Source organism: Zingiber officinale, chromosome 4A (assembly GCF_018446385.1).
Source record: "Zingiber officinale cultivar Zhangliang chromosome 4A, Zo_v1.1, whole genome shotgun sequence".
Taxonomy (NCBI): domain Eukaryota; kingdom Viridiplantae; phylum Streptophyta; class Magnoliopsida; order Zingiberales; family Zingiberaceae; genus Zingiber; species Zingiber officinale.
This window is the reverse complement of record NC_055992.1, coordinates 60290925-60357325: the sequence shown is the minus strand read 5'-3', so window position 1 is coordinate 60357325 and position 66401 is coordinate 60290925. Positions and strand designations below refer to the sequence as shown.

Genomic DNA, 66401 nt, shown 5'->3' with positions numbered 1-66401 from the left:
ATTCAAGATTTTAGTAAGATTATCCTTCCACTTTATCATTTATTATAGAAGGATGTTGAGTTCAACTTTGATCAAAATTGCAAGGATACAATTTATCAACTGAAGGAGGCTCTTATTTTAACTCCGATCATCAAACCACTAGATTGGACTCTCCCATTCGAGTTGATGTGTGATGCTTTAAACTACACAGTGTAGGGATCTTATACATAAAATAATACATAATGTAGTGGAAAAAGAACTCCTCTAGAGATCCATGCGAATATAATATACTCATTCTTGCTACTCTATCACATAGTTGAGTTACCTTTGTTGCGTGAACGGTACTCCCGATAGCAACTTTGATTCAGATGCAGATCTTAGAACGATTAGAATGTTCACATCTCTTTGGTATCCACACGAATACGTTTCCCGTCCATCTCATGAACTCACTACTTGGAGAAGAAACAACCTTTATTGTGCTAGCAACAACTCAAGTTTTGGACAAGGGAAGAAGAATAGGAGGAAGAAGAAGATGCAATAATCATTACCAAAATGCAATGCCAAAAACCTTTTATATTCATCCAATGAATATAAAGGGTTTTTGCCCTTTGGTCTTCCTCTCATTAATGCATGATTAATCATCATTATTCTTATTTAATGAGTGGATTCAATTGAGTCTAACTTAATGAGTCTAATTTGAGTTAAACTCATCCAATGGATGGATTCATTTGAGTCTAACCCAATGAGTCTACTTCCGTTAGTTTCAATCCAACAACTCAATGGTTCATCATATTTTAGTCAAACTAAAATTTACCTATCTCCAAATCAACATATTCTTTATGTGTAATTCAATAGGCTCTTGTAACATTGACAATGAATCTAAAACAATATTTTAGATACATAAGCAATGAGTGTGATATTTAGCAATGCATCATTGCTACTCAAGTGACAAGAATGTCGAGATCCGACCTAACCTTTCTGTGTCTATTATATTGTATGACTTGGTCCTTCTATTCTCGATATCTAGTTTGATCGATGAGACATAGATTGTGTCATTCTCTTATCAATCTTTGTGTTTATTGATCTCCAAGTAGTCTCACTTAACCAAATGAGCTCAATATCTCATATTGACTCATTTGAGCATGACCATGCATTTTAGTAGTCCTACTTAATCAAGGGGCCCACAAATATCACTTTTGTCATATGGAAGGGATAGATCTCATCTACATCACTCACATCCCTCCGTATAACTTATTACATATTCAGTGATAGACTTTATAGCCCACCTTATTACAGGTGACGTTTGCCAATACCAAAGTACACAACTCCTTATATAAGGAACCGTAGTTATTTCAGGTCTAAGGACTATTCATACCAATAGTCATTATGAGAATATTTATGACACTCATATAATGATCAATGAAATATTCTTATGGCGGGTCAATTCAGTACATATTCTCTAATATATACTTATGTGTCAACTTGATATCTTATATCCATGACTTATGAGATTAAGTCATTAATTGGCCTACATACTAGTCTCAATACACCAATATTGAGCTTGTATATTAGTACTTTACTAGGAATAGTTTAGAGTAGTGTTCTATATATATATGCAACCTTTCACTATCAATTCAACCAATTGATATGCTGTAAATTAGAACCTACTACCCTAGGATATTATAATTATTCATCTGGCATAGATCTGAAGTAAATATAATAACCATAACTTTTGTCTTTTATTAATAAAATATGATACAATATATACTAAGTCAATCAACTCTTGATTGGCTCTTAGGGTATACACTAACACACAATGGGAGTAGTTTTGGCATAGAGAGTTGATGGAGCACCTCATGTCATTTGTTATGCCTAAAAAATATTAGATTATGCTCATGCCAATTATACGACAATAGAAAAAGAACTTTTGGCTATTATTTTTGCATAGATAAATTTCAATCTTATTTGTTGTGTTCTCATGTGATCATCTTTTATGACCATGAGACTATCAAGTTCATTTGAAGACCTAGATGCAATGCCAAGATTGATTTGCTGGATGCTTCTGCTCTGAGAATTTGACATGGAGATATGCGATAGGAGTGGAAAGGAGAACTTGGTGGCATATCATTTAAGTAGGATCGAGAGAGATGCATACCCCACACTGATTGCAAATTCATTTTCTAATGAGCAACGTTTACAACTATAAAGTAAGATGTCATGGTATGCCAACCTTGTTAACTACTTTGTTCTACATGTTTTCCCTATACATTTTACATGAGCTCATAGTAGAAAATTGAAAAGTGATGCAAAATACTATGCATGGGATGACCCTTATCTATGAAAATTTTATCGTGATAAAGTAGTTAAAAGTGTGTTCCCGATGATGAATTTCAATCTACACTATGTTTTTGTCAATCCCTTGTATGTGAAGGACATTTGGGTCCTCAACGTATGACTAAGAAGGTTTTGCGTTCAGAGTTATATTGGCTAACTAAGTATAAGAAAATAAACAATATATAAGAAAATAAGATGACAAGATTGAAATTAAGAAGAAATTTTAAGTGAAGAATGACAAGACTGAAATTAGGAAGAGATTCTAAGAGTTGTTACCGAGGCATCATGAGTACTCCAGATAGTTTCTAAAGTGAGGAACTAGACATGGACTTCTGTGTTGTGGTATCTCAAGTAAACCTGGTAGGTTCAAACCCTTGTCAATGGTGGATCGTTACAGTACCACCAGATATGTCTACTACAACAAAGAGCTTCTCTATAATTTTAAAGAAGTTAAAGATAGAGAAAACTATTCCTGTAGAATTCAATAACCTCGCACATAAAGGGCCAAGGGAAAATAATGCTAAAGATAACTTTGGGTAAGGAGCTCACTCTGAAAAAGGTGTTATATGTTTAAGTGATTCAAAAGAATCTAGTATCCGGATCGCTTCTCAACATGCATGGGTTTGGGATTATTTTTGAGTCAGATAGAGTTTTGTTATCCAAATATGGAATGTTTATAGGAAAGGTCTATATAAAATGATGTGCTACTTAAGCTTAATTGAATAGTCATTTAACCTAAAATAAATAAAAATGAAAGATCTTCTGTGTATATGCTTGAATCTTTCATTTTGTGATATGGTAGACTAGAACATGTTAACTATGATGGATAAATTAATTAACATGCAAAGCATACCTATATTCTACTTTGAGTACAAACACAAGTGTAAGACTTGTGTTGAAGTAAAAATTATAAGGTCATCCTTTAAATACGTTGAAAGAAGCAAAGAAATACAAGACCTAATCCACACCAACGTTTGCGACCTAAAAGGTACTCCATCACGTGATGGAATAACTACTTCATCACTTTTTAGATAATAATATAAACTATTACTATGTGTATCTATTCAAAAGTAAGGATAAAGCTATATAAAAATTTGTTCTCTATAAGGATACGGTTGAAAACAACTTAATAAAAAGATTAAAGTGGTAATTAGAAGTGATTGAGCCAGTGAATATATATCACCTTTTGTTATGTGTTGAACATGGGATTAAACACAAACCAATGGCTCTTTATACTCCTCCAACCCTCAAGAACTGGCGTGAACAAGTGTAGCTTCAAATCTTTGTGAAACTCCTTTTTTAGGGTTATTTCAATGTCTCCTAATCGATTAGGCTTACCCCTAATCGATTGCCACGTTAGATGATCATTCAAAAACCTACAGAATGACTCTTTTTTTAATGCTTAATAGATTGGTGAACCATATCAATCGATTAAAAACCTCAATTGATTGCTCCAATCAATTCCAAGGCTTTTTGTGCTATCACGAAAAGGCCCTCAACTGATTACCCTAATCGATTGGTTTGACCTTAATCAATTGTCCAATAAATTCCAACACCTTCTGTGTTGTCACAACAAATCTCCCAACCAATTACCCTAATCGATTAAGTTATGTTAAATCGATTAGTCTCATCGATTCATCACCTTTCTGTGTTCTATGAAAATAGCCCCTAATCGATTAGGCAATTAGCCTAATCTATTAGAATAGTTCCCTATCAATTAGGCAAGCTACCTAATTGATTCAACACCTTCTGTTCGAATTGTATCTCCTAACAATTGATCACCCTGAGTGATAGGCACTGCTCAACTGATTCAAGCATCAAAACCCTAAGATCTAGTTTAGGGTTTATCAATCGATTCCACTCATTGGAAATCGATTACTGATCATAATTTTAACTTTTCCGAGGCTGAAATCACATCTTGCCAGTTATCTAGTTGACCTCAACCTACCAGGACTTTTATTGCCCAACATTCAGTTATCTGTGACCTGTTCGGACTTCCCGTTGTCTAGCATCCGGTCACTCTTGACTTGCCAGGGCTTCTTCACCAAGTGTTTGGTCAACTTTTGACCCACTTGGGCTTTTTCCTTGCCTAGCCCCGCTAGGACTTCCATTGCCTAGTTCTCAAGTAGGTCTTCACTGTCTTGGTCCGATAGGACTTCCATTGCCTAGTTCCCAACTAGGTCTTCACTGCTTAACTCCACTAGGATTTCTCATTGCCTAAATTACAGTTTGGATTTTATTGTCTAACATCTAATTAGGACTTCCTGTTGCCTAACCTTCAGTTAGAACTTTCCGTTGTCTAACCTTCAGTAAGGACTTTCATAGACAAGTATTTGGTCCTCCCTTGACTAACTTGACTTCTCTCTCACATATTGTTAAATATCGAAACTCAAGCTCGAGCCAACTAAACTTAGTCAAATTGGTCAACCTTGACTCGAGGACGATTATACCAACAATCTTTACTTACTTGGCAAGCAACATTAACTAATTTAAACCCTTGAAAACTGCTTGATTGATCTCACTTGAGTATAATTACACCTATAATCTCTCAACATCACTTAATTGAACTCAACCATCTGAGGCACAATTGCACGACCACAAATTTGCTCGTAGGACACCTTGAAGACTTACATGAGCAATTACTATGCGGAATGGGAAAAACCTATGGGTCGACAAACATATTTAAAGAAATTAAAACCTTGTGTTCTACCAACCACTTGACATTTTACTAGCTTGAGAGATCGTTGATGATAGAAGAATTAGAGAAACTTATTGATTATGAAGAGAAATGGGTTGTTAATGAAGGTTTGGAAAGTAATTTTCACTATAAGGCTCATTGAGCACCCCTTTACATAGTTTGTGTGTATAGGAGTTGTTTAGTGCTTCTGGCGGTGAAGAGTGGTTTGGCTAGAAATGGTTCGAGACGAGCAATTTGAGCAAAGGAGTATTTGTGGGCGCTTTAATTAATATCAAAGTATAAGTATGGTACACAGTTTGAATAATCTTACAAATTAAGTAGAGACTAATAAATATAGTGTAATTGAGCCGATCTTAACTTATGTTCAAGTTAATTTGTTTACTATCTCCCATAGCGGTCAATCATAGTTTTTCGATTTATCTTTTCATATATAATTATGGAGCCGACTGCTGCGATGACAGACTCCACTTTTATTACAAAACTTAACTTTACTAGCTTGTTTATTAAAAATTTTATTAAGATCATGTCAAAAAAAATTTAAATTAATTAAATATTAATTTAATTTATAAAATTTATATTATTTTTAATATATTATAAATAATTTTAAATTATAAAAATAATATAAATTGTATACATTTACATAAAAAATTAAAATATTATAATTAAATTAATAAATATATTTATTTATAAATTATTTACTAGGGTTTTAATTTATTTATTTTTTATGTATATTTTATTATTAAATAAATATAAATAAAATTTTAAAGTGGAACACTGAGTTTGGTTTAATTAATTTATAAGGATATTGATAAATTGCCAAAATGATTTATGACATAATTAATACTTGGACAAAAGACAAAGGGCGTCCTTAGTTTTTGAAATCATCAAAAACATCTGCTATTTGAGTTTTTTTTTTTTTTTCTTAAAAGGCATTTCGCTCCACTGGTAACTCATATTATCCAATTATTCTTTATTACATTATTTTTATTATTATTTTCTGCTTATATTTTCTAGAATAAGTGTGAGTTATAGTAGTTTTAAAATTATAGTTATTACCATAGAGATTTAACATATTCATTTATCATGATCATGTTGTAATAACTACTCTTCAGAATTTAAGTAGAAATATATACGAAATATGGAAAATAATTAAATCATTATACATGAGTTATTGATGAAATGGATAATTAAATCATTATACATGAGTTATTGATGAAATGGAGCGTCTTTTGATAAAATATCAAAATGAAATACATCTTTAATAATTTTTTTAAAGAAATACAACATCCTTTTAATTTCTTTAATAATTTTCACGTTTTTAGGGAATGATTCCACTGGGACAAATCGGCTCGAAGTCTAACCAGGTACGAAATTGGCATGCTCATGCAGGGGCCGGTCTAAAAGACTCCGCTGTTCTCAACCAATAAAATACAAAAGCACGACAAATCAAATCAGCTTACGCTTTTGACGAAATGCTCTTCGGTACATAATCATTCGGACTCTGCTAAGACTCCACAATGTCCATTCAAGTGTTTGATTACCAACTGACCCATAGCTGCTTAAATTAATTACATGATTTGATCTACTCAATGCGAGCAAAGTTATGCAAGTAATTAGACATGTTTACATAGATTATAAAAACATCATTCTTGCCAATAAATTCTCCAGTAACAAAACCTAGAATTATTAAGTTTATAAGTTTAATTGACTAGCTGAAATCCCAGTTTTTTTCTTTTCATCTTTTCAAGAGGCTGATTTGTTCCATGAGGCTTATGATTGACGGTTGCAAACTGTGGCATTCTTCCAAGGTACAGGCCTACGTTACCCGCACCCCACCCTCATCAATCACATTGTATATCAATCCTACACGGGCATAACACTTTTAAAACATTGTTTCCAAGCATGTCTTACATGGGACTTGACCAAGTTGTACGCCAAATTCGTACGGGAATATCAGACATTATAATAGAAATATTCAATTTGTACAACTAAATGACTAGTAAGGTATGAATCAATGCGTCAAACTTGCAATGAACGTAACACAGGGCAGGGCATTGTATCAGAGTAACAGGTAGTTTTTACAAGAATCGTAAAATTCTCAGGAAGAGCAGCAGGTGCTCTTCTGGGTTACAGGTTGTCCACGGATTTGTACTGTTGGCGGCCTTGCATTGTTGCTGGCTGGTTGGTTGGCCATCCTGCACACAATTGAATACATTCTCAAACAATCAGTAAAATAATAGAAGGAAGCCAGCTTTGTATTAGTTGGTGAAGAGATACCTATTCTTGATGGCAGCAGTCATGGCCATGAACGCCTGCTCAACATTGGTAGCATCTTTCGCACTAGTCTCCATGAAAGGAATACCAATCTCATCAGCAAATGCCTATATTGTCGGAAATGAAAATTATGGCATTACATAGTAAAAATTTACTAATCCCTATGCTGCAGCAGATCCAATTTATTGATTAAAATGTGGGAAATTATAATCAAACAGGTTTGGAATATCCAGGAAAATAAATTACCTTGGCTGTCTCATATGATACAGCTCTTTTTGCAGTAAGATCATTCTTGTTGCCCACCAGAAGCTTGTTCACATTATCGCTTGCGTATCGGTCAATCTCATTTAGCCAAGTCTTCACATTATTAAAGCTCTCCTGGTCTGTCACATCATACACCACCTACAAAAGTCAGAGTTTATGAACAAGCTTGTTAATAAGATTAATAGGCTACGAAATCATGAAATTAATTTTAACTTTAGACTTACAATGATGCCATGAGCACCTCGATAATAGCTGCTTGTGATGGTTCTGAAGCGCTCTTGCCCAGCAGTATCCCACTGCGATGCCACAAAAGCATCATCTCATTATTGGCTGATCATTAATGAAAAAAACATTTCATAAAAAAATTAATGAAATAATTCTTGCATTTAAAGGGTAATAACAACTAAATGCTTTGCAATTAGCATTACTCAATTCATTTATCTTTAGAACCCCAGCGAAAAGGAACTCTGCTTCTAAAAGATTCACACTTGACTATACCAGTGATGTGATCTCCACAAGCCTATTGAACAAACCATAGCTATGAGAATCAAACCAGGAAAGCTGAGTCATTGGTTCATTCAAGGTTTAAAATTTCAAACCATGCAAGTTTTGGATTCGAACAACAACGATACGGTTTCGGTATCATATCGTACCGATATAATTTTGGTCGTTTTTAATTTTTAAATATACATGTTAAGCAAAAATAAGTAAATGTATTTTTCTTTAAAGAAAATTGATATATGAAAAACTCAAATTAAAATTGATACATCATAATACAATACCTTACTAATACCAAAAGGAGTGACGTGAATCGGATGAAAAAATAAATTATAGTTTAACCATAAAATGTGAAAAAATAGCAAAAAATGATTAAAATTATGCATAAAATAAGCGAAAATAAAATGCAAGTAAGCTATAACATTCGTAAATGAATTTTAGGTCATAAATGATCAAATGGCTAATATTTGACTAATTTAAGTTAATTTACTTAAGAGAATATTAAGGAATAAATTAGAAAATTAAAGATGGATAAAGGGATGTAAACTTCAATTGCATGAAAAATACCCAAAATTAATTAATTTTGAAAAACTCCAACTGATATATATTATGAAGGGAATTGGCCAGCAATTTATATTATACTATACTTTATATAATTCTCTTTATAAATATTCTATATAATATTAAATACTATAATTTATATTACATTCAAAAATTAAATTTATTTAAACGATTCAAATTTATTTTAATTTTAAAATTATTTATAAAATTTTAAAATAATTTATAGATTTTTAAAATTATTTTAAAATTTTAAACTATTTTAAATTATAAAATTAATTTAAGATTTAGTTTTGAATAAATTACAAATATAAAATCAAAATTTCTAATTAAAATATTTTTATTTTTAATATTTTTAATAAAAAAACAATAAAAATATGAATTTATATGTAATAATTATATTAGTTAATTATAAATTATAATAATTAATTAGAAATTATATATATTTTAAATAATATATTACATATTTATGTATATAATTTTAACTCTGCCCATGACGAACCAGTCATGGCCCATCCTAAGCCCGAATAAAAGAGGGTTGTGTTAGGTTGTCGGTCAGCGTTAAAACTATAGTAAATGTTCAATAAATGAATTCATTAAACTATTGTTTGTATTAATGCTATGTTGTTCCAAGGAACGCATTGCAGGGTCCGACTATAACGTCTCGGCAAAGACCGTTACATCTCCAGAACTCAGATGTAGTGCTAGATATGCAAGAGTTCACGTTGCAAAATTCAACTGTATGTATCGGCAAAGACCGATACATCTCATGAGGCAAGAGTTCTCACACCATAAGTTGGATAAAAACAAATATGATAGGAAACTAATAGTCTAAAATTTGGAACATGAAACATAAGAACCCTCACTCGTAAATCAATGGAAGTAGTAGATACGATGATTAGGAGAAGAATTGATATTTTGTGCATATAAGAGATAAAATGGATAAACGGAAAGATGATAAAAAAACTTGAGTTTTAAGTTATGAGTACAAAACATTCCTCCAAATGAAATGATTTTAATAGGAGGTGATTTAAATGAACATGTCGGAATAAAAAATGAATATAAGAGGGTACATAGAAGTTATGAGTTTGGAACGAGAAGTGAAAAAGGGAAAACTACATTAGATTTTGCGATAGCATATAACCTTATATTAGCTAATACATTTTTTTCAGAAAAAAGAAGAACACTTAGTCACGTTCAAAAGTAAGAATAATAAATCATAAATTAACTTTCTTGTGATTAGGAAGAAGGATAGAAAAATTTGTAATCAGGTCATCACTGAAGAAAACTTAACTACTCAACATAAGTTAGTAATATATGGATATACGCCTCAAACATAATATCAATAGAGAGAATATATACAACTCCTAGAATTAAGTGGTGAAAGTTAAAGAATGAAAGCAAAATATATTTAAGAAAAAGGAAAAAGTACGAGTATTAGGTGAAATATATGGTGACTCTAATGCGACATGAGATAAAATGATATCAAAGTTGAAAATAGTAGTTAGGAGTGTATTCGATAAGTCAAAAAGACATGCACCACTAAATAAGGAATCTTGATAGTGGAATGAGAAAGTACAAGAGAAAGTAAAGGAAAAATGATCTTATAAGGAATTATATATTTACAAGAACGAGAAAAATTTTAAAAAATATACAATAACGAAGAAAGAGGCTAAGAAAGTAGTGAATAATAAAAAAAATAAAACTTTTGAACGATTAAATCAAAAATTAAATATAAAAGATGAGGAAAGCGACATTTATTGAATATCCAAATAAAATGTATTAAAAATAAATATAATAGGGTACTAGTAAACAATGGAGAAATAAAAGAGCAGTGGAAGAGGTATTTTAATTAACTTAACTTAGGTAATTTAAGTAGGTCAAATAAGTATAGAAATTTAATTTTTTATCGTAAAATTCAAAGTTTTAAAGTAGAACAAGTTTTAAATAGGATGCTCAATGAAAAAGTCGCTAGACTAGATGATATTCTAATATAGATATGGAAATGGGTAGAGAAATAAGGTATTGAATGACTTATAAAATTATTTAACATGATATTGAAAACGAAAAAAACGTCTAATCAATAGAGGGTAAGTACTCTAGTTCCCTTATATAAGAATACGGAAGACGTACAAAATTGTGCAAACTATAAGGGTATTAAACTAATGAGTCATACCATGAACTTTAGGAAAAAGTAATAGAAAACAAATTAAGAAGACCACCGAAAATCAATTTGGATTCATGCCTGTAAGGTCGATAATAGAAGATATACATCTTCTTAGATAATTAATTGAAAAATATCAAGAGCAAATATAAAATCTACACATGGTATTCAGTGACTTAGAAAAAGCTTATAATAGAGTACTAAGAGAAATTATATAGAGAAATCCAGAAAAGAGAAGTGGTAATGAAACCAAGGTATGAAATGTCGTTCCGTGTTGCCCAGCATGGATGATTTTTACCGTTCCGCCGAGCAGTCAAGCCCGGCAAAGGAGGTGTCCCTGTCTCGACGACGCCGGAGGAGACGCGGGACGCCTCCGTCGACGGCGGAGGAGACGCGGGACACTTCCGACGACGACCTGTGACGCCTCTAACTGCGTCCCGTGGGTTTTTTTTTCATTTTCAATAATTATTTATTTTATTTAATTAATTTAAATAATTCTTAAGGAGAATGTGTGATATTTCGAAGAGCCTTTTATAAACTCTAATTAAATTATCTTAATAAAATATATAAAAAATATATTTAAAATTAAAATAAATTTAATAAATATTATTAATTAATATTCTGAAAAAATAATATTTTAAATTTGATTTAATAATTTTAAAAAATATAATAATTCTTATTTATATTCTAATATTTTTTTATTATTTTAAATTTCATTTAAATTTTTAAAAAATTCTTTAAAAATTTAAAAAATTCTAATAAATTATATTTATATTTTGATATAATTTTTTATTTTTAAATTTTTTTTACTTGATATTTTTTTATATAATTTATTTATATAATTATTAGTAATATAAAGTAATATCTTGTATTAATTTATATACTTTTTATTATTATTACTGTTATAGATATTTTCATTTTAATTTGAATTATTGATATATCAATTCTATTTAAATAAAATTATTTTTAATTATTTTTTCTAACAATATTAAATTATTCAAAAATTGAGAACTTATAATAAATCAATATACAGCTTATTTTTATATACACCATAAACATATTTATCTTATAATTATTATAGATAAATAAAAAATACCGAAATCGTATCGTTCCAATCTTAAACCGAAATCTCGACACGGGTTGAAATTTTAAACCTTGAGCGTAACATATATTAAACTAATTAAGGATATGTACGTGAATGTAACGACCAGGCTAAAGACTTCAGGCGGAGTAACTGAAATATTTCCAATAAAGATAAAGTTACATCAAGGATTAACTCTAAGTACTTAACTTTTTATATTAATTATGGTCGAACCACTACACACATTCAAAACATAGTATCGTGGTGCATATTATTTACAAATTATATTATTTTGATAGATGAAACACGTGAAGGAATAAATGGTAAACTAAAATCTTGGGGGAAACACTAGACGGGAAAGATTGTAGGCTTAGTAGAATACAAACAGAATATATGAAATTTAAGTTTAGCAATATTAGATGTAATAAGACAATTGTTAAGATAGGAGATGATGAGTCACCCGAAACTAAGAGCTTTAAATATTTAAGATCATTTTTGCAAAATAATGGAGGGATTGAGAGAGATGTCTTACATAAAATATAAGCAAGATGGTTAAATGGAGGAGAACGTCAGGTGTTTTATATGATCGTAAAGTAACCCTAAAACTTAAGGAAAATTCTATAAAACTACAATTAGACCTGCTATGTTATATGGAACTGAATATTGGGTTAAGACTCGAGCACATGAACAAAAGATGAGAGTTGCAGAAATGAGGATAGTAAGATGGATGTGTACATATACGGGGATAGACAGAATGAGAAATGAGAATATTAGAGAAAAAATCAAAATTACATCTATTGAGGGAAAACTCTGAAAGATACGTTTAAGATGGTACGGACATGTACTTAGACAACCAATAAATGCTTCAATTAGGCGATGTAAAATTATGACAAACACGTATCCAACAAGAAAGAGAAAGATAAAAAAAAAGACTTGATTAGCAACAATAAAACAAAATAAAATTTATTTAAATATAGATAATGATATAGTAAGAAATAGAGCTCAATAACATAAAAAAAATCCATATAGTTGATCTCATCTAATGGGATAAGGCTTGGTTGTTATTGTTGTATATTTATGTATATAATTTTAATTTCATTTTTAATAAATTACAAATATGAATTTAAAATTTAAAATATTTTATTTATAATAAAAATAAATTTATATATTATAATTATATTAGATAATTAACAATTTATTTAATTAGTTATTAATTAGAAATTATATATATATAATTTTTTATAAAAATTAACATAACACTATTATAATAATAATTATATCAGTAATTATAAGTTATAACATATAAATATATCTTCTATTTCGATATAATGGTTTTAATTAAAACCGTTATATTTAAATTTTTAATAAAACCCTATTATTTCTCTCGTGAATCGCATTCTCCTTTCGCCAATCAATTCTTCCGTCCGCCCTCGTCCTTTGCTCACGATTCCGATCGCAACATCTCTTCTCTACTTAAATTGAAAATTTACTATCGTACCTGCCGTAGAAATGTGATCGACACCTCATCGACTCGTCGCTTCGCCACCGCTAGTGAGCCGATTGCCCTTGTCGATCACCTTCATTGAGACATTGACCAAATCTCTCTCATTGATGCTTCTAGGTAGGTCTTCATTGTTTATGTAATTTTGTTTTCCTAATTAAATTGATCTCATGATCGAAAGAAGAAATCAAATTGATTCCTTCTGTCGCGTACTGCGCCGCAACCCGATGCATGCGATGACGCATGTGAAATTCTCGTGCGCATGCTATGCCAATTAGGTGTCGATACCTAGTTGGAACGTAAAAACCGTGAGTATTGAGGAAAATGGCTCGGTATTTGAAATCATGGGTTGAATCAATTGGTTGAATTACATGCTGAACTAGAAATGAACTTAGTCAAGCTAATTAATATCTGGAAATTGGAAATCGAAAATCTAAAAATTAACAAATATAAACATATATCTAATGTTTAGAAGCTAAAAGAATAATATTGATAAAACCAAAACATGTATCTCAAGCATTGAATATTAACGTTAAATACCAAACAAAAGCTATACCTTGTAAATTATACATCTCAAGCACAAAATTTCTAACTTTAATGATCGAAAATTCAGATAATATATATATATATATATATATATATATAGTTAAACAATATTTGATATGAAAAATTTGCCTCCTATTAAAACATCGTTGTCAAAATGAATCAAATCAGCAGCACTTTGGCTGAGGCATGAGATTTGTGGCGATTGGCAAGATAATAGCCCGGAAGGAAAGAAGAGTTGCCTAGAACTTGGGTGTTTCAGTTCAGTAAAGAGAATGACTTGTTAGGATTTAATTATTTTAATGATTGAAAGACAGTCTTACCCCTACATTATCAAATAGCAATAAGCAGTATTGTTGGAAAATTATAACTTTGACAAAACCTGATTTAACATAACTGGCTGGTCAAACTAGGATTAATTCAATTGCAAATCAAATCCACTCATAGAATCAGACTGAACTAGGATCCAGTTCTGGTTTTTTGGGTCAGACTGGCCAGTCCCACCTGAGATTCATACCTATGCTAAACAAACCACTTCAATATCAGGGTGTTTCAAGTTTTACATAAGGATACTATCTGGTTTTTAGTGGCATAAGGCGTTGGATGAAAATTAAAACTTAAATTGGAAGAAATTACAGTAAAATGGTAAAGAAACTCACAATTTGAAGTTTAATGGTCTTTCCATCCTGCTCAACTGTGCGTATTTTCTGATAGAATACAATGACATTGTCAGATGATCTAGTCAAATATTTCAACGGTTTTATTTTTTTAAAAAAAAACTATAGCTTACAAAGTCAACTCCAATAGTGCTGATGTAACTTTCCAAGTAGGAGTCATCCTACAAAAAATAAAGAAATTAACAAGTCCTACAGAGTCTTCAATCAGTAAAGACCCATAGCATTAAATATAATAGTTAGGGAGAGAATATTGTCCTTTAATATTATGCATTATATGACTTGGCTTTGACAGAATCACTTATCAATAATTTTTACTATTTATTTTTAAATACTACTATTTAATATTATGGAATGAAGGTTGAATTAAAAGAAAATAAAATTGAATGAAGACGAAAATAAGAACACTGAAACCAAATAGTTATCAAGATTATGATAAGGGCATTGTGGATGCATGAACTTAATTTATACTTGAGAGATTCATATATCTAGGGAAAATGACCAATATTAGATTTTATAATGGAAAATATGCAATTTTGTGGGTTATAAAAGGGTATGTATGAAATTGCCATAAGATAAAACTATGTTCATCATATTGTAAAAGGTAAATGGTATTTTAGTAAGAGAAAATTCTAGAAACTAGGCACACATGAATTCAGACTAACTAGTGCCATTAATTCTCAGATTGGATAATAATAAAAGTATATTCACATAACATCCTGCGATTAAGTATTTCCTGACTGATAGAAGAGAAACTACATTGAAAACAACATGAAACTTGATTTCTCTGATTTGACTTGTTATGCGAATTATTTTGAAACAACATTCTCAAATGAAAATAAGAAAGAAGAAGGATTTCAACAGTGTTAACTTTAACTACGATCTCAACATCAGTTGCTATATTTGAAATATAGGATACAATAAATAATAAGCAAAAAATGCAAGTCGCATCTTACTGCAAATCTTAGAAGTAAACATGATTTTCCAACACCTGAATCTCCAATAAGCAAAAGTTTGAACAGATAGTCACTGCAAAAAGAAGACGTGTCACACAAAACAGATCAATTAAGAGCACAAAAAGATCGAGTAGAATTGTTTTCATTTGGTAAGCTGGACATAGTTGAAACAACAATGTTTACACACACACATACTGACATACACTAAACTTCACCATAAAAGGTAACAAACTAGAAACCATTCAAAAGTTGAAGTTTCAAGTTTTGAAACATGGTTTTACTAGCCTTCATATGTGCCTCCCTTGGCTTTTGCAACAAGACTGCCTGGCATATAGGACATGAGGTCCCTGATATGTTGTTTGCATCAAAATGTAGAACAAGGTGGAAATATACGAAGTCGTGTATATAGACATCTAACAAATATAAATTGTGATTGATTTGAACAAATTTAGGTAGAACCAAATCAAATAACTATTTTTATAATATTGTACCCATATAAGAATAGTCCTTGTGATAGTGGAACACTTCTATAAGGTAGATTTTTAGTGTTGTACCTTGTAAGCATTATCCTTGTGATTGTGAAACACTTCCACAAGGTAAATTTTTGGTGCCATAACTAGAAAGTGTTAACTAACACTTGCTTTGTATGTGTACAATTATAAGCACCTTATGTGTATTACATTGTTGATTAATATTGATTGTTCTATGCTGTTTATGTTGAATGGTTATGTGTACCTTTTATATGGAATTATCAATTAGATAGATTGAATAGTATACTCATTGTAGAAAAGTTAAACAACTTTAATCAATATAATAATTTTTAATGTTTTTTCATAAACAACATATATGCCACAAGTGGATCCACCACATGCTTTTTGAACTTTATTTCAGACGAAGTCATCTGAATAAGGAGTAAAGTTTACAAATCAAACAAATATGATTATGATCAGTAAATTGGCATTCGGAAACAATTAACAAGAAAGCTTGAGAATAACTGGAGAAACTTCAAAGAGAAAAAAAGAAAGAAAGAAAACAGTGTAATCTTGAAATTTCAGCTCAAAAGTTGCATGAATCAGAAATGGATCTGCCAATAGAAAGATAAAGAATTGTGTTGTTTTCAATTCATTCTATGTCATATTGTATTCTTAAATTGTGCAAATGCTAAAATAAAATGAAATACAAAATTTTCAGCTTCCTATGTCCTTCCTAGAGTGAAAAAACTAAACCCTTGAATGTTATAATTCTTTTTTATATTTATACCACGTATCCAAATCTTACAATCCGACTAATCCTGGGATAGATGGTACAATGCTACATTCCGTCCATGAAACAAATGGGCCCCCAGCCCGGCCGAGCACACTAGGATTTCGAGCACCATAGGCGTCCAATAAATGCACTACTGGAGAATCAAACCCTTAACGTCGAGATTTAGCTGATGCGCCTCTAACCATCTCGTCGTGCCCTGGGGAGCATTATAATTCATATTTGTGACTATATCAAATGTTATAATCCATGGCCATAAATGATATTCCAGCCATATCATCTTTACAAAATAGTTTCATTCATGAAACAACAGGATGGAACCCATTCAATAAGAATGCCAAGGTATCCAAAGGTGCTTCAACAATAAGATGTGTCCTTCAATGTATAAAATGGTAAGTGGTTATCCAACCTTGCATTTGAATAGGAGAATGAGTCTCGAGGAAAAAGTGCTATTGACGACTCAAATTACATAAAGGAACAAAAGTAGTAGATTTGACTAAATCTTCTAAAGGAAGGATTGGGATCAAATGTAAGCACATTACATATGGCACGTCCACAACAAAAATGACTTCACTACAGTTATATCAACTAACCATAGCCTAGAAAAACTCAAAGTAAAAGATAAGATGCCGTGTATGGTATCTAAACTAGGCACCTAAGATAGGTTCAGATAAAAAGCCTTATGGCACCAGCACCAGCAGACAACCTCCCCACAATCCTAGCATGTTGTCAAAGAAAGTCTAACTTAACATAGGCATTTCTGATCACCAAAGACAAGTAAATCCAGAAGAAGTGAATGCTACACCTTATAAGACTCAACTCTAATATGGGACAATAACAACCAAGCCTGATCCCACTATGTGGGGTTGGCAAATCAAATATAGCACAAGTTGGACAAATAAGATTAGATCAAAAGGTTAGTCATTTTGTTCAATCAAAAGTTCATCATATTACGCCAATTCCAAAGGAACAACATCCAACTGATTCTTTTACCCATCTATCAAAAGAAATAAAACTTAAATAAAAGGTTTAAAATTCCAAGTAGAGTTTTGGTTTATGATAGAACGACACGGTTTCAATACCGTATCACGACAAGATGGTTTCATTACCTTTTTTATATAAAATATATTAATTAAAAAATATTTTTATTGATATTTGATTACTATAGATGCTTTCTATTAAGTTAGAATTAATATTATCTCATAAAATGTCTATCCTTATTGAGTAAAAGTCGATTTAGGACTAACTTAACTTCACCAACTAAACATGGCACGATTAAGGAAGTTTAAACTAAATTTAATTTGAATTTATTATGATCAATTAAGATTATGCTAAATTAAATTTATATATAAAATAATCTAATTCGATAATAATAGTATAGTCTATAAGATTAGAAATTATATATATTATATTTTTTTATCTTTTCTAATAATATGTATTCTTCATCTTTAAAGAGACTTTTTTTCTTTGTTTACCTTATGGAAGCATGAAGGAAAGTCGCAAGGTCATGGAAGACCTGTGATCCGCCACGAGGTCACGACAAACCTCATGACTCTGCACCTAATAGTGTTGTGTTAGTCTAGTAGTGTTGTGTTAGTCGGCACCCGTTGATCGCCCAAGTCAGCATGTCATACGTTGCTTAAATAAATAAATAAATAAAATGAAAAAGGATGAAATATGCATCATCTATGTGTCATCATAATGCACAAAGTTTATAGAAGACTGCATATACAATTGCACTTTAGAATTCATAGTAAGCAAAGATGACAATGCAAAGGTAGACACATGAGTTAGTATTCAGCAGGTAAGGTAAGGCAGATAAAAAGAAATCATTATTTTCCATGAATTAGGAGTAGAATGGAAAGAGAAGAGGAAAACAAGTGCATTGGTATCAAAATTTACACATTCATAGAGTGTGAAAGATCCAATGGTAAGATCACTTGATTCAAGTATCATTAAAGGTGTGAGTAGGTATTGAGGGAGATCAAAAAAGATTTTCCATAATAAAAATATAACTAATGAAATTAACATTGAAATTTTAAATTTATCCCCTTGGACAGAGAAATATCAAATATAGTTGACCTCAAAGAGTTTGGAATTATTTCACAAAAAAAAAAAAAAGAGTTGGGACTATAATTGCATAGTTGGTTGTTTGATGTGTTAAAAAAAAGATTGGAAGATAGTAATAGCAATGCGTGATTGGTAAAAACAGTTTTAAGAGTTTTAAGGTGGAATTTAAATGTGTAACTAGCTTATACAAAGAAGATGAAAAATTACACGAGAAACTAGTAGAGAGAGATTAAATCATTTGAAACGTTAGGCAAGAATAGCAAATGTACTATAACTACAAGCATGTATAATATGAAAATTCAAAATAAAATCACAACTCACTTAGATGTGCAAGTTGAGCTCTTTTAATGGAGGTGACAGCAGATGTAAAATGGTACTAATAATGAAATCAGTAATACATCTAACACAATACACAACAAGCACCAATATATTCACTATCAAGTAGTTCAAGATGCATATTATCAATCCAATTCTAGAAGGTCTCGCTGAACAGAAATAAACATTCATGAACCATACAAAATGAAATCACCTAAGATTTTTAATAATGTAGAAATTCAGAAAAAATATCAATTTGTTGCACAATAAACATGGCGGGAAGCACTTAATAACCTATCCAAACTCAATGTTTTAAATCGCATAGCGTTGGTTCATAGCGTTTTTGTCTTGTCATTGCATAGCGTAAATAGCGAAGCACATAGCGCAAGCTTTTTCTGCATGTCAATTTTTAAATTTAAAAAATAAAATATACTTATATAAGTAAAATAAAAATAACATAACCTAAAAATAATCATAATAATTCATTACATGCTAACATTTGCACCGAACGGATTTTCCCACATCCTTTTGATAAATACTTCCAACCAATATCTTTTTTATCTTTTTTGAGAAATTTGTAGACATTGCAAATTCCAAATATACAATCAAAATCCAAAAAAACAAAAGACAAAAATCAGAACAAATAATTAATTGACACTGTTTAATTATAAAAACTAAAAAGTAAAAGAAAAACGAAAAGGCGCTGTCGCTTATCAACAGTGCAATCGAAAGATAAAAACTTCACCATTGAGTGTTGATTATAAAAACTTCACCGATCAAATCAATCGAACAAAAACCAATCGAAGAAAACAAAAATGAAGCAGAAAATCTCACCTCCAGTCACCACCCCTCGCCGTCCCTTGCAGCTCGTCGCCCTCTCCCCTTGCCGTCCCTCACAGCTCGTCGCCCTCTCCCCTCGCCATCCCTCGCAGCTCGCCGCCCTCGCCCCTCGCTGTTCCTTTCCTCTGGCTGTCCCTCGCCGCTCGCCGCCCCTCGCCTCTGCCTTTGCCCTAGTTGCTTGAAGCTTGGGACTTAGCGGCCCAAGCTATCACACTCTATGGGCCGCTAAGTAAGATAGCACATGCTATTGACGCTATTGTCCTGAATAGCGTGGGCTATTCAGGACAATCGTTAAACAGCGAACACTATGTAGCGTTCACGGATCGTAGCACGCGATAGCGCACTGCATAGCGCACTATTCATCGCTATTTAAAACATTGTCCAAACTACAAGCATTGACCAAATCACCCAATACTTGGTGTGATCCATGCAACCAAAAACTTACCTCCTTGCTATATAAACCATGGGAAATATGCCATTTTACATAAATAATTTTGATCCATCTGGCAACGATGGTCACATGGAGCAACCTATTCATTAATCCAACCATTCCCAACAAAGCAAGGTAAGGACGAATATTGGATACTGGGCAACATATCAAACGCTAGACTACAGGGTCAATTAGACCATTAATCTAACAACCCCCCCCCCCCCCCCAAATAAAGAATTAGAAGGAAGAAAATGAGACTAGATCTCGATCCATCACAAGGACCATTTCCCAAGTCCACGCCTTGGATCCGGAAAATAACAAGTACATCACCGATCTAAAGCCTAGGTTTGCTATCACCCCGCATAACCGAAAAATTCCTCATCTAACCGAGACCCTGCAACGTTCATACTAGATGAACTCAGAATCTGTAACTGCCAGATCCATGAAAAGGCATCAACTAACAACGCGATCCACAATGAAACAATTCAACCCGGATTAGCATTCATTAAGATGCGTCACTTACTACTCCGGATTCATGGCGGAGATTGAAGGCGCTACACCTGCAGCTGGGGCCTTACTCGAGATCCTCTTAGAGAATATGTAACCGAAGACGATGTATCGCTTGCTCCTCGCCTAAGTTTTCACCGAACCCAAAAATAGCAACGAGAGAGAGCATGAGAGAGGAGGACGAAGAGGAGAGATTTCCGTGAGGCGAGGAGGGCGTGAGGTCGATAAATAAAGTTGCGTGGGGAAGAGGGAGAAAGATCGACACGACACTGTTATTGACGGCTGAGATCAGGCGATCAGAGGGGGCCAGCGAAGTTGGACCGGCGTGGAAAAGGTTTGACCCGGACTTTCGATGCATCCTAACCGTCTGTGTTTCGAGGAAATGGGGCTTGTTGTACGGCGCGATTCCTGTTAGTCCGAGCAATGTTTTTCTGCGAGGGGGCGTATGCGGAACAATGACCTCCGCGTTAAGAAACGAGCCCGATGTACAGAAGCTTCGAATATAGTGCGGCCCCGATTCGTTACTTATGCAGGTGACTTATCCCATCCAATCCAATCTAATGACGCACAATTCTTACATTTAATTAGACATTATTTTTAATAATTTTAATTATTCATTTAAAGTTATTAATAAAAATTTTATTTAATTTAGACAACTAATAATTCCTAATAATGATCTATATCAGATATATTAGTAAAGAAATATATAATACGAAATCTAAAAATTTTGAAAAAGTAAGAGTACGTTTGATTTTCATGTTTTTGATTTTTATTTTTTAAAAAATATACGTTTTTGAAATATAGTGTTTGATTTACATTTTTCATGTATGTTTTCTAAAAAATATATATAGTATTTTATAGAAAAATAGAGAATGACTAAAAGTTATTTTCTATTTTTTTAGAAAATATGTGTTTTTCAAAAAATGAAAATGTAACATGCGTAAACCAAACGCACCCTAAGATTTTTCTTAATTTTCTGAGTTAACTAAATTTTTTAATTAAAAATATTTTTCAATATTTATATTTTGAAAAAAAAAAATACTTTTACAATTTTTATAATGAAAATTTTATTTTAAATTATTAAAACTAAATTTAAAAAATAAAAATACGTGGTATTTTGTTTTAAAAATAAATTTGTAATTTTAAAAATATTATATATATTAAAAAAATGTAAAGTTTAAAAATTTATATATATATATAATGCATAAAGAAAAAAATGGAAAAAAAACGTAAAGTAAAAAAAAACAAAGAAAAAAATGAAAAATTAAATAAAAAAAGAGAGAAAAACGTAAAGTAAAAGAAATATAATGCTAAAAAGAGAAAAACTTAAAGTCGAGAAAAATGTAAAGTTAAAAAAATGTAAAATTTAAAAATAATAATAATAATAATAATATTTGATTTTATAATAAAAGTAATATAGTAAAATATTAAACTAGGTTATATATTAAAATCTCTAAATAAATAAATTTTTATTATATTACTTAAATTAAATCAAATAATATTATATTATATTTTATTTTATTTCGTATAACCTTAGTTATGTAATTATCAGGTAATCATATAACTAACGTTATGTACGATAACTTGAATCAAACATGCCCTTAGAGAAATGATACCATATGAATTTTAAGTTGCACATCTAGTAAACATCTAAAATGTCCCTATGAATTTTAAGTTGCACATCTATAACCAAGGCCAAAGTACTAAAAGAAACAAAATAAAAAGTGTCCGCTTTAAATGTAGATCATGTCAATATAATTCCCACGTCGAGACGCTTGTCTCGACTCAAAGTCCTGCAATGAATATATTTTATTTAGCTAATTTCATATGAATTAAATAGTTAAATAAAACCTCCAACCTAATTAGAGTTAACCCAAATCATATAGTCATTAATTTAACCCTAATTGATAATTAACTCCCATTAACCTCAATTCCTTAATTGAATTAGGTTTAACATACATCAACCCTAATTCTCACCAATTCCTCCATGTGAATAGTTTATGTCTAACCCAACGTTATTAATTTACCCATCATTTAATCCTTTTGAATCAACTATTAAACATGATGAATCTATAGGATTATTGAACGATAATTAATCGTTACCTCCGTTTCTTATTCTTCGACGACTATGCAAAATCCCTTAGGTGGTGATAGTGAGAAAGAAGGCGACTCATTGTTAGAGGGATGGTTGGCATAACGGAGAAGCCAAAAGACATGGCCAGAGCTTAGTATATTCGCTGACTCCTAATCCTAACAACCCCAAACTTAGCACTAGTTATCAATAAATCTCTCAATTCATCTACTAGATTAATTAGTTACCTCAAATGTGGTAGCGAGGCAGCACTGGTGAGGATGAGGAACAATCTCACGTCGTCTTCTTCAGCAATATCTCATGATGACGACCGAATGAGCGGCATCGTGTACAGGGCAGTGAAGAGTCATGATTGATCACGAAATGCGCGTTGTGACCCCGACTGGCTGAGGTAATCCCGTCTGGCTACTTGCGTTGAGAACAAATCTAGATGAGAGGCGAATAGGTGGCTCAGCAGAACCTGCGATTCGGCTAGCTCAACAGATCCTCCGACGATCGACAACACAGTGAGCAGATTCGCCTAGGATTCGCAAGAAGAGGGAAAAATAGAACCTCTTGCTCGTGGATGGAGAAAGATCAATGGTGACAGTAGAGAAAGAAGGCTCAGAAAAAGGGAAGCTCACCAATGTCTTGCTTGCGAAGATCAGGGAAAAGGAAGATCAGGCGGCCTCATCGGCTAATAGCATCGCGTCCTTTGCCGGGAATGGTTGCTGCATTACCAACGATTCTCGTGTGGATGGTCGGCGTCAGTGGCATAGACATGTGGTGAGGTCGTGAGGTATCAACGTCGAGGGTACAGAGAACACCGCTCGGCTGTCGACGATGGCAGATCAGGAGTTTGCTGTGGCTGGTGGCTTCGATTGAAGTGACTCCGGGGGAGGAGCGGAGATGAATTTGTGCCAGTGACGAAGTGGAATCGAGTGGCGGAGGTGAGGGACGGTAGAGGAGAAGACCTCCATCGGCAGTGAACTCATGGGTGGCCGGCGATCGAGCAAGGAGAATCGCGAGAGGGAGAGAAGAGGAGACGACGGATGAGAATAGGGAGAGGGAGGAGCGGCGGTGAGGTTTCGGCGACAAAGAGGAAGAGGGAGGAAGGGAATCGACACTTCAAGATGATTAGGGCACGGTGAGAAATAGGTTAAAAAAACTTAGGGATTTTTAATTAAATCCTAGATTAATTCCTCAATCAACTCCCACCTCCGGGTATTCGAAACAAGCTTTTCCTCGAGCCCATAATTGATCCCCTTAAAATACATCATACAAGCTCCGAAAAATTCCTAGAAAATTTCTAAAAATTTCTAAAAATCCAATAAAATTATTTGTCAAATAACCTTATTATTTACTTATTATTTGAGCACCGTATTTTACACATCTAAAATATTTTCAATTTTAAATTTATTTTATGCTTAGTACTATAATCTAACTGTTAGATTATATATTTATTTGTTTATTATTTTTAGGGCAATTTGGACTTTTTTTTAATAGAGTTTAGGGTTTCTTAACTTAACTATATAAGACCTTATACTCTATATCAATTTTAATATCTAATAATATGGTTAGTTTTTTCCTTCTCTTAATTTCTACATGGTATTAGAGCAGTTATCCTTCTCTGACCTAATTTTTTTTACCGCCCCCTGTTATTGTTTCATGTTGTCACTGTCATCTCCTATTGTTGCTATTGATTTCGGTGCCGACATCTATTTTCTGTCCTATTACTGTCGATTTCAACATCGAGATCTATTTTCTGTCGATTTCGACGCAGACGTCCTGTCCTACCGATTTCAGCACCGACATTATTTTCTGTCGATTTCGGTGTCGACGCTATTTTCTACTGATTTCGGCACCGACGTCCTATGCTATCAATTTCGGCACCGACGCTCTTTTCTACCGATTTCGATGCTGAAGCCTTATGTTGCTGATTTTGGCACTGACATCCTTTTCTACTGATTTTGACACCGACGCCCTGTGCTACTAATTTTTGCATTTGACATCCTTTTCTGCCTTAGATTTTTGTGTGACCACGGGTCATTTTAACATTAGTTTTTGCATATCATACAAATGTGTATCCTTACAGTTTGATTATTCTGAGAATTATTCATTCTCTTATCATGCTTGGTCGTGCAGATGCTTCATGGAAATTTGATTCATATATGTTTGAGTAATTTCAACAGTTCCTTCCTTCACAGCCCTCTACCATGTCAGCTTCCTCTCATATAAGTTTGTTGTCATCTGGCATTTCAGGTATATCTTCATCCTTGTGGATTTTGGACTCTGGTGTCTCCCATCATATGTCATCCAATTTATCATCTTTTGTTTCTTTTTCTCCCAGTTTTTCTATATCTATTGTGACTACTGATGGTACTCCTATGTCATTAGTAAGTGTTGGTTCAATTGTTACATCTTCTTTATCTCTTACTAATTTTTATTATATTCTGAGTCTTACTTTAAATCTTGTTTCTGTTAGTCAATTATGTGAGTTTGGATATCTAGTCTCTTTTTCTTCATCCAATTGTTATATTCAGGACCCGCAATCTCAGAAGTTGATTGGGGCAAGCAATAAGCAAGGAGGACTCTATGTTTTATATCAACTCAAATTACCAGAAGTTATATCTTCGAGTGTTAATTTATCGTCTTTTCATCTGAGCCGTTCATCTTCTAATTTTTATTTGTAGCACTCTCGCTTAGGTAATGTTTCAGCACATCGTTTGCAGTTTTTAGCCTCTACAGGAGCATTAGGACCTTTAAAAAGTTCTGATATTTCTTATTACAGTGGTTGTAAACTGGACAAATTTTCTGTCTTATCATTTTCTAAAAGTTTTTCTTTTTCTTCTGCTCCATTTGATCTTATCCATTCTAATGTGTGGAGACCCTCTCCTATTCATACAAAAGGGGGGGTCAAGATATTATATTTCATTTATTGATGATTGCATTCATTACTCTTGGGTCTATCTTATGAAACACAGGTCTGATTATCTTACAATTTTTCATAACTTTAGAGCTCTTGTGAAAACTCAACATTCTAGTGTCATAAAGTATTTTCATTGTGATTTGGGGGGTGAATACACTTCGAATCAATTTTCATATTTACTTGCTTCTGATGGTACTATTCATCAAACATCGTGTATAGATACTCCTGAATAAAATGGCATGGCTGAACAAAAACATAGACATCTTGTTGAAACAACCCGTTCATTTTTATTGTCTGCCAGTGTTCCTAGTATCTTTTGGGGGGAAACAATCTTTAATGTTGCTCATTCATTAATAGAATTCCAACCTCACACAAGTCAGGTTTGTCATCTTTTGAAAAATTATATGGGTATGCTCCTGTCTATTCCTCTTTGCGTGTTTTTGGTTGTACTTGTTTTGTCCTTCGTCCACATGCAGAGTGTAATAAGTTAGCCTCTCAGTCTGCTCTTTGTGTCTTTCTGGGTTATGGTGTTAGTAAAAAAGGATATCGTTGCTTTGATTCTATTAGTCAAAAATTGTATGTCACTCGTCATGTTGTGTTTCTTGAGCATATTCCATTCTTTTCTATTCCGACTAGTTCGCATAATATGACAAAGTCAGATCTGTTTTGCATTGATCCTTTCAATACCAATACCGAGGAAGATTCACCCACAAATCTTACTGGTAGTTCAACTGAATCTGGAACTTTGGTTCCTGAGATATTTGCTCCACGTGTTCCTCCTTCTGCCATTACCCAATTATATCATGAGGTTGCGGATGATCCTTCTCTCCACCGTCGTCAATCCACTCATATTCGTAAGTCTACTAAACTACTAAATTTTGCTTACTCTTGTTATTCTCGTTCTTTTGCTTTATTTATTGCATCTATTCATTATCTTTCTGAGCCTGAATCCTATAGAGAAACTGTTTGTAACCCACTTTAGCAGAGTGTTATGCCGAGGAACTAACTGCTTTGCATCAGAGTCATACATGAGATTTGGTTCCATTGCCACCAAGAAAACATACTATTGGTTCTCGTTGGGTATATAAGATCAAAACTAAATTTGATGATTTATCGAATGATACAAAGCTTGTCTTATTGCTAAAGGTTATTCTTAGGAGTATGACATGGATTATGAAGAAACATTTGCTCCTGTTGCAAAAATGACAATTGTTCGTACTCTGATTGTTGTTGCTTCTGTTTGTCAATAGCGAATATCTCAGATGGATGTCAAAAATGCATTTCTAAATGGTGATCTTCATGAAGAAGTTTATATGACACCTCCTTCTGGCATTTCACACAAACCTGGTAAAGTTTGCAGCTTCGTAAAGTGCTTTATGGTCTCAAAAAGCACCTCGTGCTTGGTTTGAAAAGTTCTCTACAGTGATTACTTCATTTGGTTTTCATCCTAGTAATCATGATTCAACATTGTTTGTCAGATGTACGAGTATAGATCGTATTCTTTTATCATTATATGTTGATGACATGATTATTACTAGTGATGATTCTGATGGAATTGTTTCCTTGAAGTCTGAATTGGCTCATTATTTTGCCATGAAAGACTTGTGTATACTACGCTACTTTCTGGGCATTAAGATTGCTTATTCCCCGAAAGGTTATCTTTTATCTCAGTCAAAGTATATATCTAATCTGTTTGAGCATGCTCGTCTTACTGATAATAGAGTTGTTGATACTCCTATTGAGACTAATGCTCGATATTCTCCATCTGATGACTCACCTTTATCGGATCCTAGTTTGTACAGAACTATTATTGGAAGCTTGATTTATCTCACCATGACTCGTCTAGATATTGCGTATGTTGTTCATGTTGTTAATCAGTTTGTCGCTGCACCAACTATAGTTCATTGGGTTGTTGTTCTTCGTATTCTTAGGTATCTTTGGGGCACTCAATTTCAAAGAATTTTATTTCCTTCTATTTCATCTCTTGAGCTGTGTGTATACTCTGATGCGGATTGGGCTGGTGATCCTACTATTCGCAAATCTACCACTGGCTTCTGCATTTTTTTTTTGATTCCCTCATTTCTTGGAAGAGTAAAAAGCAAGATGTTATTTTTAGATCTTCCACATAAGCTGGGTATCGTGCCATGACCTCAACTACTTATGAGATAGTTTGGTTACGTTGGTTGCTTGTGAATATGGGTGTCTCTCTTCATCAACCTTCTCCGTTATATTGTGATAATAAGAATGCTATTCAAATTACACGCAATTCAATTTTTCATGAGCGGACGAAACATATTGAAATTGATTGTCACATTACTCATCACTATCTTCAGATTGACACTATCACATTGCCTTTTGTTCCTTCAAAGCTACAGATTGCTAATATGTTTACCAAGGCACATTCTGCTTCACGTTTTCATTTCTTATCTGACAAACTCTCAATGCTTCTAGCTGTGGCATTGTGAGTTTGAGGGGGATGTTAGATTATATATTTATTTGTTTATAGCTTTTAAGGCAATTTAGACTTTTTTTTTTATAGAGTTTAGGGGTTTCTTAACTTAACTATATAAGATCTTATATATATATATATATATTTTTTATCAATTTTAAGATCTAATAATATGATTAGTTTTTTTCCTTCTCTTAATTTCTACACTAACCTCTAAACTGAAGGTAAAATCCAATATATATATATATATATATATATATACACCCTACGAACGTTGTGCTGCAGACTCCGACAGAGTATTTCCTTTTTTTGTTTATTTTTTTAGCTTATGAGTATGTTATTTAAGCTTTTAACTTTATAATTTAAAGGTTAAGTTATAATATTAAATATAAAAAAATTAAATCAAAAATTCTTTTAGGTTGGTATGGAGTGTGCGACACAAGGTTCTTAGCATATCAAACCTTTATATATAAAGAGAGATCAATATTACCCTACATACCTTACGACGCAAGGTTCTTAGCATATCAAACCTTTATATATAGAGAGAGATCAATATTACCCTACATACCTTACATCGTACACCCCGTGCACACCTTGAAAAAAATTAGATTTAAAAGTTTTTTTATGCTTAATACTATAACCTAATGCCTAAACCAAAAATTACACTAGGTGTGTGTGTGTATATATAAATGCAAAAAAATTACATTGGGTGTGCCCATGCACATCCAACATAACAAAAGCTTTTTTTATTTTTTTTTGGATTGCGGATATACCATTTATGATTTTGCCTTATTCAATCCAAGCACGACTCTATAGGGTTTTGTTATCTCACACCCTTACCCCCACACACTTGCACCTTTTTTTTTTTGGATTTTTTTTATACTTAATATTATAACTCAACCTCTACATTCTAAAAGCAAAACCTTAAATGGTATATCCACAAGCTAAAAAAAAGTTAAAACAAAATTTTTGTTATGCTAAGAGCAGTGCGCTAGCGCCCAACGTAACTATCACACCCTGAGGGTAAGGTTATCCGACAAAAATCGGACAACACCTCCCCTGTAACAATGACAATTGAAACATGGATACATGACCAAAAGGCAATATAAGATAATATTTATAGTCCACACGGTTGAAAACAAACACAACCACGTAAAATAAGAAGCTAGACTGCATACTAATACGACTTACCTCAACAAATACATAACAAACAAAAGGACACCACAAGTCTAGAAATTCACACACAAGTTATACAATACATGAATTAGTTCGGAAAGCCAAAATATGTGTAAGAATAATAGCAGAAACAAAAACTCTCGATGTGATATGGGACTGGCAGCTAGGATTTCTAAGCGACACGACATGTCATCTACCTGCTAACCTAGAAACAAAAGGTAAAGTAAGGGGTAATAAATATAACATACTCTATAGATATAAGAAGATAATGTATGATAATAACATAAGAAAATCAAAGAGGACAGTCTCAGAAAAATACTTACTACCAAAAGTAAGATTGTCACTGTAATCGTTTGTTAACTAGAAGCATAACTAACAATAATAATAACCCACTAACTTGCTTAACCAGGTATGACCAATAAATCATAAGTACATACATTATATCCCAACTTGCACGAACAAATATTTGACTGACATATAATAAGTATATAATAAGTACTTACTGTAGGAGAATGCTCTACTACTAATGGTCATGTGAGCAGTTAGGGAAACAAATAGTCATTGTCTGCAAGCGAACTCGCTACCACAAATGGTCTCGTGGGCAGATAGGGTAAGTAAATAGTCATTATATGTAGGCGAGCTAGCTACCATAAATAGTCTCATGGATAGACAGTGTATATACGTAGCTGTCTAGCTACGGACTATACATGAACTCGCTACCACGAATGGTCTCATGGGCAATCGTATATATATCATAATCGCTAACGACTCTCTCAACTAAGAGTGGGAGACAATAGTCAATAGGATATAACAACGATTGCTAACAACTCTCTCAACCACGAATGAGAGACAATGATCGACAGGGTATAAAAATGTAACAATACGTAAAATGGTCTAAGCTCACCAATGTTTAGGAATGAGCCTAAATAACAGACAAGGTCACATAGGATACTCTATATCCTACATTACGGTATGATCTTAAAATACATAGGCATGAACAAATATCAAGCAGGTAACTTAGTTCAATATTCTACAGCTATGTTACAGTATTCTATCGCTAGCATAATAGTATGAGCATAAATGGTCATAAATAACATGGATCACAATGAGATTGCATGGATGTCAAAATAGATCAACATGTAAGATCAAGAAATAAAAGATCAAGCTCAAGAAGTAAGAACAAATAGAGTCAAGGTAAATATAGTAACTATCTGAACATAGATCATGCACTAAGATTAATGTACTAAAGGAATAAGGAAGGAAGTGCCCACCTTAATTGTAGATCGAGCTAAAATCCCCACGTCATAGTGCTCATCTTAAATCATAGTCCCAAATTTGAAGGCACCTCTATTGCCTCACAGCCAGAGATTCTTATTGCCAGAACTTATGGTCGGAGCAAGGTGAAACCAATGATCTTCAAATCAACCACCACTCAATTGATCCCTTGATCTTGTCGGATCATTGTTGTTGGTCGGAACAATGCTGTTTGGAGGATTCTAGCCAGAAACTTCACATTTGACAGGAGGTGAGGTCCTTCATAGGTCCTAGACAATCATCGACATGGGTTGGCAGGAGTGGAAGGGGCCCGAGGGTCGGAGTTGCGACGTGTAGATGCGACAAAGATAGGACGACGACTAGGGCACAATTCCCCCCTTGGCCGAAAACTCCCCTATATGGGGTGGCTCTGATGGTACAGAAAAAGATGTGGAAGGAGGAGGAGAGCAGTAACTTTGGTCGACGGCGGATTGAGGCATGCCAAACCAGCGATCATAGTAAGAGAAGGGAGGCTCGGTCGACGGTGAGTGACTCTGTGGCTCTCGTAACAACCCACGACATCGTTGGCTGGTCTCACGGATAGCTACAACATTGCCACTGATGGGGGATGCACCAGCGATGACCAGTGGGTGGCATAGTGTTAGGCGGCAGCAACAACGGGCAAAGGCGGTGATGAAGAGGAGGAGAGGGATCGGGAGGGGTCGACAGAGAAGAAGAAATGAAATGAAAAAAAATAAAAGAAAGTATAGACCTAGGTTTAAGTATGAACTTAGGCTTATTAACCCAATCAACTTTTAGATAAAATGGGATATCTAAATAGGTTTTCTCTAAGCCTAACTAATTCATCCTCTTAAACGTATCAAATGGACTCCGTTTAAATTCCAAAAAAAATTAAAAATTCTCAAAAAATCTAATAAAGTTATTTCTCTAATAACACTTATTATTTAATTGTCGAATATTACATTATCCTCCATTAATAAAAATTTAGTACCCAAATTTACTGATCAATTAAGCGATCCTCATCTAAGGGTAACACTAAACAACACCCCTTTATACTAGTCTATCCTAATATCATGAATAAATTTCCAACTGTAAGAGACTAAGGTTCCCTTTTAAAATTACATGATGATCTACTACCAAGTAAATAATGATGACTCTATGGGTTATGAGCTCTCCCTACTTCAGCTACTCCCACAATGTTTTCTAGCCCACTGTGGGTAAAATCCGTTAGGATCCTTAGCGGCCGGCTAAAAGGAGGGTGAATAACCCCTGCACAAAAACAAAATAAAAAGAACCTTCCTCGGACTTATAACTTAACTAAAATACTTGCATAAACGTAGAAATAATAATAAACTAAAAAGACGAGGCTCAGCAAATTTACTTGGTTACAACTGAGGAGGTTGTTAATCCAAGATAGATGAAAAAATGTACTAAAAATCTCCTCTGGGAGGAGAAGACTCTTACAACATTCAAAACTCAGAAAACAAAGCTAAACTCAGACAAACTCAAGTACAAGTGTTGTTACTCTATAATTCTTGTTGTTACTTAGCTTCTGGGAATAGGGTTGTTTATATAGCCCTGCTCGGGGGTGTCTGAAAGTGTTCTAAGAGCTTGGAATGGGATAGAAATCTATCCCCGATGCAACAATCAACAGCCACATCGATCTGGATAAAATTTGGGTTCCGAGCGCTCGGAATGGTTCCGGGCGCCCTGGACTGCTCTGGGCGCCCCAGACTATTCTGGGCACCCCAGATTGGTCCAGGCGCCCCAAAATGTTTCGAGCGCCCCGGGCTAGTCCGGGCGCCACGGGGCCAAAAATCAACCCTTTGCTGATTTTTGGTCCCGGTCTCTTGCTTCGGTTCCGCTCACATCGGTGCGGTTCTTCCACTCTGGTTCTGTTCGTTTGGGTGATTTCGGCCATTCGGAATAGGGCTCACCTGAACCCAACTTCAGGCCTTCTTGAGCAAGCTTTCACTCCTACTTCTCGTCCCTCAAAATCGTTGCTTGCTTCCTTCTCGTCCGCCAGTGTACTCTACCACAACTTTTCGTCCCTCGGACAGTTGCGTCTTTTGCTCCTCGAGCAATCTTTCGCTTCGACTTCTCATCCCTCGGAAACACCCCACGCTCCCTTCTTGTCTGTCGATATACTCTTCCGCAGTACCTCGTCCCTCAGATGCACGGAGCCCGTCGGCTCTCTGATGTGCCATCATTCTCGCTAGCTGCGTCTTTTGCTCGACATCCTGTACTCCTAAGTTCCTGCACACTAAGACATAGGGTTAAACACAATATGACATAACTTAACTTGTTTGATCACATCAAAACTACCTTGGGGTATAAACAATCTCCCCCTTTTTGATGTGAGCAACCCAAGTTAAGTTAGGGTAAACTAACATAAAGTAAAAGCAATAAATTTTACAATAAAGTGCAAAAATTAAAAAAGTTTAAACTACCTCCCCCTAGACTTAATCTTCCCTTCTCCCTCTTTGATCACATAAAAAAGTGGGGTACTTCAAAAGTCTAAAGGTAACTTGTCAAGAATTTTAAGTTGTTTTAACAAACAAAATTCTGAATTTATAAGGTTAAAATGACTTAAAAAATTTGGTCAATCTTAAACACAAGTTTAAGAGAAAAAAATGAAATTAAAAGCATTAAAATAATTTTGGAAATATTGAAATATTTTCTTAAAAATATATAGAGCATGTATTTTGATAAAAGAAAATACATTTTCAAGATTTATAATTTAAAAATTCTTTAAAAAATTGTATTTAGATAAATAACTCAAAAACTTTTCAGAAAAGTTTTTTTAGTTAGCAAGGATAACTCTTGAAAATTTTAAATAACAAAATTCAAATATTGAAAATTTTCTATAGATGAATATTGAATTCCTCTTTCTTAAAAAAATTAGGATCAAATTAATTTCAAATAATAATTAAACTCAAAAGGAATTTTGTAGTTTTAAAAAAAATCAATTGCAAAAATACAAGCATGATCTTGGAATCCAAAATAGATTCCTTTATACCGGATTAATAAGAAAATTTTTAGGTTTTTGACAATTTTCTAATTTTCCCATTGTGATATTTAAATTTTCATTTTAGTCTATAATAAATTCCAAAATTCGAAGCAGAGAATTTTGAACCAGAGAATTTTGAACATGTAAAAATTTTTAAAGTTTGTGTATGTTTCTTTAACATTTCATTTTCTGATTTTAGTTTGTCGAAATTCTCTAATCGACAAGCTGTTGCTTGAGTTCCTTTTAACTCATTATTCTCTGTTAATAATTTTTTATTTCTGTTTTTGATTTACAAGAATCTTTTGACAATATTTTTATCAAATTAAACAATTGATTAGGAGGTCAAGACCATACCTGACTTACCTTATCGACTTCTGATGCTTCCCCTATCACTACAACAAATATAGCTTTCCATGGTGTGCAAATATGCTATCCGCGGCGTGCATTGCGTCCTGCACAATGATAAGCTGTTGAAAGTCTGAAGATATCTGATAGATCGATTAAGTGCGATAGGGGGGGGGTGAATATCGCGCTCTTTTAAAAACTTTTCTTTTCGTATTTCAAAATAATTCGAGTAAGCAGCGGAAAATATAAAGAGACAAGTTCGTTTACTTCATTCGGAGCCTAGCTCGACTCCTACTCGAAGTCTCGCAGTCCTTGACTGCACCGATGAGCAATCCACTAAGATTATTCTTTCCGAAAACCTTGGAAAGAAGTAATGCGTACAAAATACAATAATATAAGATAGTAACAAGCCTACTATCTTATATGAGTTTAAGTGCAATACAAAAGTAAAGTATACCGACAGTATGTGAAAGTTGAAGCTCGACCGGCACTTGCTTGCGTGTAGAAGAGTTGTAGAGCAGTAGCACGAACAATAGCAGCTAGCACAGAGATTGACTTCTAACCCGAATAGTGTTATTCAACCCTGGACCTCGAGCTCTCTTTTATAAGAACCGTCGATGTTCGGTCGACTGATCCCTGGGTTCGGTCGACCGAACCCGCTCCATTTCTTCTGTGCTGAGATTCACTGAGATCTGATCTTCGAGCATTAACTGATCTTTAATGGTTCGGTCGACCGAACGATGGACTTTCCTTCTCGCCGAGATTCGCACTTAATGCTCCATTAATGCTTTTACTGTTCGGTCGACCGAACCTCATTTTCGGTAGACCGATCATGCTGTGATACTATATTTGCGAGCCTGATCTGTTTTGCCATTTTTGCTTGTTCGGTCGACCGAACCTTTGTTTGGTCGACTGATAAAATACCCTTTTCGGTCGACTGAACCTCCTATTCAGTCGACTAAACCCTTGGTTAAATGAAGCTTTCTGAGTGCTAGTTGTGTGGCCATTGACAGACCCTGATTCTGAGTTTTGAGTCAAAAGTTATGTAACGACCCAATTTTCCCTATTTTGAGTTCTAAATATCCTTAAAAATATTTGGAAATGCTTTTAAAATATTCTAGAGATTTTTAGGAATTTTTAGAGTATTTTTATGCAATTTTTGGAGTCTGTTTGGTATTTTTACCGAGAGGAGAAAGTTTAAAAAAAAAAGAAAAAAAGAGTTGTAGAAGCTGGGGTTCGAACCCACAACTTCGGACCCAAGCAAAACCGGCCCAACCAGCTGAGCTACACGATTTTTGTTAACCATATATTGTGAGAACTAAGTTTATAGCATAGTTAATGATTAGTGAATTAATTGGGAAAAAGTGTGCGGCTGAGGGATTGAAGCCGAGACCTTTGGCTTGGGTCAAAACTCGGCTGACCAGCTGTGCCAGCGGTTATTGCTGATCAAATATGCAGCGACTAATATTTAAGGTATAGTATTTAATAAAAAACCCTAGTTATAAAAGAGGGCTTATTTTTTTTCCCGAGACCTAATTCTCGCTCGTGAACCTCTCCTCTCTTGCTCGCGAACGGCGCGCGATAGTCTCGGGCGGAAACGCCGGGCTTCTCCTCCGGTGGCCGGCCAAGGGGTTCCTTTGTGAGATCTTCACATCTACGAATCCCTCTCGTCGAAGAGGACACGCGGAGGCGAAGGAGTCACCGAGGAGGCACTTCTCTGGAAACCCTAGAATTCTTCCCGTCGGCTGTGAGTCCAAGGAACCGAGGTGAGTTGCTTCTCACCTGCAGTAGGAGTAGTTCCGTTCGATTGGTTTTCGGAAAAGTTTTGTCTTTGAAGATTTCTGCCGTGAATTGAGGATTTAAATTTCTATACGAGTTTTGTGTTTTGTTCTACTTCTTCTAGGTAGTTTGGGATTCCAGATTAAGAACGTGAAGGTTTAGGCTTGTGGATTGGACTCCTCAGCCTTATGATTTGAGTTTCATGTTTAGATAATTATCTGTTGTTACCTTAGTGGGCAGAATTGATTGGATCAACTTGTTGCCTTACAGGTTTCGGGTTTGTTTCATGCTACAGCAATTTCATGAGTAGGTGGCTGCAAAACCCTAGTTTCGGTTGTAATTAGATCAGCCTTTCTAGGGAGTTTTTCAGTTTTGTTTTTCTTGTAGTTTAACAAGCATGTACAGTTTTGGAACTTAGAGGTTTAATTTGAATTGTTTGTTGAATTTCCTGCTGTACAGTTAGCATGATCGTGCTATATAATGTCATGGTAAGTTTAGATGTTTTCCTTGGAGTAGATAGCCTTCCTCAATGTGATACTAGCTTGGTCCCTGCACTCTCAATTCCATTGTGCATTCTGATCATGACCACCTGTACCATTGTGCACTCTTTTGTTGTTGTTTTAGGTGCAAGAACAATCTTTATTTAGTAGAATAAGTTTAGCATTATAGTTTTCTTGTCTTTGCACTTAAGGAGCAAGAACAGTCCTTAACATCAGTGTTTTGGTTTTGGGTACATTACATTTTAACAAGCATGAACAGTTTGTGTCGGGTTTCGGATTTCTTTTGAAGTATAAAGTTATTCCAGTAAGCATGAGATTTTCTATTTGTTATTCCAGCAAGAATGAAGTTTTCATTGCAAGTTATTAAGCATGAACAGTCTCTAATTTCCAGAAAACAGTTTGTTTCTGTTTAATTACAATTAGTATATTTTGAGCATGCAATTATTAGTTTTTTTGCTATTTTATAAGCATGAGTTTCTGTCTTTGAGGAACTATAAGCAAGAAAGACCAATGTCTAGACTTGATTTCAATTCCAGAAAATTGAATATCAAAAGCGCACACAAGGTGTTTGCTTAAATGTCAAGTAAGGACAAGTATAAAGAAGTTATAGTTAAAAAGAAAGTATTTTACTTTTAAAGGGCATGTACCGGACACAAGGTCCAAGGGATGGGCTCCAAGTTGCCCCTAGGCACAAGGCCTAGAAGTATCTTAGTAGTTTCGGGATTAGCTACCTCGATTCTTATTAAGAATGCGCGCTAAGTGGTACAATGCCGGGCCCAAAAGAAGTTTATTATTATTTTGAAGTATTAAAGTATAAGTTTTGAAACAAATGAAACAAGCTTCAAACATGTTTAGAATTAGAAAGTTTAGTTCTTGTTGTTTGAAGCATTCAGTAGTAGTTTTATTTGTTTCTTGCTATTAGATTATTCAGCATGTTTAGTTTTATTTGCTTTCAGCATGCTGTTATAGTTTTATTCTTATGAGCATGTTTAGCTTTACATGTTTAGTAGTTTTACATGTTTAGTAGTTTTACATGTTCAGTAGTTTTACATGTTTAGTATCTTTACATGTTTAGCTTTACATGTTTATCTTTACATGTTTAGTAGTTTTACATGTTTAGTAGTTTTACATGTTCAGTAGTTTTACATGTTTAGTATCTTTACATGTTTAGTAGTTTTACATGTTTAGTATGCTTCTTTTATTAGTTTATGAGCATGATAAACTATACATGTTTAGTATTTCAGTTAGCATGATTTCCTTTGCTATAGATGAGCATGAGTAGTTTTATATGTTAGCATTCAGATTTAGCATGTTCTTATTTATATACATGCATATCGAATTTTTGTGAGTAGATAGCGCTCACTAAGCTTTATGCTTATAGACTGCACTTCCTCCTACTGCAGATAAAGGAAAGGAAAAGATTTAGCAAGGAAGGCGACAAGGTGGTGGTGATGAAGGTGTGTGATGGCTGGACTATGGGGAGATCAAGAGTTTGCTAAGGAATTATTAAGATATTTCTGTTTAGAGTTCTTTAGTTTTCTTTTAATGCTATTATGAGTCAATATTGTATTTAAATTTATTCCGTGTTTGTAGTTGGGTTCTATTGATGGAGTGATATTGTTGTTTGCTATTGATAGGGTAGTTTCTTTCTTTTATTTGTGATATTATACTGCGTGGTTGAGTGATTATATGTTCCAGCCGCCTGTGGCTGAGTATATTATGCTTGTATTATGGGAAATGGTCACCGGTACAGGGGAGACTCTGTCGAAATTTTTCGGTAGGGTTTTCCATGTGATTTTTAATAAACCGGTTAAGTAGAGTTAGTAGATAAGTAACGGTCACTCTTAGAGAGTAGTAGTAGTAGTAGTAAGAAGGGTGGTCGTTACAGTTGGTATCAGAGCAGTGTTCCATTCTCCAGCATCACACACACATCAGCATCATCCTTGCCGTCTTCCAGTAAGAAAGTATTTAATTTCTTTCTTTATTGCTTTCTTTTATTACTATTTGCAGTATAAAGTAATTGTTTTAAGTGCTTAAGTAAGATAGAAGATTTTGTTTCCCTTTTCTTTATTCATATATATATATGATTAGAAGGGCTAGAGAAGCTATTTAGTCTTTTTCTTCTCCATAATTGGATGTCAAGAAGAGGACATTCCCTACCATTTATACTGAGAACCAAGATCAGGAGAACGAAGAGCCCAGAACCCCTGGGCCTATTCTCTCTGAAGTTGTTACTCAACTTCAGAGACAAGTAGCGAGCAGCAGCAAGTGATTGCCAATCTAATGACCAATCAGAAGCCAGCTCCTCCCACTTCCCCAACCATTAATGTGGAGACCCCAGTGGTGACTGAAGTCCCGTCAGCTGCCCTGGAAGTCGCCACAGCATCTAAAAGATAAGAAGCATATCTCATCCAGTGGCTGAAGCTGAAACCAGAAAGCTTCTCAGGAACGACTGAGCCCTGGGATGCCCAGGCTTGGTTCAAGACATTTGAGAGCACAATGGAGCTTCTTGACTGACCAGAAGTCGAGAAGGTTGATACCATTAAGTGTGCCTCTTTCTGCCTATCTGGAGATGCTTGTATGTAGTGGGAGCGAGTTAAGAGTAAGAGAGCAGTCAACCAGATGAACTGGGTTGACTTTGAGATAGAGTTTTACTAAGAGTTCTTCCGCCAACGGATCACCAATAAACATTATGAGGAGTTTATAAAATTTAGACCAGGTGACCTACCAGTAGAAGAAGCGGTTAAAAGATTTAACAGGCTAGCTCACCTTTGCCTAGAGTTAGTAAATACAGTGAAAGAACAAGTCAGACTGATGCTCCTAATGCTGAGACCAGAAATAACACCTAATGTGAGTAGTGAAACTCACCGACCATAGATTGATGAAGAGCTAGCCAGCAGGGCATTAGTGAGCACTATCTGAACAGCAACAAGGCACAACAAACGCAACACGAGCCAGTCAAGATAGAAGACAAGACAGTGGGGAAACAGAGACCCCAGTCAAGTAATTAGAACTGGAAGGATAAAGATAACAAGAAAGACCTAAGCAGGAGGAAGTTCGGGTAGTCTGTGAGTATCCAGAGGTATTCCCAGAAGAGCTACCTGGACTACCTCCCAACAGAGAAGTGGAGCCAATTTCAAAAGCTTCGTACCGAATTTCTCTAGCAGAGCTAAACGAGTTATAAGAACAACTTCAAGAGCTGCTTGACAAAGGCTTTACCCGCCCTAGTCATTCACCATGGGGAGCTCCTGTGTTGTTTGTCAAGAAGAAAGATGGATCTATGCGAATGTGCATAGATTACAGAGCTCTGAATCAAGTGACCATCAAGAACAAGTACCCCCTTCCCAGGATCGATGACTTATTTGATCAGCTGAGAGGGGAAACAGTGTTCTCAAAGATAGACCTGCGCTCTGGGTACCATCAACTGAAGGTGAAAGAAAGAGATATACCCAGAACGGCGTTTAGGATCAGATATGGACGCTACGAGTTTTGGTCATGCCTTTTGGAGTGACTAATGCACCTGCGGTCTTCATGGACTTAATGAATAGAGTGTTTAGAGAATATCTTGACGAATTTGTCATCGTATTCATCGACGACATTCTAGTCTATTCCAAAACCCTAGAGGAGCATGACACGCACTTGAGAATAGTCCTGCAGACCTTACAGCAGAAACAACTTTATGCTAAATTCTCAAAGTGCGAGTTCTGGTTAAGTCAGGTGGCATTTTTAGGCCACATCATTTCTAAGGAGGGTATCCAAGTAGATCCAGCCAAAGTAGAAGCGGTCAACAATTGGAAGAGACCCAAGAATGCCAGGGAGATAGCTTCCTTGGTTTAGCTAGGTACTACAGGAAATTCGTGGAGGACTTTTCCATGATAGCCTCTCCACTTATAGCCCTGACTAGAAAGAACAAGAAATTTGAATGGTCAGACAAATGTGAGCAGAGTTTCCAAGAGCTGAAAAAGGGACTGATCAGTGCTCCCATTCTGACTGTTCCAGAAAGCGACAAGAGTTTTGACATCTACAGTGATGCTTCCAAGATGGGCCTAGGAGCTGTACTCATGCAAGAAGGAAAAATTATAGCTTATGCTTCCAAGCAAAGCTAATAAAGTGGCAGATGCACTAAGCAGAAAAGCCAGTGCATCCTTGATGTCCTTGTCATCATTAGCCCTGCCACTACAGAAGGAGTTGTCAGATTTCGGACTTGAAATTATTTATGGGCAACTCTCTGCATTGACTCTAGAGTCAACCCTGCTTGAGGATATACAGAAGAAGCAAAGTGAAGATCCAGATATCCAAAAGATCAAGCAAGGGATACAAGAAGAAGGAAATTCAGAATTTCGAGTATCAGACAGTGGGATTCTTTATCAGGGAAGTCGCCTTTGTGTTCCCAATGATGAAGAGCTGAGAAAGAAGATTCTAGAAGAAGCCCATAATACACCGTACTCCATGCATCCTGGTTCTACCAAGATGTATCAAGACGTGAAACAGAGATTCTGGTGGTCTGGACTCAAAAGAGATGTAGCTAAATATGTCAGTACCTGCCTAACATGTCAGAGGGTCAAAGCAGAACACCAGAGACCAGGAGGAGTTCTACAGCCTCTTCCTATACCAGAGTGGAAGTGGGAAGACATATCCATGGACTTCATAACAGGTCTCCCAAGAACCACAAATGGATATGATGCGATATGGGTGATAGTGGACAGATTGACCAAGTCTGCTCATTTTCTAGCCATCAAGGTGTCTCACTCTATAGAGCAGTTGGCACAGCTGTATGTTAAGAGGTGATCAGACTTCACGGAGTTCCCAAATCTATTATTTCTGATAAAGATGGGCGCTTCACTTCACACTTTTGGGAGTGCGTTCAGAATGCACTAGACACCAAACTCAAGTTCAGCACAACCTTCCATCCTCAGATTGATGGACAGACAGAGCGAGTAAATCAGATCCTAGAAGATATGCTCAAGGCTTGTGTACTAGATTTTAAAGGCAGTTGGTGCAAGTATCTGTGCTTAGCTGAATTTGCCTACAACAATAGCTATCAGACCACCATCAAGATGGCTCCTTATGAGGCATTGTATGGCAGGAAGTGCAGATCACCCATTTGTTGGCAAGAAGCAGGTGAAAGAAGAGAGATGGAAGTGGAACTGGGCATTCAGACAGAGCTGATAGATGAGACTACTCAGGCTATCCAGAAGATCAGACAGAGGATTGAGACTGCCCAGAGTAGACAGAAAAGTTATGCTGACACACGCCGTAGGCCACTTGAATTCCAAGTAGGGGATTCAGTCTTTCTCAAGGTTGCTCCTATGAAGGGAGTGATGAGATTTGACAAGAAGGGCAAATTAAGTCCTCGTTATGTAGGACCTCACCTGATCACAGAAAGGATTGGGAAAGTAGCTTACAAGCTGGATTTACCACGGGACATGTCGGCAATACATAACGTATTTCATGTCTCTATGCTAAAGAAGTGTATTCACGACCCTAGTCAGGTGATTCAGCCTCAATCAGTGCAGATCCAAGAGGATCTTAGCTACGAGAGCAGACCTACACAGATAGTGGACAGAGCAGTTAAGAGATTAAGAAACAAAGAAGTGCCACTAGTGAAGGTCATCTGGCAGAACCAGAAGCACGAGGAAATCACTTGGGAGCGTGAGGACAGTATGAGACAGAAGTATCCAGAATTGTTCTAAGTTCGAGGACGAACTTTTTATAAGGTATGGAGAATTGTAACGACCCAATTTTCCCTATTTTGAGTTCTAAATATCTTTAAAAATATTTGGAAATGCTTTTAAAATATTCTAGAGATTTTTAGGAATTTTTAGAGTATTTTTATGCAATTTTTGGAGTCTGTTTGGTATTTTTACCGAGAGGAGAAAGTTTAAAAAAAAAAAGAAAAAAAGAGTTGTAGAAGCTGGGGTTCGAACCCACAACTTCGGACCCAAGCAAAACCAGCCCAACCAGCTGAGCTACACGATTTTTGTTAACCATATATTGTGAGAACTAAGTTTATAGCATAGTTAATGATTAGTGAATTAATTGGGAAAAAAGTGTGCGGCTGAGGGATTGAAGCCGAGACCTTTGGCTTGGGTCAAAACTCGACTTACCAGCTGTGCTAGCGGTTATTGCTGATCAAATATGCAGCGACTAATATTTAAGGTATAGTATTTAATAAAAAACCCTAGTTATAAAAGAGGGCTTATTTTTTTTCCCGAGACCTAATTCTCGCTCGTGAACCTCTCCTCTCTTGCTCGCGAACGGCGCGCGATAGTCTCGGGCGGAAACGCCGGGCTTCTCCTCCGGTGGCCGGCCAAGGGGTTCCTTTGTGAGATCTTCACATCTACGAATCCCTCTCGTCGAAGAGGACACGCGGAGGCGAAGGAGTCACCGAGGAGGCACTTCTCCGGAAACCCTAGAATTCTTTCCGTCGGCTGTGAGTCCAAGGAACCGAGGTGAGTTGCTTCTCACCTGCAGTAGGAGTAGTTCCGTTCGATTGGTTTTCGAAAAAGTTTTGTCTTTGAAGATTTCTGCCGTGAATTGAGGATTTAAATTTCTATACGAGTTTTGTGTTTTGTTCTACTTCTTCTAGGTAGTTTGGGATTCCAGATTAAGAACGTGAAGGTTTAGGCTTGTGGATTGGACTCCTCAGCCTTATGATTTGAGTTTCATGTTTAGATAATTATCTGTTGTTACCTTAGTGGGCAGAATTGATTGGATCAACTTGTTGCCTTATAGGTTTCGGGTTTGTTTCATGCTACAGCAATTTCATGAGTAGGTGGCTGCAAAACCCTAGTTTCGGTTGTAATTAGATCAGCCTTTCTAGGGAGTTTTTCAGTTTTGTTTTTCTTGTAGTTTAACAAGCATGTACAGTTTTGGAACTTAGAGGTTTAATTTGAATTGTTTGTTGAATTTCCTGCTGTACAGTTAGCATGATCGTGCTATATAATGTCATGGTAAGTTTAGATGTTTTCCTTGGAGTAGATAGCCTTCCTCAATGTGATACTAGCTTGGTCCCTGCACTCTCAATTCCATTGTGCATTCTGATCATGACCACCTGTACCATTGTGCACTCTTTTGTTGTTGTTTTAGGTGCAAGAACAATCTTTATTTAGTAGAATAAGTTTAGCATTATAGTTTTCTTGTCTTTGCACTTAAGGAGCAAGAACAGTCCTTAACATCAGTGTTTTGGTTTTGGGTACATTACATTTTAACAAGCATGAACAGTTTGTGTCGGGTTTCGGATTTCTTTTGAAGTATAAAGTTATTCCAGTAAGCATGAGATTTTCTATTTGTTATTCCAGCAAGAATGAAGTTTTCATTGCAAGTTATTAAGCATGAACAGTCTCTAATTTCCAGAAAACAGTTTGTTTCTATTTAATTACAATTAGTATATTTTGAGCATGCAATTATTAGTTTTTTTTGCTATTTTATAAGCATGAGTTTCTGTCTTTGAGGAACTATAAGCAAGAAAGACCAATGTCTAGACTTGATTTCAATTCCAGAAAATTGAATATCAAAAGCGCACACAAGGTGTTTGCTTAAATGTCAAGTAAGGACAAGTATAAAGAAGTTATAGTTAAAAAGAAAGTATTTTACTTTTAAAGGGCATGTACCGGACACAAGGTCCAAGGGATGGGCTCCAAGTTGCCCCTAGGCACAAGGCCTAGAAGTATCTTAGTAGTTTCGGGATTAGCTACCTCGATTCTTATTAAGAATGCGCGCTAAGTGGTACAATGCCGGGCCCAAAAGAAGTTTATTATTATTTTGAAGTATTAAAGTATAAGTTTTGAAACAAATGAAACAAGCTTCAAACATGTTTAGAATTAGAAAGTTTAGTTCTTGTTGTTTGAAGCATTCAGTAGTAGTTTTATTTGTTTCTTGCTATTAAATTATTCAGCATGTTTAGTTTTATTTGCTTTCAGCATGCTGTTATAGTTTTATTCTTATGAGCATGTTTAGCTTTACATGTTTATCTTTACATGTTTAGTAGTTTTACATGTTCAGTAGTTTTACATGTTTAGTATCTTTACATGTTTAGCTTTACATGTTTATCTTTACATGTTTAGTAGTTTTACATGTTTAGTAGTTTTACATGTTCAGTAGTTTTACATGTTTAGTATCTTTACATGTTTAGTAGTTTTACATGTTTAGTATGCTTCTTTTATTAGTTTATGAGCATGATAAACTATACATGTTTAGTATTTCAGTTAGCATGATTTCCTTTGCTATAGATGAGCATGAGTAGTTTTATATGTTAGCATTCAGATTTAGCATGTTCTTATTTATATACATGCATATCGAATTTTTGTGAGTAGATAGCGCTCACTAAGCTTTATGCTTATAGACTGCACTTCCTCCTACTGCAGATAAAGGAAAGGAAAAGATTTAGCAAGGAAGGCGACAAGGTGGTGGTGATGAAGGTGTGTGATGGCTGGACTATGGGGAGATCAAGAGTTTGCTAAGGAATTATTAAGATATTTCTGTTTAGAGTTCTTTAGTTTTCTTTTAATGCTATTATGAGTCAATATTGTATTTAAATTTATTCCGCGTTTGTAGTTGGGTTCTATTGATGGAGTGATATTGTTGTTTGCTATTGATAGGGTAGTTTCTTTCTTTTATTTGTGATATTATACTGCGTGGTTGAGTGATTATATGTTCCAGCCGCCTGTGGCTGAGTATATTATGCTTGTATTATGGGAAATGGTCACCGGTACAGGGGAGACTCTGTCGAAATTTTTCGGTAGGGTTTTCCATGTGATTTTTTATAAACCGGTTAAGTAGAGTTAGTAGATAAGTAACGGTCACTCTTAGAGAGTAGTAGTAGTAGTAGTAAGAAGGGTGGTCGTTACAAGTTATGACCATTTGAAGTTCAAGAGGTCATATGATTCTGCAACACAAAGTTAGTTCGATATAATAATAATATTCCTGCAAAACAAAGTTAGCACAGTTATAATACATGAGTAGTAATATGCATGAGTATAACAGGTAGGACTGTCTTGATCTCAACTTGGAAACCTTCCTGGTTTCTTCAGTTGGATCAGCGACTTTAGGTTGTTCCCTTTAGGAACCCGACCTCACTGTCACTCCTCCAGTTATTTACCTCAACCTACCTGCCAAACGTTGGGTCCTCCAGACCTATTTGGACTTTACTGTCTGGTCGTGACTAAGACTTTCTCGATTAAGTAAATAGCCTGCACACTTAGCCAAATCATCAGATAATAACAAGACTTAACTTGAACCTTTGACAACATCAAAACTCAGGTTTGATTCTGGTGCACCTTGCACCAATAATTTCTCCCTTTTTGATGTTTGGCAACTAAGGTTCATAGTTAAGTTTAAAATATGCAGAGTTAAGTAAAAAAAATTTTAACTCTCCCCCTGAGTTTAATAACTCCCCCTAAATTTACTATCTCTCCCCCTTTGACACACATCAAAAATAGGAGTAATACCAACCAACATATTTGAAGCAGTTCAAGAGAAAAATTAAGAGTTTGAGTTAGAAAAATCATTTGAATTTTTTTTTTTGAAATCAAGGTTCTTTGAGTATAAGTTAGAAGTTATGTGATTGAAAAAAAACATAAAATATCTAAGCATTTTAATAGAATTCAGTTAATTTTTTTTAAAAAAATATATTTAGAACAACTTAAAAATTTCCATGAATAAGTGTGCGTTAAAGAAAGCGTAAATTTTACGATTTATTAGAAAAATTTTCTAAGGAAAACTATTGAAGTTAGAAAATTTTCTAAGAGAAAATAGCGAACTAAGTTTTGAAATTAGTCTTTAGAGTTTTTTTTTTAAAAAAAGAATTCCTAAGTCAAAATTTTGAAGAAGAAAGTTTGATGCAAAAGTTAAGTTTTGAAAGACTGAAGCAAAATTTTATAATTAAGAACATTTATACTTTTTAGGAAAATAAGTGTATAATGTTAGAAATATTTTAGAAAGAGAATTTTGAAATATATTTTAAAATCTATAAGTCTAAAAGAAATATTTAACAAATAAGTTTTGAAAATATGAATTTTGAAAAATTCTAGGAAAGATTGGTCTTGAAATGTTGTTGATGCTCCCCCTTAATTAAATAATAACCTAAGTCCAAGTGGGATATGAAAAATATATGTTAGACCAAAGTTTTGGAATAGTTTTTAATTTAATTAATTAATCTCACCATTTCTAAGTTATCAAACTAAATAAACCTATAGGTGTGTGAGATGAGTCAATTTTAGTAATTAGGATAACTTAATATTTGATTAAAGTTTAATTTACGGTTAAATATTATTTGCTAAATTTGATTATTGAATTATTCAAGTTAAACTTAATTAAGGTTAGTTTTGAATTGATTAAAATTAATTTAAATTAAAATTAATAAATTACGGTGATTAGTTTAAGTTGTTGATCAATTTTAGATTAATTGTTTAAGTTGAGAATTAAATTAGGATTAGTTTGAATTTTGTGTTAATTAGATTTGTAAAGTTAGCTTCAAATTAATTAATGATTTAATTATTGTTTGAATTAAATAAATTAGGTTTAAAACTTTAATGATTTATTTAGTTTCTAATTTTTTGTATAATTTAAAATAGAATTAATTAATTAAGGATTAATTTAAAGTTGATTTTTAAGTTAACTATTTAAAACAATTTAATTAGTATTGATTAAATTAAACATAATTAATTTAGGGTTAGTAATTAATTTATTAATTAAGAATAATTGATTCATTTATTTATTAAATTAGATTAATTGAGCAAGTTGATTAACTTAATTTAACTTTAATTATTAATTTCAGTTTTAAATAATTTGATTAATTAAGAATTAATTAATTGAATTAAATTAGTTTTGAGTTAGATTGATTTGGTTTACATTATTATAATTATTAGATTAGTTATTACTTATTTCAATAAAAATGATTATCATTTTAAGTTAGAGTTTAATTTTGAGATGATTAAGTGTTAATTTAATTTAAATTTGAATTAAGCTTTAAACTTTAGTATTGAATTGAGGTCTAGATTAGTTAAATTTTATGTTGTGTAAGGTTTTTTATTTTTAGTTTTTTTACTTTAAGTTTTAAGTTTATATTTTAAAATTTTAGTTTAAGTTTTAATTTATGTTTTAATTAATTTTAAGTTTATTATTATTATAAATTTATTTTGTTTATTTAATAATTTATGTTTTTGTTTAGAAATTTCAAGATTAATTGTTACATAAAATTAACTAATTAATTAGTGATTTCAAATTCTAATAATTGATTAATAATTTAGTTTTGAATTTAGAGTTAATTTAGTTTTCCTTTAAGTTTACAATTTTAAGTTTTAAAATAATTTTAATTAACTTTTAAAATAATTTTAAATAAGTTTTAAAATAATTTTAATTAAGTTTTTAAAATAATTTTAATAAAGTTTTAAAATACTTTAAATAAAGTTTTAAAATAATTTTAATTAAGTTTTAAAATAATTTTAATAAAGTTTTAAAATAATTTTAATTAAGTTTTAAAATAATTTTAATTAAGTTTTTAAAATAATTTTAATAAAGTTTTAAAATAATTTTAATTAAGTTTTAAAATAATTTTTTAATTATGTTTTAAAATAATTTTTAACTTAAGTTTTAAAATAATTTTTAAATTAAGTTTTAAAGTAATTTTTAATTAATTTTTAAAGTAATTTTTAATTAAGTTTTTAAAATAATTTTTAAGTTTTAAAATAATTTTAATTAAGTTTTAAAATAATTTTAATTAAGTTTTAAAATAATTTTAATAAAGTTTTAAAATAATTTTAATAAAGTTTTAAAATAATTTTAATTAAGTTTTAAAATAATTTTAATTAAGTTTTAAATAATTTTATTTAAGTTTTAAAATAATTATTTATTTATTGAAAAAGGTTATTGAACCCATGTTAGATTCAAACTTAGCTTTGGGTTAATCAAGCAGACCTCCTAAGGATAAGTTTCCAGTTCAGTGGCGAGGCATATGACCTTCTTGTGTATCAACGGTGGACCACTTGCTGAAAACTTTTCAAACTGTTCCCGCTCAAAAAACTTAATACTAAATTTTGGTCTAACTAGCCCATGTTTGACTGGAGTAGCTTCGGTGATATCCACTAAGTCTAGTGCACCAGGTAGAATTCCATATTCAGCCTAGACATGCCTTCGACAAAATTTCCTTAACGTACTATCATCCCAATCCATTCCGATGCTATGTTGTAGGGTTTGATAAATCTTTTTTATCTAACCATTCTAAGCAGAAAATAAACCTAATCCTAAGTGTTGAGTTTGGTTAATTAAGTTGTTGTATTGTTTTTCTACTTGCTCCCCCTGAGTCATAGCTTAGATAAGGTCTATCTAAGTAATGAATCTGACTCTTAGGGATTAAGTATAGGTTTGGTTCAATTGGTTTGGTTAAAAGTTTTGTTTGAACCCATGCTTGGACTTGCCTTCTAGCATTTTGACTGATTAAAGATAAATATGATTTGTTTGTTTTATTCGGTTTATACCCAAGTCCCGATTTGTTGTACACGGCTCGCTGCGACCCAAGTACCATATTTAAACACTTGAATCCCAGTTCGAACTTTTCCAACATTTTCTTGAGTTGCTCGACTTGTCCTTTCAAGTTGGAATTTTCTTCCTCAAGTTTTGTAACTTGAGTCGAAGTTCCAACTTGAACATGATTAGTCGAGTCACTCAATTTAACTTGCTCCTTAAGGTGGTCTATTTCCTTAAGTAGCAAGTTATTTTGTTTTTCAAATTTTGTTAATTTTTTAAACAAGAATTTAATTACTTTCAATATTTCAGACTTCGAATTGAAAGTTACCTTATCGGATCCTTCGAAAACGGATGCAAATCCGTGCTTGTCTTAGACTAGTCGTTGGACTCTGACTCGTACTCATCTTCAGACTCAAATTCAGACTCTTCTGTCCTTGCCATAAATGCTATATGACTCAAGTGCTTTGGTTCTGGTTTTGTTTTGGGCTTAGTTTCCTTGTTTGGTCCTGCATACAAAGCTAACCCTTTCTTGGTTTGACTCAAGTTAGTCTGCTCATGTAATGTTTATTCACAAAATAATTCATCTAATTTAATAGTAGAAGGATCCTTCGCAACTTTATAGGCATCTATAATAGATGTCCATAAGGAGTTTCGAGGGAATGAGTTAAGTGCATACCTGATGATATCACGATTCTCGAGTTGATGGCCGATGATATGTAGTCCATTAAGGATGTCCTTAATCCTCATGTGTAGTTGGCTTGCCGACTCACCATCTTGTATTTTAATATTTAGTAATGAATTTAATAAAAGATCACGCTTTATTACCTTTGTCTCGTTTGTCCCTTCATGTAGTTTGACTAACTTATCCCACAACTCTTTTGCATTCTCGAAGGGGTCGACTCGTTTTAATTCTTCTTTTGATAATCCACATTGTAAAGTGTTGAGTGCCTTTGAATCAATTTGTGCTTTCTTCTTTATTTCTTCTGTCCATTCCTCTAGGTTGTTGACTGGTGATGTGTAGCCACATCGGATAATGAACCATTGATCAATGTCTGTTTTGAGAAAAACTTCCATCCTCTTTTTCCAATATGGGAAATAGCTTCCATCGAATAGCGGAGGGCGCACGGTCGAATATCCCTCAGATTGTGTCATTTGTTCTTGCACCAAAAGTTGAGAAACAAAAAGAATTTCCAAGACTCTCATCTTGGGATTAGTAGTGGTGGAAAAAGATATAAGAAAAAAAATTCTAAAAGAAAAAGAAAAGGAATAAGTGAAAAGAAAAAGTTTTAAAAGTGTTATGAAAAATGGTTAAGTAATTTCAGAGCTACGAGGCTATGATACCAATTGATAGATCGATTAAGTGCGATAGAGGGGGGGGTCAATATCGCGCTCTTTTAAAAACTTTTCTTTTCGTATTTCAAAACAATTCGAGTAAGCAGCGGAAAATATAAAGAGACAAGTTCGTTTACTTCGTTCGGAGCCTAGCTCGACTTCTACTCGAAGGCTCGCAGTCCTTGACTGCACCAATGAGCAATCCACTAAGATTCTTCTTCCCGAAAACCTCGGAAAGAAGTAATGCGTACAAAATACAATAATATAAGATAGTAACAAGCTTACTATCTTATATGAGTTTAAGTGCAATACAAAAGTAAAGTATACCGACAGTATGTGAAAGTTGAAGCTCGGTCGACACTTGCTTGTGTGCAGAAGAGTTGTAGAGCAGTAGCACGAACAATAGCAGCTAGCATAGAGATTGACTTCGAACCCGAACAATGTTATTCAGCCCTGGACCTTGAGCTCTCTTTTATAAGAACCGTCGACGTTCGGTCTACCGATCCCTGGGTTCGGTCGACTGAACCCGCTCCATTCCTTCTGTGCTGAGATTCGTTGAGATCTGATCTTCGAGCATTAACTGATCTTTAATGGTTTGGTCGACCGATAACCTTGTTCGGTCGATCGAACGATGGACTTTCCTTTTTGCCGAGATTCGCACTTACTGCTCCATTAATGCTTTTACTGTTCGGTCTACCGAACCTCATTTTCGGTCGACCGATCATGCTGTGATACCATATTTGCGAGCCTGATCTGTTTTGCCATTTTTGCCTGTTCGATCGACCGAACCTTTGTTCGGTCGACTAATAAAATACCTTTTTCGGTCAATTGAACCTCCTGTTCAGTCGACCGAACCCTTGGTCAAATGAAGCTTTCTGAGTGCTGGTCGTGTGGTCGTTGATAGAGCCTGATTCTGAGTTCTGAATTAAAAGTTATGACCATTTGAAGTTCAAGAGGTCATATAATTCTGCAACACAAAGTTAGTTTGATATAATAATAATATTCTTGCAAAACAAAGTTAGCACAGTTATAATACATGAGTAGTAATATGCATGAGTATAACAGTTAGAACTGTCTTGATCTCAACTTGGAAACCTTCCCGATTTCTTCAGTTGGATCAGTGACCTTAAGTTGTTCCCCGCAGGAACCCGACCTCACTGTCACTCCTCCAGTTATTTACCTCAACCTACCTGCCAAACGTTGGGTCCTCCAGACCTGTTTGGACTTTACTGTCTGGTCGTGACTAGAACTTTCTCGATTGAGTAAATAGCCTGCACACTTAGCCAAATCATCAGATCATAACAAGACTTAACTTGAACCTTTGACAACATCAAAACTCAGGTTTGATTCTGGTGCACCTTACACCAACAATATCAACAACGTGCCATGCACGCTGTAATTGAAGAATTCGTGGCGCATAATGCACGTCGCAATAGATAGTATTCGTGGCGTGAAATGGATGCTGTTGTTAGTGTTATCAATGGCGTGCAATAAACGCCGCAATAGATAGTATTTGCGGTGTGCAATGCATGCTGTCATTAGGATTATCAACGACATGCAATGCACGCCGTAATAGATAGTATTCACGACATGCAATGCATGCTGCCGTTAGAGTTATCAACGATGTGCAATAATACACACCACAATTGATTTTTTTTGTGGCAGAAACACAAAATGCAGAAACATAATGCGCAAAAACACAAAATATAGACACACAAAATGTAAAAACAAACATAATTTGTAGAAACATAAAATGCAGAAATAGTCAGCACCACACTTAACAATATATGCTACATAATGTGCTAAAACACAAACACAAAATGTATAGACTGTGGGCTATAAATTAAAATAACACAACTAACAATCAACACCACACTTAACAATAAAATAATTAATATCTATTATTCATTAGACAATAAGAGAAGAAACTTTTTAAAACATAGCAAGAGTTCACTTAGTAACATGATTTTGATCTAACAAAAATGTATGATTTTCAAATAAGTAGAATCTATATCAGTCACATAAAACTACAAGTTTAGACATCCATGCGACTGTGCTTCCTATTGCATCGTCAAGATAAAATATTTCATCATTTGGTCGTATCAAGTCTACCTTCTCCACCAAAACTTTATCAACCCAAACCTTCCAACAAGATCAGAGGAATGTGATGCACTTTTGCTTTTGGATCTGTGGATGCAACTCGACCTTTTGCAACAACTCCCTCACCACACCAATAAAGTAACTTACGTTTATGATTATCATGAATAACTTCACTATTCACATTCTTCAACTTTGACTGCATATAGTTAAACAATAAAAAAATATTAATTCTATCATCTTTACTTAAACAATGAACTTTTGGTTTAGAAACTATACAATTTGAATATAATTACGTGAAATTTTTTACACCATTGATATCAATATCATTCTCAATACCGCTACTAATGCCACTACTAGCAACCTAATTTGACACACAAATTATGTCAAGTAATGTCATCATGTAATTAAATCCAAGAATTTAACTATACATACTTAACTTATTTTTATCTAATGATGGTTAATTTACTAACCTATTCTTCATCATTTCGTTGCCTCATACTTTGGAGAAACATGGACCTCATTTCTTGCATTTCTTGTTGAAAGTTATTTATCATACTTTGAAGTTGTTTAATAGTTCCATTTTGTTGAATGCAAGCTCCAGTTTTCGATGGTGTAACTCCAAAGCCCATCCACACACTCTACCTCAAGCTTCCTTGCCAAATACAATGCTAGTTGCATCATCGGCAATGTTAGTTGTATTTAGAGATTCAGGTGGGCATTCTTCTATTTTTCTCTATCAAATATAACAAAGAGATAATTTTTTAGTAAATAACAAATTTTTCTAACCTTTCACAAATAGCAAAGAGATAGTTTTATTACCATTTTCTCTCCAACAACTTCACTACTAGGTTGCCCATTTCTTTTCTTATGAGCCTCAATCCAAACTTTTGATCTTGTAATTGGTGTATCTGCAAGACTTTTTTTCCTTAAGTATGGAACATATAGAATATATAAAAAATCATTAGAAAAGAAATTTAAAAGATGTATCATTGCTTAAATAAGAAAACTTTAAAACAAACTATCCATAAAGTTGTATAAATAATAATATTTACCATCATGTTGGCCAAACGGGCATAAGCTCTCCGGCTCATTGTATGATTATGGTTTTGTTTTACCCTTATTTCTCTAAATTGGCGTTCTTCTCCTGAGAATTAAAATATAACCCTTTCATTAGAGGCAAAGACATCTTTATATAAGCTATATGCCTCTCTAGTTTCATCCTTGTCTTCCTAAACTCCTCTTGAACTACTTTGACCTTGAAAATTTGGAGTATAAGTTTCACCATGGAAGACCCAAATTGTGTAAGAAGGATTGAACCCATTAATAATTAAGTGATAGGACACTTGGTCAAATTTCATATACTTCTTATTTTTGCAATGTTTGCAAGGACATAAGATTACTTCACGTGTTTTGGCATAATTCCTAGCTTGTGTAAGAAATTTTTGAACCCCTTCTTCATACTCAAGTATAAGCCTTGAAGGAAGATGGATCCATTCCTTATCCATTTTGTAAAAAAATGATCCTTGATACTAATAAAATAATCTGAAAAAAATAAATAAAAGTAAATTATCCTATTTTTATAAATAATTTTAGTGTTACAATATTTAATCCATCAAATTTTTGGAAAAGATGGACTTATAAAAAAAATAATATACAACAAAACAAAAAAATTATATCTTAGTATCATCAACTTACATGTTTTGCTTAACTCAAAAACATAAATAAAAGTATCAGCAACCTAGTAAATAAATTTTATACTAAATCAACCAATTATATTCAACTTCCAAAGGTTGTAAATCAAAGTGTAAATTCACATCCAATATCTTAATTATGTTTACATGAATACATAAAAAAGATAACATAACATCTATTTTTCATGAACATTGAAAAAAATAACATATGGATGTTTGAAATCAATCTCAAAACAATAACTATATAAATATTTAAAATCTAAAAATGATCTACGTATGTTTACTTAAAGGTATATACATAAGAGCAAAGTACTGAATTCTACTGATTTCTTCGTTCTACATGTATGAAGTAAGGCGAACTAGAATTGGCAATTCATGCTCAATAATCACAACCAAGCCTTATGAATATTAGCTACTAGGCAGTATAAATAAAACCAACTACAATGATGATAAAAATATAAATGCATACCAAATTCTGCCTCTGCTGTTGAACATAAGAAAACTATAGGTTTTGGTCCTTGGGATTTCAAGCTAACCATGTCATATTATTTTCCTGACACAATTAATTCATGGGTAAAGGGTAAAGTAATTAATAGACAAATCCAAGAGAATTAACACCATCGAGCACAATAGAGTTGAAACAAGATATTGGACGAATAAAGAATGTGTATAAATAAAAAATTTGATTAGAACTTTTAGAATCAAATCAAGTAAAAGCTAAAATGAACTAAAACAAAATTTTTAAAAAACATTAATAGATAACAAAAAAATAGGAATATAAGTTATAAATTGATTATTTTCCTAAAAGGAATTGTGGGTGGTTTTTATTTATAATTTTATTTTTTTGGGGGACAAACACTTACAAACGGGAGGTAAAAAAGTTGCTTGCACAAGGAAGTGGTGAACAACAATTGTACTAGGAAGAAAAATAGTGTCAATTTAAAAATACAAGAAAGAACACTTATTTTTTCATTTTCAAAGTCACAAAGTAGCAAAAAACAAAACATGAAAAAAAAGCATGAGCTTAAGTCTGCTTAGTAACATTATGAGCATTAAAAATTTTAAAAGTCCTAGGAGAGTGAGCTTCACATGCCACAATGCCTACCACAAAATTGCCTTCTCTAAATATATGAGAAATGTAGAAAAGATGAGTATCAAGCAGCATGCAAATCTATACTTGAATAAATTCATGAACCACAAATCTTAAGCCAAGATTAGGTTGAAGCAATGAGCACTACTAGAAATATGGTCTATTATGACACTTTCTTTATGACATTTAATTTTTAATGTCATTATAAATAATCTATAATGACATATATCAAAAGAGTTATTTTAAGTATTAAAATATCATTTTAGGTTATGTATGGTGACAAATTTTAATAATGTCATCATATAACATATTTAATGTATAACGTGTATTTTTTTCCCACAGCCGCGTTATAGAGTTTGCTCGAGCGTACTGTTCCCTCAAGCGCCGATTCTTTCTTCTGGCGTACAATCCCTAACTTTCACTGTCGTCGCTCAGATCACCACGCTCAAGCGCCGCTACCTCCTCTCCCTTTTTCCTCTCTAACCTGCTCTTGCCGTCGCCACTCCTCTCCCCCACGCTCATCATCTCTGTTGCTGCTCCTCACCCTTTTTCCTCCCTAACCCATTCTCGTCGTCACCGCTCCTCTTACCCATGTTCACGCATCCTTGTCACCACCGCCTCCGCCGCCGGCCTCCATCGCTTGTCTCCACCACAATTCCTCCACAGCACTGCCTCCTCTGTGATTCCTTAGGTTTACGGAAGGAAGTAGTGAGTGGAGGTTTTGGTCTAAGAAATTTGAAGCTTTCAAGGTATTTCAATCTGAACCCTACCTCCATGAAAGTAACACTGATTGATTCCCCAACCATACAAGAATCCCTTGAACCATTATTCCCAGATGAAGTCCAGCCCATTGTTGCGGCTTGCCAAGCAAAGTTCGGTGATTATCAATGGTGAAATTCTTACTATATTCTTCTTCAGCAAAGCACTTCGGCCAAATTTCAGCAAAGCCTCTTTGTTTCTCTATTGTGTGCTTAATAAACTGACTATGCAAGTCTGTTGCATTTTGAGTTCTTATTAGTTAGAATGCATAATTGTTATTGCCACTGCAATTCTCCTCTAATTTAGATATTTATAAGATTAATTTCTCTATTGTTTCATAATTATAGTTATCATCTTTACTATTTGCTCTTTGTTTGGTGAATGAAAATGACTAGAAAAACTTTGATGTAGCAACAATGCAATGGTAATTTGGTCACAATTGAAGGGGAAAACAACCCAGTTCAAGAATCCCAGTTCTATTGGCCAGGTACCTCATAATTCCCATTAGCATCAGTTCCTACATAATGTTTGCAAAGTCAAAAATTCACAGCCAATTAGGTGCCGCCATATTACATTGTTCTGATACTCATGTCGGTTTGTATCATTTTTTTTCTCTAAAATGATATTGATATGACATTTTATACAGGCAATTGCCAAAAATCTTCCTGAATCTGAGATGATTGAATCTACCTCTGTTGCTGGACCTGGATTTGTGAATATAAAATTTTCAAACAAGTGGATATCTAAGGTAAAGAAACATTGATCTGTTTCCTCAATCATATCTTTCTTTCTTCTATCTGTTATGCAGAAATTTAAATATGACACAGCATATCCAAAACATGTTGGTAAATGGGATTGAGCAATGGGCACCAATACTTTCAGTTAGAAAGGCAGTGGTAGATTTCTCATCACCTAATATTGCAAAGGGAATGCATGTTGGTCACTTAAGATCCACCATTATGGGTGACACTTTAGCTCGCATGTTGGAGTTTTCAAACATGGAAGTCCTTCGAAGGAATCATGTGGTGATTGGGGTACACAGGTAACATTTGTGGTTCTTTTTGTCTTTTTTGTAAGGGTCTTCCTAAATTAAGTTACTGAAGAATCAATCTTGCTGTTATTTTATTTCGTGTTTCCTTTAAAAGTTAGATCTTTTTTTTGACTATTAGTCTAATGTACTGAGATTGGTTACTTCCCACATAACATTTATACATTATCTGTCTTATGTTCTAAGTTTGATACCTAGTTCTCTATCTCCTGGCTTTGCCTTTGGTATCTCGTGATCAATTTATACACTGGTGCAGTTCTTGCAAGTATCTCATCATATAAAAAGGGGCTTGATCAACTATGTTTTGTAAAACAACTCGTGGTAAATTGCTTTTAAACTTTTAAGAGAAACAGTTCTTTTACAGACAAAATAAAGTTATGAATTACAATCACAGACATACATGTTGACATGAAATTTTTTAACATGTAAATCTGATATATTCCCCTGTTTGATATCCTAGTTTGGAATGTGATTATGCTTGATAAGTTAAAAAAGGTAATATAAATGGTAAACAGTATTCATTTGTCCACTAATCCACCATATAAGCTCTTGTTCTCCTCCCCTCCCTTTGCTTGTAGTAGGGATTGCCACCTCTTCTGCAGCCCTTATACAAAGCATCCTTGTAAAATTTCCTTTGCATTTTGTTTTATTATGCTTTCCACCAAGTAACTAAATGCAATCGGTATATCACCTCTGAAGTGGCACACTTAGTATTACCTATGGATATCAACTATAGTATATTATATTAATATAGGATATATTCCATATTAAGTTGTATTATATTAGTATAATACAGAAAAGGGTGTAAGTTTAGTGTCATTATTTTAGTGAGAGCCATAGTTTCATGGCACTTGGGAACGTGATTCCCATTATAACAACTTAACCAGAATTGTTATGGTGGTACCTTGACTTAATGCATTGTATGTCTATATAAACTTTGAATAAGGTGGATTCTGTGTATGCCGCTACCTTTTAATTGTTGACTATTGTTGTTCTATTAGGGGTGCCATGTAGTTTTGTTAATTTTATATTTTAATTACTCATTAATTAAACTTTATATTTTTATGCTTATTGTTGCCTCTTGTAAATTGTTGTTGAATAAATTTATTTTATTCTTCTACAGTTTGGCATGTTAATCGAGTATTTGTTTGAACAATTTCCAAATTGGGAGGATGCTAGGGATCAAGCTATTGGTGACCTTCAGGTGTGATATGATATTGCTAAGTTTTTGTGGATTTATCATGTTTTAGAATGTGATCATGCCTTAGTGGTAAGGTTTGTCGTGGAACCATGTTCTATAAACATACAGTTCATAATATACTCATCCAATAGTCTGAGATCTTTATTTTATTTTTTTTAAAAAAATTAATGCAAAAAATTTATCTACATGTAAGCATGTCTCATAATTTTAATGGATCTTGTGAAGAATGTTGAGTTAGGTTTTAACTGTGCCCCAGGAGGTTGACTGGTTCACTTCCCTGGGTTTTATTTCAAAGTGTGATGCTATCCATTGATAAGTGCCAATGGAATGATATTTTATTTGTTTCTCACTTGGTATGATATTCCATCTTTTAAATTATGTTTATTATGTTTATATTTTCATTGTTTAATTTACTTATACAAATTTTTGGATTATAGGTGACATGTACTTGGATTTTGCATATGATGGTTGAAGATAGTTGATAGTAAATTAGTAGAGCTTTTTATTTTACAAGACTTTGTTAGTTCTAAAACTCAATGTTTTGTTAGTATTTACTTAGTGTTGGATTTAATACTTTTACATTAGTATTGCATTTGTATTTTTGTGATGATGAGATGAATTGTGATGACGTGGTGAATGAATTGGATACTTTGGATGTAAAACTTTTCTATTTTATATAGTGGTGAATTGTGATGATGAGTAAATTGTGATGATGTATATTTTTTTTATATTATGTGGTGAATGTTTTGTATTATAAATAAATATCTGTAATAATATACAAAATTTTTAAAACATTTATAATTGTTAATATAAATTAATTTAGGTGACATTTATATTTGTCCTTATTAAGATAATAATAAGGCATACATAAATGTCTATGTAGTATATTTTTCGTGACATTTTCGATAGTCAATATATTTCTATATTTAAGACACTTTTGTAGTTAGCATACACATTTTATAATGACATTATACAAATGTCAGGAATATTAGAGGATCTATGCTAACATCGCATTTCAATACATTTTTTGGTGATGTCACCATAGCTTTGACGTCACTAAAAGTATACTATAAGGATATTTTTGTGTGTCCCTATAGATCTTATTTCTAGTAGTGGAGTTTGTATAGCCTAAACACATATTGAGTAAATCTAAATCTTGTATAGCCTTAAAACGTTCATACTTTAATTTCTATTTTGAAAACAATTGATTTTCCAAGTGCCCTAGTAGCTATGACTACGTTTGATTGTTCATTCAATAAATGATTTGAATTCATAACAAATTGTGACCCAAATCTGCTACAAAATCAATTAAATCAAATACCATGAAATTGAGAGAAAAGGTAGACTTATAAACTTGGATAGATTTGGAACCTACATGAGATGAGAAGCACAGTATAAATCTGAAACCATGACACAAATATCCTTTCTAGAAAAAGGAAAATAAGAACAAAGAATTCTTTAGATGTAGAAAAATCTATCGCTGCTGAAGGAGAGAACAGAGACGAGCACAAGAAATCTGTTGCCGCTGAAGGAGAGAACAAGAGCGCGAGAAATCTATCGCTGCTGAAGGGGAGAACAGAGACGAGCGCAAGAAATTTGTTGCCGCTGAAGGAGAGAACACGAGCGCGAGAAATCTGTCGCTGGTGAAGGAGAGAACAACACGAGAAATCTGTCACTGCTGAAGGAGAGAAAAAGGGGTGCGCGAAGAGAAAAAAGATCGGCGTGATTGCTAAAGAAGAGAAAAGAGAGGGCGCGAGAGATTTGGGGATTTGGCGCTTTGTTATATTAATATATTTGTAATCTTTAAGGAATAACAACGTGATTTGAGCACTGTAACTAATACATTTTTGTTAGAGTGTATACTAAAAGCCTAGCTTTTGGTATAAACATTTATCTAGAAATAAGAATCACATTGGTCAAATGTCTACATTTATGATAAATGTAGTTGTTCAATTAATTTATATTGTAGATAACATGGTGTGTGGTGTCACACACAGAGGATCATGTTATCAGTATCTTATAAATTATAAACAGTAGCTCACGACCATAATGGAAAGGAACAAACCATTGGAAGGTCGTAGTGTAATTAGGTATCAGTTTATCTTGACTGTATAATTACACTAGTACACTTAGAGTGTATTGAGTAGGACCATTTGAGGTCGTTTCTTTTATACTGACTTTATAAAGAAACAAAGACCTCGGTTGTTATGGAAGTGTGTGCTCTTAATCCTAATATAATAACAAGCACATATATTTGATATTTATTTCTTTAATTTATCAATGGGTGAGATTTAGTTCGATAAATCAATAAGTCCGATAAGTTGGGAAATGGTATCACTTATAGTGTGTGTTGTTGATTATAGAAGGAAACTGTGTCCTAGAGATACTAGGTTGATAATGTCCTCAAGAGGAGCTCATAAGGATTGTCATGTTAAACCCTGCAGGTGGACTTAGTCCGACATGATAATAAGGTTGAGTGGTACTACTCTTGGACTAAGATATTAATTAAATGAGTTGTCAGTAGCTCACTTAATTAGTGGACATTTGATATCTTAAACACAGGGAGACTAACATGCTCATAATAAGAAGGAGCCCAAAAATGTAATTTGGGATTGGTGCGGTAGTTCAATAATAGTTCTCTAGTGGAATGAATTATTATTGATAAAATTAAGTTGTGTGTTCGGGGCGAACACGGGATGCTTAATTTTATCGGGAGACCAAAACCAATTTCTCCTCTCGGTCCCTATCGTAGCCTCTTATTTATAGAGTTCTATACCCACCTATACCCACCTTCTATACCCACCCAATAGGGGCCGGCCAAGCTAGCTTGGGAACAAGCTAGGGCCGGCCTAGGTATAAAATTGGGTGGCCGGCCCTAGCTTGAACCCAAGCTAGTGGGGGCCGGCCAAATTAAATTAAAAAGGAATTTTAATTTTAATTTTTATTATGTGGAAGAAATAATTTATTAAAGAGAATTTAAATTAAAATATCTCTCTTATAAAAGATCTACAAAAGATTAAAGAAAGAGATTAGATCTCTTTCCTTATTTGTAGATTGGTGAGATATTTTATTTTCTCTCTAAAAATTATTCACATGTTGTAAAATTAAAATTATAGAAATTTCCTTTTATCAACCATGAAGAGATTTTTGAAGAGAAATTTTAATTTTAAAATTTCCGGAGATAAATTAGGAAGTTTTAATTTGTTGATTGAAATTCTCCTAATTGTTCTCTATTGATTGTGGCCGGATAATACATGGATAAAAAGGAAGTTTTATTTAATACTTCAAATTAATTCATGTCAAGGAAAATTAAGGAAATTTTATTGTAATTAAATTTCCTAATTTGCCTAGGCCAAGGAATATAAAAGAAAGGGTGAGGGTGCCTTCATGGGTGACAACCTCTATTATTTTCTCTCCCTCTTTTGTTCCTTGGTGTGGCCAGCCATCATCATCATCTCCCTCTCTTCCTCTTGTGGTGGCCGAACCTCTCTCAAAGGCTTGGAGCTCTTGTGGTGGCCGGATACTACTTGGAGAAGAAGAAGAAGAAGGAGAGGAAGCTAGCATCTCTTGGAGCTTGGTTAGTGTTTTGATTTTCTTCCTTGGTGAAGCTTCTTTCTTTGTGGCCGAACCTAGCTAGGAGGAGAAGAAGGTGGTTGGTGGTTTCTCATCTCGGAAGATCGTTGTCCACACAACGTCCGAGGTTAGAAGAGGAATACGATAGAAGATCAAGAGGTTTTTCTACAAGGTATAACTAGTAATTCTTCTTTCCGCATCATACTAGTTATTTATGGAAATAATACCAAATACAAGAGGCTTACGTTCTAGAATTTCGAATATGTTTTTCGATGTTGTGTTCTTTTGTTTTTTCCTTTTCCTTGTGATTTGATTATTCTTTTCGGTTAACCTAAAGTTATGTTAGGAAATTAAATATTAGATTTCTATAAAAGGTTTTGTCTAGTCGGTGGTGGTTGCTCCCATATCCAAGAAGGCCGTGTGCCTCGCCACGTCAGTACTGGGAACCAATTATGGAAATTAATATTTAATGGAATTAATAACTTAAGGTGATTTGGGTCGAACGTGTTAAGTTCCACAGGAGATCCAAGTCAAAACCTAAAAGAACAACTAGATTAAGTTTTGGATCAAACGTGTTAAGTTCCGCAGGCGATCCAAAATTTAATTTAAAAGAACACATGGTAGCTAGGAAAAGGTTCAGACCTTTGTACAAAATTTTTGTACAGTGGAACCTCTAGGTTTTCCGAGTAGCAACCAACAATTGGTATCAGAGCTAGGATTTTGCCTCTGTGTATTTGGTATTAGTTTAATTATGCACATGTCATACATAATTTAGGCAGGTTAATAGTAGGATGTGCTAACTTTGTGGATGTAGGATCCAACTATTATGGCTTTTAGTTATTATGTGTGTGATTGGACCCTTGGACATGTCAAGGGCATTTATATGTGTGTGCATGATTGTATTATAAAATACAGCAGGAGCTGTATTTAGTTTGATTAGGATTTTATTTTTGATCTAGATACATGTACATTCCTTTTATGGAATATAGGATAAAAAATGTAAAATTCTATTTATGTCGCGGATCGAATCTTGCAAAGCGTGGAACCTTCTAAGGACTAGAGGCGCAGCGGAACTAGGAGCAAAATGGATGTGACAGCTAGTCCCGGTGGCGGTGGCCAAATATGGCAGCAGCTTGGGATGACAACACACGGAGGACAACTAAAGATAAAAGCCATAATAGTTGAAAATTAGATTTTCTATTTATTGCTTTTATATTATGCTGTGTGTGCATGTTAGTATACATGACTAGTAGACTAGTATAGTTAAAATTCCTCGTTTATAAATAACTAAGTGGGAGAGGGATTTTTAAATAAATCCCATGGTCTCCATTACTGGTTTGTAAGTGATGCAAACAAGCTTGCGCGTTGGCTCTGAGTGCCTTCCTCCATAACGGATGAGCTTGTTTGTAGATCACTAGAACAAACTTCCATTTTTGGATGACTATAGGAAGTTAATTAAGAGCGTGTGATCTTCCCCAACGGAAGGGGCATAATCTTATTAATGGACTTAGTGTCAAGTAATGGTATACACTTAGACACATCTAATAGTATCCTCCCCATCGGAGTCACTGTTATTATTTGTGTGACCAAATGAAACCAACTATTAATTTGTCATAAAACTAGGTTGACAAGATAATAAAATTAAAGGGCTAAAACCCCTCTTACAAATGATTGATTTTGTATACATCCACACTAACGTGGCATACAAAATTAACGGTGTTTGAGATAATTTTATTTGTCATAAAGTTACGTTGACAAGATAGTTAATGGGTAAAACCCTCTTCTTACAAATGTTGATTTTGTATACGTCCACACTAACGTGGCATGCAAAATTCACGGTGTTTTGAGGTGTTGGTAAATTTAAATAGTATTGTTAGAGGAAACAATATTATTTTAAATTTAGAAGTCTTGACCAAATATTTGATTAAAGATAGACCAACTATTAATTTTATTCGTCATAAAGTAAGGTTGACGAGATAATAAAATTAAATGATAAAATTTCCTCTTTGAATTTGTATACGTCCACACTAACGTGGCATACAAGATTCATGGGGATTTTTAAGGAGTTGGTCTTAACCAAATATTTTTGTGATTCTTAGGATGATGGTCAATCCCTAGCTGATATACTTTAGGATAGACTTAGTGGTCCCAATTATAATTGATTGGAAATAGGATTTGGACATTAAGGTAGACTGTCCTCTTAGAACTAAGAACAATATAGGTGTATTTTATTCATTAGTTGAAACATGTTTAGTGGTGTTATCTACCAGAACTTGGAGTGTAGATACAGATGCCATTAATCATGTCCGCAATTCATTGCAGGGTTCCAAGAAACCCGACAACTAAATGAAAATAAAAACACCGTCCACATGGGCATTGCTGTAAAAGTGGCAGCTGTTGCAGTGGGAGATGTTTATCTTTTGATAAAAATAAAACATGGATTTTTTAGTAATTGTCTTTACGCACCAAGTTTAGAAAGAACTAGTTTTCAGTTTCTAAACTATTCAAAGAACATGATATTCTGCCTCTTTTAATAACAAAGTTGTTATTAAGAAAAAGAGGGAAGTTATCTATTCTGGTACGTTGGTTGGCAATTTATAAATCCAATAACTCTCACGATGCAACAAATGGAAATTAGTAACACATCTTCTAACTTTGAGAGAAAGTAACCTTCGGAAATGAACCAATTATATCTTTGGCATCTAAGGCTAGGTTATATTAACTTGAGTATGATTCATTGGTAGCTGATGAACTTTTGGGTTCATTAGTAGTGGAAATCTTTCCAACCTGTGAGTCTTACTTGGAAGGAAAAATAACCAAGAAGCTTTTAAGTCTGAGGGGTATGGAGTCAAAGATATGTTGAAATTGGTTCATTCTGATTTGTGTGATCCTATGACTATCCAAGCAAGAGGTTGTTTCAAATATTTCGTCTATTTTATAGACAACTATTTGATATACGGATACATTTACTTGATGTGCCACAAGTCTAAGTGCTTTGATTAGTTCAAAGAGTATGAGGCTGATGTGGAGAAATGTCAAGGTAAAAGTATCAAGACACTACGGTGAGATCGTAGTGGCAAGTACCTCTTGGGAGAATTTAGGAGTCACTTATCAGAAGAAGGGATTCAATCCCAACTAACTACACCTAGGTATATCCCAACAGAATGGTGTAGAAAAGGAAGGTATAGGACTCTTATGGAAATAAGTAGATTGATGATGAGTTATTTAGAAAATTACCAAATTCATTTTAAGGATATACTCTAGAAACGGAAGTGAACATAGTACCTTCCAAAGTCAGAACTCTCTACTCATATAGAATTGCTGAATAGGTGTAAGCCTATTTTGAAGCATATTCGGATTCGGGTAGTCCAACACATATGCTGAAGAGAGACAATGATAAATTGGACAGGAATTCACTTGTTTGTGGGTTATCCTAGAGAAATGAAAGTAGGTTTATAGTCTTAAAAATCAGAAGGTCATTGTTAGCATCAATGACCGATTTTTAGAAAAGGACTATGTAATAAACCACGTGCCCATAAGAAAATTTGTTCTTAAGGAAATAATAAAAGACATGTCTAATCTAGTACCAATTGTACAAGATGAGATACCACAAGGAAACTGCAACACGTATCACAAATGATACACAATTACAGAAAGTGCCTTGTCATAGTGGGAGGGTTGTTAGGCAACCTAAAAAGATTCATGTTTTGGGAGAGTTTTTGGACTCGATCCCTGGAGGACATGAACCTGATCTCTGGTCATATGATGAAGCACTCCAAGATAAAGATGCAATATCTTGACAAAGAGTAATGAATAACAGAATTAGAATATATATATTCTAATAAATCTGGAAGCTTGTAGAACCACCAAATAGTGTAAAAGCTTTTGGGTATAAAAAGGTCTATAATAGGAAAAGAGGGATAGACAGCAAGGTAGAAACCTTCAAAGCAAGGCTTGATGAAAAAGGAAACTTTTTCACTGGTAGCCATGCTTAAGTATATCCGGATTCTTTTATCTATTTGGCAAGTGGATGTCAAGACAGCATTCCTTAATGGAAGTCTTGAAGAAAGCATCCATATAAAACAACCAGAAGAGTTCATTGCAAAGGGCTAAGAGCATCTTGTGTAAAGCTCAATCAGTCTATGGACTGAGGCAAAGCTTCAAGGTCTTGGAACATCCGGTTTATCAAAGTAATTCAGACCTATGGATTTATTTAGTAACCGGGTAAGTCTTGTGTATACAAAAGGTGTGATGGAAGCGTGGTGGTATTTCTTGTACTATACATAGATTACATTTTTGGTAGTTGGAGACAATATCAAAATGTTGTCAGAAGTAAGGGTATGGTTGTCCAAACAATTCGATATAAAGGACTTGGGAGAATAAATATATTCTTGAGATCAAAGTAATAAGGGATCGCAAGAAAAGAATATTTTACTTATCCCAAGCTTCATACATCGGAAAAATCCTTGCTCGCTTTAAAGCATGCAAAACTCCAAGAAAGGTTTCTTACCTTTTCAGGATGGAGTAACTTTATCTAAAGATATGTCTCTGTAGACATCAAAGGAGATAAAGGAAATAAAGGCAGTTCTTTATGCTTCGGCTGTCGGAAGCCTAATGAATGCTATGCATGAGATAAGGAATCTGTTTTGCCAAGGGCAT

The 66401-nt window shown here is 33.9% G+C and overlaps 1 protein-coding gene across 1 annotated transcript; it reads right to left on the bottom strand.

Annotated features, from left to right (window-relative positions):
• Positions 1–6954: 6954 nt before the first annotated feature.
• Positions 6955–21178, bottom strand: LOC121969950 (ras-related protein RABD2a). The gene is made up of 8 exons (XM_042520283.1): positions 20966–21178; positions 15525–15597; positions 14685–14732; positions 14554–14601; positions 7774–7845; positions 7532–7687; positions 7289–7392; positions 6955–7206 (listed from the first exon to the last, which is right to left on the bottom strand). The coding sequence occupies exons 1-8, from the start codon at positions 20977–20979 to the stop codon at positions 7110–7112; spliced, it is 612 nt and encodes a 203-aa protein (XP_042376217.1). The 5' UTR covers positions 20980–21178; the 3' UTR covers positions 6955–7109.
• Between the last annotated feature and the right edge of the window lie 45223 nt (positions 21179–66401).

Excerpts from the sequence above, each read along its gene's own strand:
- LOC121969950 (XM_042520283.1), bottom strand. Across the intron at positions 14,733-15,524 it reads GTTTACTTCTAAGATTTGCA|GATGACTCCTACTTGGAAAG; the intron begins GTAAGATGCGAC and ends TATTTTTTGTAG. Across the intron at positions 7,207-7,288 it reads ACTGCTGCCATCAAGAATAG|GATGGCCAACCAACCAGCCA; the intron begins GTATCTCTTCAC and ends AATTGTGTGCAG.